At 36.5% G+C, this 72089-nt stretch overlaps 2 protein-coding genes, 2 long non-coding RNA genes, 1 other non-coding gene and 1 pseudogene across 9 annotated transcripts in view; 5 read left to right on the forward strand and 1 right to left on the reverse strand.

The window, feature by feature from the left end:
• LOC120262049 overlaps window positions 1-3411 on the forward strand; it is a 3483-nt gene extending 72 nt beyond the window's left edge. Inside the window, exons 1-3 of one of the 3 annotated variants that reach the window (XR_005536698.1) lie at window positions 1-53; window positions 2684-2755; window positions 3113-3411. The exon at window positions 1-53 is cut by the window's left edge and continues 72 nt beyond it. This is a non-coding gene — a long non-coding RNA (uncharacterized LOC120262049). Of the gene's footprint in view, window positions 54-1944; window positions 2194-2683; window positions 2756-3112 lie in introns of those variants that run through there. The other 2 variants (XR_005536696.1, XR_005536697.1) reach the window with 2 other exon arrangements.
• Window positions 3412-18192: 14781 nt separating this feature from the next.
• Window positions 18193-18270, forward strand: LOC120262671 (annotated as a pseudogene).
• A 4134-nt stretch (window positions 18271-22404) lies between these two features.
• Window positions 22405-22511, forward strand: LOC120262597. Its single transcript, XR_005536862.1, has one exon. It is a non-coding gene; the product is annotated as a small nucleolar RNA R71 (small nucleolar RNA).
• A 14775-nt stretch (window positions 22512-37286) lies between these two features.
• LOC120260076 (secreted RxLR effector protein 161-like) lies at window positions 37287-37955 on the forward strand. The gene has a single exon (XM_039267521.1). It carries the CDS (start codon window positions 37287-37289, stop codon window positions 37953-37955), a length of 669 nt encoding a protein of 222 aa, XP_039123455.1.
• A 21850-nt stretch (window positions 37956-59805) lies between these two features.
• Window positions 59806-62565, forward strand: LOC120260777. Of its 3 annotated transcripts, XR_005536491.1 has the most exons (6): window positions 59806-59994; window positions 60076-60228; window positions 61231-61290; window positions 61811-61868; window positions 62000-62016; window positions 62143-62565. It is a non-coding gene; the product is annotated as an uncharacterized LOC120260777 (long non-coding RNA). The 3 variants fall into 3 exon arrangements; XR_005536492.1 differs by lacking the exon at window positions 62000-62016 and having other exon boundaries at window positions 62143-62564; XR_005536490.1 differs by lacking the exons at window positions 61811-61868; window positions 62000-62016 and having other exon boundaries at window positions 62143-62558.
• A 2163-nt stretch (window positions 62566-64728) lies between these two features.
• Window positions 64729-72089, reverse strand: part of LOC120261390 (aminopeptidase M1-like) — a 7664-nt gene continuing 303 nt past the window's right edge. The window contains 19 exon segments of the mRNA XM_039269266.1: window positions 64729-65137; window positions 65212-65289; window positions 65381-65458; window positions 65547-65614; window positions 65716-65830; window positions 65931-66108; window positions 66359-66456; window positions 66537-66658; window positions 66738-67056; window positions 67531-67713; window positions 68389-68502; window positions 68773-68889; window positions 68990-69094; window positions 69302-69455; window positions 69711-69804; window positions 69903-70089; window positions 71642-71744; window positions 71851-71897; window positions 71899-71997. Coding sequence (XP_039125200.1) covers window positions 64952-65137; window positions 65212-65289; window positions 65381-65458; window positions 65547-65614; window positions 65716-65830; window positions 65931-66108; window positions 66359-66456; window positions 66537-66658; window positions 66738-67056; window positions 67531-67713; window positions 68389-68502; window positions 68773-68889; window positions 68990-69094; window positions 69302-69455; window positions 69711-69804; window positions 69903-70089; window positions 71642-71744; window positions 71851-71897; window positions 71899-71997 — 2445 coding nt within the window. The 3' untranslated portion in view covers window positions 64729-64951.

A 72089-nucleotide genomic window follows, 5' to 3' on the forward strand; every position in this document is an offset into this window, starting at 1 on the left:
TGAATTTTGGCTTCAAATCTCTCACAACTACCATGCCCTAATTGCCTAATAAGGTAAGCTCTCTCAATCTCTTTCTCTCTTTCTATATCTCCCTTTTTCTTTCTCTTCCTTTCTTTGTGTGAGTATCTACAAACTCAACCTCATATTTGAGAAGATATTAACAAGATTTTATCGATCTATTTGTATAGAAAAAACAAGAAAGCGGGAAAGCATGGATAGAAGGGTTTGATTGAATCTAAAGCCCGGGAATTTTGTATATCTTTATTATTTGGTATATTTCATAGATTTTTAGAGGAGTTTACCTAGTTGAATTATTGGAATGATGACATTATGACCATTTGTTTCTTTTTTGCCCTTCTTCTTTTTTCTTTTTTCTTTTTCTTTTTTTTTTTTTGAAGTTTTTTTACTAGAATAATTCTTTATATTCTCTTTGTTTTTGTTGGGATTTTCATGAATTATGTTTATAGGTTTTTTTTTCCAATTATAGTAATTGTTGTGTCTGACTTTCTAAATATTGAAAAATATCTATTGCCATAGAATATTCAATCTAAACTAATATATTTTTTTTAGTTAAACAGATACACATTTTTCTAATATTTTCTGAAAAATGGCAAGTATCGTTGAAGTACAAAATTCATGTCTAGAAGTATGGGAAGTGGATGATCATATATATAATGCAAATGAATTTGAATTGGAGAAAGAAAATGAAAATCAATCTTTGAATGAAGATGAAGCCTATGAACACAATGAAACCTAAGGGGAATTCACCAATGAAAAAGTTACTGAAAATACTTTTTCTCTAAGAAAGATTTCTTTGAATCCATATGTTGGTCTGGTTTTTTATTTTGCGGATGAAGCTTGACTTTTATAATCATTATGCATACCGAAAAGGGTTTAGTGTGAGAAAAGGACCAATATGAAAATAAAAAAAAGATGATACGGTTGTTGGGCGATGCTTGTATTGCTCTAAGGAAGGTTATAGAGAGGAAAGATTTAAGAAGAATGAAGGCAACAAGAGAAGGCAGGGGGTGAAAGATGTTGTTGTTGCAATGCTAAACTTTTAGTAAACAAAGACTTGGATGGATCATGGGTTGTTTCTATGTTTGTTGAGGAACACAATCATATCTTAGCAACTCCAAGAAAATGTCATCTATTGCCATCACATAGGAAAATTGATGAAAGTCAAAAAGATATGATTGATAAAATAAAACAGTTAGGCATTAGAACCAACCTTATGATGAATTACCTTTCACAAGAATCTCAAGGAAGTCAAAATGTTGGATTATTAGATTATTAGATTATTTAAATAAAATAGAATTTTCTGTGGGAGATTCACAAAGATTATTAGATTATTTAAATAAAATGCAAATAAAGAACCCTCTTTTTTTTTTTTTTGCAATCCAACTTATCATCGATGGAAAATTAACAAGCATATTTTGGAGTGATGCAAGGTGTAAAATGGATTATAGCTACTTTGGAGATGTTGTTTGTTTGGATCCAACTTATGGAACAAATAAATATGCATTGCCATTTGGGTGTGCATTGATTTTTATGAAACAAAGTATTCTTTTGTTTGGGTACTTGAGAATTGGCTACAAGCGATGAAAGGAAGTCATCCAAAAGTGATTCTCACGGATCAAGATTCAGCTATCACGGGTGCAATTTCCAAAGTCTTGTTAAATACCATTCATCGATATTCTTAGGCATATTTTTCAGAATACTAAAAGACATCTAGGGAGATTATTCACAAGGGGATTCAAGTTTGGATAAGATTTGTGGTACCCTGTCATGATTTTTGACCTTATGTTTTTTTTTAGATTGTTATGCATGCATTAGGGGTAAAATGGTTATTTTGCACTAGTGGCATCCTTGCATGATTGTACAATAGGTTGTGTGTGAAAACCAGCCAAAAACCAAGGGCAAAACGGTATTTTGGACTCTTTTCTTGCTATTTTCTATTATTAAGGACATTTTGGTCATTTTCCCTTTTGTTTAAAAAAAATAATTAATTAAATTGAATGAGGATAAGAGAAGCAACGTGGCCTTCTCTATTTCTCATTTCCTTCTTTCTTCTTTGTTTTCATTCCTTCTTCTTCATTTGGCCGAACACCCTTCTTTGAAAAATAAATTTGTCGACAAGCTTTTTCGGCAAATCAACGCTCCTACACTCTTCCTCTCATTCTCTTGAGCTTGGTAAGGTTTTGATCTAAGGTTTTTTTATTTGTATTTTTCTCATATTCCATCGTTTTTGAAGTCTTTGAAACCCTAAAAATAAACCTTGGTTTGAGTGGCTTTTAGGATTAAATCGAAACCCTCAATCTTGTGATTAGTTTTTGTGTATGTTTGTCAAGAAATTTCGTAATTTGGTGTTGTAAATCAGTGAGAAGCCATTGTTTTAGTGTCGGCTTTGCTGTAAAAAGTTTTGGGGGTACTATAGCAATTCTTGGTACCTTAGCAATAAAAAATTAATGTAGTAGTGCTATAGCACTAAAATTTTTCATCTTTTCTTGTATTTCTTTGGTCCAAATTGAAGCCCAAGGCATTAGGAATTCGTTGGTAACCTAAAAATCAAGTTTTCAGTCAACCCTAGGATCAATATAGGGTTGTTTGATAGAAATCAAACTTGGGTTTCTTGTTTGGCTTTTATATTAATATTTGTTGTGTTTTGTTGTGCTTTGGTAAGAAGGTGAAGCGTTGGCTCGAGGCAAAGATCGAGTAGAGGATTAGCGTTTGGGGAAGTGGTATCATCAAAGTTGTGAGTGTGATTAATTATGCATAATTCTACTAGGAGAATACCTATAATGATTCTATATTGCGAAGTAAAGTTTTATTTTCTTCTATGCTTAAATCGAGGTTTTGATTGACTTAAAATGAGTTTATTTAGTGATGTTTTATACTTGAAAAGTATTATTGTTCTAAGGAAAGGATTTTTGGATTGTTACGTGATTCACAAATTGTTTGTTAATTTATGCTAAAATCTTTGGATATACTTGTGTTTATCATTTCCGTGGGGAAATGGCAGATAATTTGGATATTGATTTTTGTCCTAGTTATGGACTCCTCATTGTGAGATACATGTTTGTATTACTTGGTTGGTGACATCCTACTGCAGTAGGTGGTTTTCATGGCCAACATGTTGAGGTGGCGTGGAAAACCGACAGACGTATTGGTCCTGTTCAGATGGGAGTGTAGAGCCCTATTAGATGTTCATCGGGAAGCCGGGGTTACCACACGGTGGACCAATGGGTCAACGTTAAGGATATGAGTTCCTTGATGGCTCTGAACTTAGCTGCAGCACGATGAAAGTTTAGAGAGGTTTCTAGACCATGTTGCGTTCCTTTTGTAGTGTTATATTCAATTTGTGGTTTTGATGGTGAGTATCTATTTTATGGATTTTGAGACTCATATTATATAGTTGTTCTATATATATATGAGTGGAACTATTATGATCCATTTGCATTATTATAAAAGTTTGGCTTAATGTTTAATTTGTTTTGTAGTATAAACCCTATATTTGGTCTTTCATGGATTTGTTGTTGTAAACTCTAGTTGGGGTTGAAAGGCTTACTTGACACTATCTGTTGTTATATTATATCGATGATTTTTTGTTATGTGTATCTACATTCTAAACTGTTGGCTGTTGGTATTAGTAAAGCATTATTTTGGTGAGTTATTCCGTGTATTTTGGTGTATTCTTGTAGTATTGTGCTAACCCACTCACTGAGTATATTTAGTTGCTCACCCCTCTTTTCTCTCCCCAGGATTTTACAGGCAGTAGTGAGGTATTAAAGCTGTGTGCTGGGCATCCACTATCTGTTTTCATTCGATACCACTTTCATTTATGTTATCCTTAAGCATGTATATGTTGTAGTCAAGCATGGATCCATTAGTGTGTTTGAAACTCTAAAAGCATTGTTTGTATGTTTGTCTAACTTCTTGGAAACTCCGTTGTACTTGTTATCAGGGTAGTTCGATCTTGAACTCTGCTATCAAGTCATGTTGTTGATGCTTCCCTTGCGTACCTTTGACTTCCCTATATTATACTTGTTGTTTGAGGTGGTTGATTTCCGGTATTTGGTCAGCCTTGCGGCAACTCGAGGGTTGAGTGGTGAGGTATCTCTCCTCCGGTTGTCATGGTGGTTGCCATGTCCTGGGGCCCGTAGGTCGGGGTGTGACAAGATTTGTCTTATTGTGTGAGGAGTCATGAAATTATTGAAGATTTTGAAGAAAAGTGGGCTGAATTGCTTACTAAATATGATTTGAATGAGAATTATTGGATATTGAGAATGTACATGAAACATCATCACTAGGTTCATGTGTATTCCCATGGCTTCTTTTGTGCAGATATATGTACCACTCAATGAAGTGAGAGTATAAACAACTATTTCAAAGGTTTTTTGAGCAGAAAATGTTGCTATTGGGTTTTGTTCAATGTGTTGATAAGGCACTAATTAGACATTGGGAGAAAGAAAAAGAAATTGAAACTGACTTTAAAATGAACAGTGTGCAACCATTCTTAATTCTTCATATGCCTATTGAAGAAGAAGTAAGCAAATTGTACACATCAGTAGTATTTACAAAATTTTAAGAACTACCTGGTAGTCTTCGTTACAAGTGTGAAAAAAATTGAAGAGAATGGGAATATAGCTTCATATAGATGTTGGATACCTAAAAAAGAAGTTAGAGTCATTAAACTTTGCTTGGGACCGAGTTTCTTTTTTGTGAGATGTACTTGTTGCAAGTTCGAGTTTGAGGGTTTATTATGTCGACACATTCTAAAGGTATTTATTATTGCTAAGATTGATAAGATTCTAGAAAAATACATGTTACAATGATGGACAAGGGATGCAAAATGTGGAAAAGTATTTGATGAAGAAGGCCAACAAGTTGAAGAAGATTTTCATACTCATTTGACGCTCAGATATAGCACCATTTCCCATGAAGCATCAAAGTTGCAACCAAACGATCTTACTCTGTAGAGGTCTACAAAGTAGCTTTGCATTGGTTGAGGAAGACAAGAGAAGAGGTTGAAAAGGCTATCAAAATGCAAAGTTTTGAAGTTTCAAATAGCAACAATAATGAGTGCTTGTCACAACAAACGATTATGTCAACCCAAATAACAATCCGTGACCCTCCTCTAGCAATTCGTAAAGGAAGTGGAGGAAGAAAGAAAGCATTTTGGGAGAAAAATCACAAAGAAAGAAAGCCCAAAAAGAATTTAGAAATTACACTAACTCAAGCAAGCAAAGGTACTCAATGATCTATTAATACTTACATGAAACAATTTGATGTATATGTAAAATATTATTATCATAATTTATTTATTTTTGTCCCACCATTAGTGGTTGAACCTCAACAAGTACCTACATGTGATAATAATTCCAATCTAAATGTCTCCATCAAGGTTTGTTTTGGTGTGATTACAAGCTTTATTCTTAGTCAAGTATATGTAACATATTCTTACAGGCTGCTATTATCAATCAATTTCTCTAATTGGCTTTGAGAAGAAGTTTATTCTATTTGTAACATAGCTATAAAAATGAGTGAATGCTATTGTTGTTAACTTATCTTGATAAGACTTCATCCAACTTATATGTGTTTTTTAGTAGTTGATGTTACTTTATTATATAGTTATTTTTAATACTTACTTATGGTACTTAATCATTTTTATACAATTAACATAGATTGATAATCTTTTTGTCCTTTATTCCTTTAAGTAGTACTGCTACAAAGCTTTTGAAAAGGAGTTGATTATGTTGGTGCAAGCTCAATTTATTATGTATTATGTTTTATGTTTTATGGAGTAAAGCTTGGTTACTTGATTACTTCACAATGTGCTCACTCTCAAGAATGGACACAATTCAATCTTTATGTTTGGATTTGATAATTAAGTTTATTTGTAATCTCTGGACCTTGAACTTTTGAACATGTTTAAATCTCAAATTTGTTAGTGAAATTGAGGATGTTTTGATTGGCTAGTGTATTTTTGGAGTACTCAAGTTATATTTTTATGATATCCTTTTTTTATAGGTTCATGTTGCCATTGTTTTTTCAATGATTATATCATGCTGTCAGTATCATTTGAATTATGATATGAATACCCTATGTTGATTTCAAAGTTATTGACAGGAATTGGAAGTTATATCCACTTTGAAATTTTATGGTTGTTTGTCTTTTTGCAATTGATGATTTCAAAGGGATTTATTTGCAATATATGTAAATATTATTTCCATTTAGAATAATTTCTTAGTTTATGTTGATTAGTTAACAATTTAAAATTTTCTCAATCTATTATTGTTCATGTTGTTTAAAAAAAAAGCATTAGCATGGTGAATGAGTTTATTGCCAAATAAATAGATTTTATTTTTAAAAATTTCTTAATATTTTAAATAAATGGTTCAATGAGAGAGAAAGAGGAAAAGTTAGTCATTCCATAGAAGAAGAGAACATGTGATCCCTGTCAAAATAAGAGTTGGATTAAATGACAATAGTACCACTTTCAAAGTTTTAATATAAAATTTAATATATTTTTTTTTAAGAAATAATGGTCTTTGTGTCACATGTCTTGGTTCCATGGGACCGAGTGCGTGGGATCACAACTCCTGCCACTCATCTATATGCCATATCCATCTAACATCAATCCCAATTTTCCTTCAATAGTGAAATAAATATAAAATAATTTTTAGACTAAAAAAAACTATCTAATTGGCCAAAATAATTCAATACAAACACTATGTGACATAGCAGTATACTTGAGACCATTTATTCGCACACAAATACCCGGTAACAAGCTTCCAACACCTGTTGATCAAAGATAGCCAGGAATTGGGAAGAGTAAAATCTTTATTACTCAATGAAATAATGATCACAAAACTGTTTTTCTCTTGCCCGCAGGCTTACAATAAATAAGCAAAAATAACAATAAGAAAGGAGATAATTTGAAAATTTACCAAAAATAATAAATTCTCAAATATCAGCAAGAAATAAAAGGTTTAACAAAATAAAGACTATTGTCACAAATGGCTTATAAATCAAAGATTTCTAGCCTAAGATATAATGAAATCAAATCTTTCCTAAAATGGCAAAATTGCTGTTTTCGAGGCCAAAATGATGGAATTCGGCCGAAAACTAGCATGACTCACAAGAAAAGCTGGTGATTTGTGCTCGTTGACCCGTTTTCCTTCAAGTGAGACCCTTAAAAACCAAAAATCCACCGCTTGAAAAAATTACTAGAATACCCTTGTTAGGCCATGTTCCATTTGTCCAGAAAGACACAGGCTTGCTCCTCAATACGCCCCGCATCATTCTCCCTAGGTTGAACAGAATTCGCCCTTGAATTCGCCCTTGATTTGGAAGGCCCACACCAATCTGATGTTGAACATCACTTAATTGTGGTAGCTTATCAAGTAGTTCTTCAGGACATACGTCTTTAAATTCAGCTACAATTGGCTTCACAATCTCTAGGATTGCCTCTTCAATTGCACAACTACCTGCATTAATCACAAACTTACATACCTTCCCAAGGATAGTACAGGTGGACTGGAAGATGTTAGATCGCCGCCATTCGTCTTCAGTAGCCTTGGGTGTCAAGTAGGACCTTCGTACCAATGTCACCCTCAACAATCTCCTCATCAAAGGCATCTTCGTCAAATACAGGCGAAAGAATGTCTCCCGTATCCTCTTCTTCCTCAACAAGCATAACTCTTTTCCCTACTTTCTTGTAATCCGCTTGGCGATGCCCCTTTTTTCCACAACTGAAACACTGAATGGTGCTACTGGTTCCCCTGGTCATGCTAGTTCCTGTGGAATGCTCCACAATAACTTTTCCTCAGGCTGGTCCACCCGTAGAAGAGGGAATCAGACGGCCTCCTCTATCTGTTCCCCCCGAACTTAATGGAACTGAACATCGCTGCTGCCGCTCCATAATCAAAGCTTGCTGATGGGCTGCCAAGATAGAGCCGAGTTAAAACAGGTTGACGGTCTCCCTAGATCTCGGGTCCGTAGCCGCCAATGTACCGCCACCAATCGATCTGCTGATTCTTGAACTTCGCTCGAGCCAAGAATCGATAGAACTCGTGGTGTACTCCTCCACGTGCAAGTTCCTTGGCGAGATTATGCGATCGATCGAAAAATCACGTCGTTTGGTAATTGTGGGGTAAGAAATTAGAGCGCATGTGTTTCTTCATCTTATCCCAAGAGTTGATCTTGTCCTTCCCCAACCTGCTACGGTTGAGCTTCAGTTGTTGTAACCAAGCGGTTAGGCACCCACACAGCCGCGTCGCTACTAGCGCCACCCTTCTATCATTCGGGACCCCTTTGAACTCCAAGATCTCCTTGACAGTGGTCAGCCAGTCAAGAAACTTCTCCGCCTGTAGTCCACCATGGAATTCTGGAATATCGACCCGTATACCAGATTCCCAACGCCTATTTTCAATGCTGTAGTGTCGATTGTCACCCCCACGATCGTGCCCTCCTCGTCGCCCTGCCATGGCAATGTCAGCAAAGTAGCCATTGTCTTCCTCAATGGTGCCTTCGCTTCCACTTTTGGGAACACACCCTTGATTGACGTTACCCATCATTTGGGTAAACCATTCAGTCAACTCCTCCATCATCCGCTCCACCCGATGATCTAAGAGGTGGCCAACTCGCTACTCAAATCTAGCATCGTCATTACGATCATAGATCTCTTTCATCCTTTGTGTAGGGCGACCCGCACCTTGTCCTCGGGGTGGCATGATTGATTCGGCTCTAGTACCAAACTGATGCAGCAGTATACTTGAGACCGTTGATTCACGCATAAATACCCGGTAACAAGCTTCCAACACCGCTGATCGTAGATAGCTGTGAATTGGGAAGAGTAAAATCTTTATTACTCAATGAAATAATGATCACAAAACTGATTTTCTCTTACCCGTAGGCTTACAATAAATAGGCAAAAATAACAATAAGAAAGGAGATAATTTGAAAATATACCAAAAATGGTAAATTCTCAAATATTAGCAAGAAATAAAAGGTTTAACAAAATAAAGACTATTGCCACAAACGGCTTACAAATCAGAAATTTCTAGCCTAAGACATAATGAAATCAAATCTTTCCTAAAATGGCAAAATTGCTGTTTTCGAGGCCAAGATGATGGAATTCGGCTGAAAACTAGCATGACTCACAAGTAGAGCTAGTGATTTGTGCTCGTTGACCCATTTTCCTTCAAGTGAGACCCTTAAAAACCAAAAATCCACTGCTTGAAAAATTACTAGAATACCCTTGTTAGGCCATGTTCCATTTGTCCAAAAAGACACAGGCTTACTCCTCAATAAGCTCCGCATCACTATGACTATAATTTACCAACAAAAAATAATACTATTAAATTACTGAGGGTTTGTGGTAACTAATCATTCACATAAACAACTTAAGGAGCTTAGTAAAGAACTAACAAAAATACCGAAGATGAAGATTGGAAAAGTCCAATTTATTCTTAAAGAAAACCTCTCAAGGCAAAGCATAAATTTAGTTTTTTTTTCATTCATCCTACTAGCATTAAGTAGATATGGAAACCTAGTATCTAATACATCCTGTACTTATAATTATAAATGTAATTGATCCATCTTCCATTGTTCCCGACACACTCTAGCCGTTTTTTCAGTGTTCGGGATATCAAAGATTTGATTCTTGTTGCAAAAATGCTTCGATTTCCTTAGCTTTCTCATCAGATGAAAACTGATACACTGGCAGATCAAGCTTAGTTTTTATACAAGGTTTCAAGGGAAGAGTGAGAATAATGTTAGACATATGGGTGAGATGATAGGACTAACAAAACGAGTGATTAGAAAACTAGAACCCCATGTATTTGAGATGTAATCCCAGTTTTCCTGCATTTAATAAAAGTTATCAATGACTATTATCGACGTGTGAACAATTTTTTAAACATAGTTATGCTAAATTGAGAACTGCATAACATACCTTTAGCCAAATCCATGCAATTTCCTTTCCTTCCCTACTAAATCCTCCAAGTCTATGCACCACATCCTAACTCAGTACCTACAAACATCTCAACAAAGAGTTGGCCTCAGCTAAGATAGAACAAAAAATAGTGTATCATAGAGAAAATAATTCCAACTTATATTTACCGCAAGTGTCAAGAGGAAATTCAAGACATCAAGAACAACAACAGCATTAGGGCAAGAAGACAAGCAACCGAAGAAAGTAAGATAAAGGATATGCCTTAATACATAATGAGGTTTCTAAACTTATAATAGGCAAGAGGGATAAGGAGATGGAGAGGAAGAAATTTTGGCATACCTAGAATACGCATTTTCTGGTGCTTAAGTCTATCTCCTTGTAAATCCTTAGCAGAGAATCATATCTTGACTCATTGGTAGCAGTGACAGTTTGCATCACAGTAATATCTGCAGCCTGCATTACAAATTACAAAATTCAGGAATAAGGGTGTATGCTATTTCAAGTGATATGATGATTGTGAACTAGTAATGATAAAATTTTTAACCCTTCTGATAGGGGTTGACGCAAGTGTATGCGCCAATCAAGTAGTAAAATGTTCATATAAGCAGGGTATTGATCAATAGAAAAGATTTAGATTACTAATACTAATTCCTATCCTGAAACTTAACCTAAATGAAAATAGTGATGTGTGTGAACAAATATTAAAAAGCAAGCAACACAAAATATAAGGAGTTGAGAAATCGGGGGAGAGTGAATAGTAACTGATTCAGTACAGAGCTGATATAGATACCCCCAATCACTTTCCACTCTATGAAATCTTGATGAGCGCACAACATTCATGTATTTTATATCACTTTGTACACACATTCGGCATGTATTAGAAACATATTGTGGAATTTGATGCTAAATCTAGTGTGCTTCACATTCTCAGGCTTAAGGAAGCACTTTAAGATGAGAGAGAATCAAAAGAAGAATTCCAAACCTTAAATGAAGAAATTGGAGCTCTCTCGGCATTATTTGAACAAAGACAAGGCAAACTGAGTGGCTTACGGGCTGCTTATGACCTACCTTACAGCCGTAAGTATATTCTAAAGAACCTTGCCGGCATGCTTATGCCTGTAAGGGGTATTCAGAGCCAAATCAGAGGATCCTTAAGTTTAACTATGCCTAAACATCTACAAATTAGCCCTCCATTAAAAGAGGGCAAGCATTAAATATACAAGTAATAGGAGGAGACATGAAAAACATGAAAATCCCCTTCTCAATCACGTCGATGGAGGATCACCGTAGAAGCCCTAAGAAACCTTTTACGCACGCCGCCAAGGTGAGCATGACGGCTATGACCTACAATTCCCTTAAATTTGGAACCAAATCTCCCTTCAAATATCCCTTGACTGCTACAGATTTGTCTCATTTCTTTCCTAACTTCTCTTCTAAGAATCACCCAAAAGAAAAGTAAAGAATGCTCTAAAAATTCTCATCAGTTCTAATTATACCCGACTGCTTACGGGCATAATAGCATGGCCATAAGGGAGTTGGAAAAGATGGTTGTGAGACTTATAGGAATACTTATAGCAGTAAGTCATATCCGTAAGGTCTTCTGTTTGTATTACGATTTAGCTTACGGCCGTAAGCCCTGGACCATAAGCTTCACTATGTTGCTTCTTGTGACCACCCTTAGGGCATATGCTATGGTCATAAACTCCTCTAGATGGTCCATACGGGCATAAGTAGTGCCCATAAAGTCCTCTAATTTGGCTCTGAACCCCCCTTACGGGCATAAGTATGTCCGCAAGGTTCTTTGAAATCTACTTATGGCCGTAAGGTAGGCCATAAGCTGCCCGTAAGCCACTCAATTTTACCTTGGCCATAAGCTGCCGGTAAACATCTACAAATTAGCCCTTCATTAAAAGATGAAAAGCATTAAATATACAAGTAATAGGAGGAGACATGAAAAACATGAAAATCCCCTTCTCAATCACGTCGACGGAGGATCACCGTAGAAGCCCTAAGAAACCTTTTACGCACGCCACCAAGGTGAGCATGACGGCTATGACCTACAATTCCCTTAAATTTGGAACCAAATCTCCCTTCAAATATCCCTTGACTGCTACAAATTTGTCTCATTTCTTTCCTAACTTCGCTTCTAAGAATCACCCAAAAGAAAAGTAAAGAATGCCCTAAAAATTGTCATCAGTTCTAATTATACCCGACTGCTTATGGGCATAAGAACATGGAATACTTATAGCAGTAAGTCGTATCTGTAAGGTCTTCTGTTTGTATTACAATTCAGCTTACGGCCGTAAGCCCTGGACCATAAGCTTCACTATGTTGTTTCTTGTGACCAACCTTAGGGCATATGCTATGGTCATAAACTCCTCTAGATGGTACATATGGGCATAAGTAGTGCCCATAAAGTCCTCTAATTTGGCTCTGAACCCCCCTTATGGGCATAAGTATGTCCGCAAGGTTCTTTGAAATCTACTTATGGCCGTAAGATAGGCAATAAGCTGCCCGTAAGCCACCTAATTTTACCTTGGCCTTATTTGAATGATGCCAAGGGAGCTCCAACTTCTTCATTTAAGGTCTGGAATTCTTTTTTTTTGTTCTCTCTCACCTTGAAGTTCTGCCCTAAGCCTGAGAATGTCAAACACACTAGTTTTAACATCGAATATCACAATATAGTTCGAATACATGCCGAATGAGTGCACAAATTGATCTAAAATACATGAATTTTATGCACTCATCAAATTCCCCCATACTTAAGCTTTTTCTTGTCTTCAAGTAAAAATAAAATATTATAAATCAACTGGAGAAAGTGCAAGACCTCAGGTACTGAAGAATTGGGGAGTTTCACAAGTACTTCGGGTTTCAACAGTACAAGAATGCTAAAAATTTCAAGTTCTAAAAATAGTGAACACTCTATTCAAGATTATCATTGTGTGTCTGTTACAACTATCAACTTCACTTCTTTTGATCTAGAGGACTTCAAAATGCAAAAATTCACAAATAACTTCTTATTTGCAAGACGGTAACTTCACACAACTCCTAAGGTAGCCATTTCCCACGAGCACTCGTCGGGCGGCTTTCACGCTTAAGAAACGTAGTTCTTCCCACATCTTTTACTAGAATACGGTAGCTTTCACTCTCCTAAAGAGATAGCTCTTTCTCTCGTTAGGGCATACACAGTATTCAACTTATCAAGAGTAGCTTCACACTTCAAAAGGGTTAGTTCTTTCCGTTTATCAAGTTTTCTTCTCTTCTTTTTTTTTCAAAACAAATTCTTTGAAATTTGCAAAAAATTTTCTCCATTCAACCACATGAAGTAAAATGAACAAAACTAAATGAAGCCCAACAATGGTCTAAGTTGTTACAATAGAGATGTTGTGTTCTCTAATTAAGTGAATAGCCAAGAACAGAGTGCACACTAAAACAATAGAACTCAAAATGGAACAAACTTTCATGTGTCCACCCTAATAGTAAGAAACTCGTGCCACTATATCACAAATACACTGTCGTAAGTCATATTTGGCATGTAAAAGAATTAACAATGAAACTTAAACCCTCCCCCACACTTAATTCATACATTGTCCTTAATGTGTGTAAATAGAAGCATGCAAGGTAATGTACAAAAGAATAGAAGGGGAGTGAAATATGATTACTTCCCCAATTCAAATTGAAGAGTTCATTGATGCTTGGAACCGGTCTAGTGTGCCTGTTGTTGTACTTTAGCAGTTGGAGGTCACTCAAGGTCAACAATTGACCGAGTGAGCATTCCCTTTGTAATTGAGGATGATGGGTGTTGCACATAAGTCCAGCGAAGTATATAAAAGAACATTAAAGCTCAACAAAAATAAAAATAACAAGAACTAAAAACAAAAATATACTAAAAGTCTCAAAATAAGTACAAAATAGGTAGGGCGAACCCTTGCCAAAATACTGAATACAAAGACTGATAATGAACGTAAAAAATGAAATAAAAGAAAGAACTAGTGCTCGACAGCATTCGACGATGCAAAGTTTATCGGTAGATGTGGTGATGAAGGGGGAGTTGAAGTCTGAGGATCTGGAATTGGAGGAAGGACCAGGCGAGATAAAAGCTCTAGGGCACGGCCGAGGTCGGCCTCGTGCCATGCCTGTGTCACTAGGATGATCTGTCGGCCCTCTGGTAGTTGTCTTATCTCAGCCTGCAGCTCCTGAATATCTGATCTTCATCAAGAAGGACTTGATCGACTGGATGGGCCTGCCATCTCGGTGGCTGACGGCAGGGATGACTCACTGCCGGACTTGTCATCTGACTTATCATCCTTATGCTCACCCTTTGTTGGTAGCTGCTGAGGTGAGGATGTAACAACCGCTATGAAGCACCATCATCCCCATTAGTTATAATGTATCAAGGCCAAGGAGAGATATGTTGCCAACCATCTCATGTCCTTGTTGCCGAGCTGATTGACCATACCCATACCACGGATGAGTCATGTGATGTACAGGCCTGTGAAGATCACACCGAGGCATACATACTGGCCTTGATGTACGATGAAATCTACCAACGCGTAGCCGAGGTGGATAGGACGATGCTCCACAAGGTTGTAAAAAAATAGAAGCCCCTACCACCCCCTCCAACTCTAGTGCTATCGGCCCTACCTTCAAAAGAGCGGGCCATGATAGCTTGGATATACTTGTGAGCTAGGAAAGTAAGGAAAGAGGCCTTGGTGAGGCTCAGCTCGTAGCTCCGCCCTATGCTCAAATGATGCCAAACTCCCTTGGAGGTGACACTAGGAGGGAAGTCGATCAGCAACTGTTAATATTGTGGAGTGCTGGTCAAGTCCATGTCATATAACCCTGACAGTAGACTGAACTCGGTGAAAACATCCTTCCCTGCTCTCCGAATAGCTAGAATCTTGGTGGACAGGACCTCGAGAGTACTATCCCTGTATATCCTTCCCTGCTCTCCGAATAGCTAGAATCTTGGTGAACATTCCCCGGACTTTTGCTTCAAGCCCAAGTTGAACAAGGATAGGACAATCCATCATACAAGATTGGCCAAACCACTTCATCCTCATGCGGGCGAACCATTTTTGGTTTCTTTTATTCACACACATCACTTCATTAGTTAATTAGGCTAATTTTTGGAATTAGGATTATTACTAGTATTCACTTTCTTCCCTGTGGACCGACACCCTGCACTTACGCACACTTTATTATGCAATTGGTACGTACACTTCCGTCCCTATCAATTACCTTTATGGCACCCTTACGGCCGTAAGCTATGGGCTCCGGACATAAGGACCCCTCCTGTACAATGGAGCTCTAAAATTTACAAATCATGTATCTGAAACATCCATAAAGCATTGCTAATCATTCAAACAAGAATTTTCGAGCATATTATCAATCAATCAACTCACAAAAATCATAATATAACAATATTTTGAGTCAAATAGGTAAATGGATAAACCAGCCGGTAACAACCTTTAGAAACTGTCTAAACCCAATCAAAATCACTCAAAAACAGAAGAAAAAGATGAGGGAAAGAGAATAGTAGGATAAGGAAGCACCAATGACCTTAATCCAGTGAAAATAATTTCGAAATGAAGATCAAAGGTCATCGGTGGTGCTAAAACCCTAGGTGCTTACGGGCAACTTATTACTGTAAGCCACAACCGTAAATTTCTCTGAATGAACAATTACAGGGTGCTTACGGCCATAAGGCCTGCCTCATCAGGGTACATCTCCTTTACAACCTAGGTTATGACCGTAAGAACTTTTACAATGTAGCCTGTAAAGTTCTTTAAGTTGCTCTTACGGTCTGGCTTACAGGCATAAAATACCCATAAGGAACCTAGGTTATATCCCATGGAGGTTACGGGCCGTAAGGGTTTAAAGTATACCCGTAAAGTTCCCTGGATGACCCTTACGACCTCTCTTACGGGCGTAAGCCACTCGTAAGAAATATCTGAACTGTGTTCACCAGGACTTACGGACCGTAAGTGCACTCATAAGACTCTCTGGAACCCCTTTATGGGGTAGCTTACGAGTGTAAGATGACTATAAAGCTCTCTATTAGAGGCTTATGACCCTGCTTACATGTGTAAGTAGCCTATAAGAGTCCTAAAATTTTAAGCAGAGTTTCTCTTGTTTCCTGAAGTTCAGCTCAAGTACAAATAGAACCTAGGAAGCAAAAAATTAGTGTCTAAGAAAACAAACAACCAACCAACACATGAAAAATCCAAGACACACTGAGCGATTTATTTCTAACTTAAACAAAACTACAAAACTATCACTAAAGATTCAAACTCAATAAAATAGGAATTATCTTGCTTGGGTTACCTCCCAAGAAGCGCTTGTTTAATGTCACGAGCTTGATGTATCTGAAACACACATGTCATGGAGGTTCAAAATAGAAAAACTCCTTACTACCAACATGAATATCTCTGAAATAGTACCCAAGTGCGAGATCAGAGAAAGTGGGGAACTTACCAATGAAGTTGACTGACTCAAGTGTTACCTCCTTGGGTAAAGGTTTTTTTCTTGCCTTTATTGGGGAAAGTGACCTCTTGCCAATGCTTCTTTTTTTTTTGTTTTACTTAATCAATGTTGGTGTAAGTAAAGGGGCGGTCTCTTCACCGTAAAGGTTATCCAATGACTTCTCAAAAGGCTCTTTGTGTAAAATTTCCTGCACATATTCATCAATAATTGAATCAGTCTTATCAATGAAATAACATGTATCATCGGAAGTAGAAGGATGTTTCATGGTATCAAATAAAGAAAACATAACTTCCTCACCCCCAGCCCTAAGTGTCATTCTACCATTACTAACATCAATTAGGGCTTGGGAGGTGGCTAGGAATGGCCTGCCAAGAATGACGGGCACCTCAATATCTTCATCTAAAATCACAAAGTCTACCGGAAAAATAAATTTGTCAACCTTAAACAACACATCTTCTATGATTTCTCTAGGATGCCTAATGGAACTGTCCACTAGTTGCAAGGTCATCCTAGTTGGCTTAAGGTCACTAAGTCTAAGTTTCCTAAACATGATGTAAGGCATTATATTTATATTAGCACCTAGATCTGCTGGGGTTTTTTTCATTTACCAAATCACCAATATTACAAGGAATAGTAAAACTCCCTGGATCTTTCTTCTTCCTCAGTAGTCGGTTCAGAAGTAAGTCGAGCTGCCATCGCTCAATGTAAACATTGATACCTCTTCAAATTTTCTCTTGTTTTTTAGTAGGTCCTTGAGAAACTTTGCTTATTTTGGCATTTGAGAGAGCTTCAACAAACGGTACATTAATGTGCAGTTGCTTCAATAAATCTAAAAATCTCTTGAATTGTTTCATCTGTACAATCATTTTTCAATCTTGATGGGTACGTATGGGAGGCGAGGGACATACTACTTCACCGGTGCAGTGTGTCTCTTCTCAACAATTGGAGTGGTTTCTTCCTCCTTCACCTAACTCCCCATGATCTCAACTTATGGTTCCTTTTCCTTCTCCATCACCCTTTCTCTACCCATCCCCACTTCTTTATCACTCTAAAGAGTAATAACCTTACGATGCTCATGGGGATTGGCTTCATTATTACTCGATAAACTCTCTTGAGGATGTTTGGACTATGGTTTAACAATTTGCCCCACTTGATTCTCTGGATTCTGCAGAGAAGCCTGCTGGTTTCTCATCAATGCCTCTATGCTTTGGAATCAGTTTTTGGACTATTGAAACTTTAATACCCATGCTCTGAATGAACCGAGTAAGTACTTCCTCCAATGCGGGTCTCTTACCATTCTAGTAGTGACTACGCCATCCTAGGTTATAAGTGCCACTATAAGGGTTTCTTTGTTGTCGAAAGGCACTACCAATGAAGTTTAACTATGTCGATGGGTCCGTGCTCTGCTCCAACAATAGAACAATCTATTGAGGCATGTCCTCCTCCACACGTGTCACAAACTAGGATTGTAGTTGGCTTCTGAGTGGACAAGTTATCAAAGTTTTGGCTCAAAGCTTCTACCAGGGCTGCTAGTGTTGTAACTTCATTAACCTTAATCATCTCGGTGGCTTTCCAAATGACTTGCCTCTCAAGTTCCATTGATAATTGTTCATGGATATTTCTTTAATCAACTGCTTAGCTGTCTCTGGGTCTTATTGCCAAGAAATCTTCTTGCTGCTGGATCAATAAGCTGTCTGGTAGTCTGTTTAAGGCCTTGATGAAAATTCTGAACCTCTATCCATTCGGGGAGGTTGTGATGTGGGCATTTCCTTAACAAGTCTTTGAATCTCTCCCATGGCTCAAACAGTAATTTAGTGTCCAACTATGCGTAAAGCTGTAATCTCCTGACGCTTGGTCATTCTTCCTTGTAGAAAATAATGGGGTAAGAACGACTCGACAAGCTGCTCCTAAGTCATAATAGATGCTCGAGGAAGAGCCTGAAGCCACTGCTTAGCTCTTTTTTTCAATGAAAATGGCAATAAGTGGAGTCTAATGACGTCATTAGAAATGTTGTTGATCTTCAGCATACCATATACCTCGAGGAATCCCCCAATATGACTGTTGGGATACTCGTACATTAATCCATAGAACTGTATTGAATTTTGGACCATCTGCACAAAAACAGGCTTGAGCTCAAAGTTATTACTGTAACTAGTGGGCGCATTATACTTGACAGAGAGCCATCAAGAGTGGGACGAGAATAATCTGAAAGGGTCCTATGTCTGTTCCCTTATTATGCTATGGTGTTCAACTACTCCCCCTCAACACTCACTATCAAAGATCTTATCTCATTCAGTAAAGTTATTCTCAATCTAGTCCCAATTACTCTTTCTATACTGCTCTTGCCTTCTACCAATCTTGTCGCCTTGCCCTTTGGTGACATACACTGAAACCAAATAAGATAAAAATAATCAGAAAAGAATACAGATAAGTAAAAGAAAAACAAACAAACTAATAAGAAATAAAATGACTAAAGTGAAGAAAATTCAAGTGTTCCTAAATATCACTAATCCTCCCCGGCAACGGCGCTAAAAACTTGACAGGGATGCAAGTGTACGTGTCGATCGTGTAAAAATAGTGTGAGTAAAGTAGAGTGTCGGTCCACATGTAAGAAAGTGAATACTAGTAATAACCCTAATTCCAAAAAATAGGCTAAATAATTGAATTATGTGTATGTGAACAATAGAAAAACTTAAGCAAGAAATACGGAAATGAAGCATCAGTGAAACCAAGTGAAGAAACGATGTCTGGGCATAGTATCCCTCTAGGGTTATAAAGTGCAGGGTAAAGGTTATTTAAGCATGCAATCCTATTTGAACTGAGAGGTTTCTAGAATTATACTAAACCCTGATTTCTCAGGCAAAGAGTAATTAAATATGCGCAGAGCTAATACAGACATTCATACAATTGCATTAACAGTTTATGAATGTTCACTGGTAGCTAATGACAATCTTTTAAGTAGATAATCTCACTCAAGAAAGAGATTACCCCTAATTCAAATACAGAGCAAAAATGCGATTTTTGCTAAAATCTACTCCACATGATTGCAAGGAGTACGGAGATTATCACTAACTCACTCGGGAGGATTGATGTAGACAGAGTCTCCAAAGTACCCTAACTAGAGGCTTAGTCACAATCCCCTCGAATTGCGGCGTGTCTATGCTAGATGGGAATTTCTTCTCGGCACAAAGCACATCAGATGTTTGAAAACTATGGGCTCTCACCACAATAGAAATCATTCGATAAAAACACACAATTAGATTCAAATAGAGATGATTACAAATGAGGAAACAACTAAAGCATCAAAGATCTAACAACCAATGCCAATGAAATAAACCCTAGAGATCAACTATACCCAAACATCTACAAATGCGCCCTTCATTAAAGAAGGTAAAGCATTCAAGACACAAATAATAGGCGACATGAAAAATATGAAAACCACATTCTCAATTGCGCCGATGGAGGATCACCGAAGAAGTCCTAGGAAAGTTTTCACACACACCGCCAAGGTGAGCTTGATGGCTACAACCTTTAATCTCCTTGAATTTGAATCTAAATTTCCCTTCAAATAACCCCTTGAGTGTTTGAGATTCATCTTCTTTCTTCCCTAACTTTTCCTCTAAGAATTGCCCCAAAAATAAAGAATGCCCTAAAAGTCCATGTTAGTTCTATTTATACTAGATTGATTACGGGCTGCTTATGGGCCTAAGGACGTGGCCATAAGGGAGCTAGAAAAGATGGTCATAAGCCTTATAGAAATACTTACGGTAGTAAGTCACGTCCGTAAGCTCTACTATTTGTGTTACTGTCCAGCTTACAACCGTAAGCGTTGGACCGTAAGGTTCACTGTGTTGCTTCTTACGGTCGCCCTTATGGGCGTATGCTGTGGTCATAAAATCTTTTAGATGGTCCTTACAAGCATCCTTACAAGCTTAAGCTGTACTTGTAAGGTCCTCTAATTTGGCTCTGAATCCCTTTTACAGTTAAAAGCATGCCCACAAGGTTCTTTGGAATCTAGTTACGGCCGTAAAGTAGGTTGTAAACTGCTCATAAGCATCCCAATTTTCCTTGTCCTTGTTCAAATGACGCCAAGAGAGCTCCGTCTCATTCGTTTAAGGTCTAAAATACTTCTTTTGGCCCTCTCTCATCTTGAAGTGCCGACCTAAGCCTGATATTGTGAAACACACTAGTGTTAGTATCAAATTCCATAATAAGGTTGTAATATATGTGGAATAAATGTACAAAGTGATATAAAATACATGAATGTTGTACACTCATCAGTACTACTAGCACTGCACTCCATGCTCTATTCTAGGCCTCATTACTAATCTTTCTCATCTCATGTTGGGTTAAGTTTATAATCTCATTCTTGACTCTTCAAGCACATCTCAACACACTCCCTTGATTAAATAGTGATGACACCAAGCTCTGATTTGAGAAAAATATGCATCTCCACGGGTAGGGTTTGGTGAAGATATCAACAAGTTGCTCACTAGAACTATAGTGCTGAACTGAGATTGTTTTATCATTAATTAATCCATGAATAAAATGATACCCGATGTCTATATGTTTGGTTCTTCCATGAAGAGGTGGATTTTTAGCAATGGCTATTGTAGACTGGTTATCACAAAGTTGGTCACCAGAACTACAGTTGCAATGCCATCCTAGTCGGTTTAAGGTCAAATAGTCCAAATTTTCTAAACATGGTGTATTTCATTACATTAATGCTAGCTCCTAAATCTGCTAGGACTTTTCATTAACCAAATCACCAATTTTGCAAGGAATAGTAAAACTCCCTAGATCTTTTTGCTTCTTCGATAGCTAGTTTTGAAGCAATGCCAAACTTCCTTCGCTCAATATCACTGTAGATATCTCCTCAAGTTTCCATTTGTTTGTTGATAAATCCTTGAGAAAGTTAGTGTACTTTGGCATTTGGGACAAGAATTCCACAAATGGTACATTGATGTGTAATTGCTTCAACAAGTCCAGAAATCTCTTGAATTGCTCATCCATGAGGTCATTCTTCAATCTTAAAGGATAAGGGAGGCAAAGAACATACTCCTTCACTAATGATGGTGCTTTCTTCTCATCAGTTGCCGTATGTTCTTCCTCCCTTGCTGGACCTTCGACAATCTCAATTTCTGGCCTTTTTTTCTTATCCATTACCTGCTCACTACCCATTCCCAACTCTTTACCACTCTGAATAGGGATTTCCTTGAGATGCTCATGGAGATTGGCTTAGGTGTTACTAGGTAGACTTCCTTGAGGTTACTCAGACAATAGTTTGGCAATCTGTCTTGCTTGGTTCTCCAAGTTCTGAAGAGAAGCCTGTTGGTTTCTCAATGATGCCCCTATACCCTAGAACCTATTGTCTGATTGTTGCAACTTGATGTCTGTACTCTGAATGAACTGAGTAAGCAATTCCTCCAATGCAGTTCTCTTATCATTCTTTTAGTGAGTAGAAAATCCTGGCGGAGGTTTTTGCTATTGTCCTTGACCTTCCCAAGAGAAATTGGGATGCTTCCACCATCATAGTTATATGTGCCACTATATGATTTCCTTACTATCTTGGTGCACTACCGACGAAATCCACTTGTTCGACGGGTATATGTAGCATCCCTACAATGGAACAGTCTGAGGGAGCATGCCCTTCCCCACAAGTATTACAAGCCATGACTACAGCTGATTTTTGAGTAGACAAATTATCAATCTTTCTACTTAATGCCTCCACCTGGGCAGCAAATGCGGTAACCTTACTGACCTCAATCATCTTAGCTATCTTGGCAAGTGATTTGCCTCTTGAATTCTACTGATAATTTTTCATAATTATTTCTTAAATTAATTGTTTAGCCGCCTCCTGGGTCTTACTGCCAAGTGATCCTCTTGCAGCTGAATCTATAAACTGTCTTGTATTATGATTGAGGCCTTGATGAAATATCTGAACTTCCATCCATTCCGGGAGGTTGTGATGTGGACATTTCCTCAACAAATCTTTAAACCTCTCCCATGCATCAAATAATGATTTAGTGTCTAACTGTGAATATGGTGTAATCTCTTGATGCAACTTGGTTATTCTCCCTGGAGGGAAATACCGAGCAAAGAATGCTTCGACAAGCTGCTCCCATGTAGTGATAGATGCTCGAGGAAGGGCTTGGAGTGACTGCTTGGCTCTCCCCTTTAATTTGAATGGAAACAAGAGAAGTCTAATTGCATCATCAGAAACAATGTTAATCTTGAGCATGTCACAAACTTTGAGGAATCCACCTATGTGACCATTGGGATCCTCATTCGATAGCCCATAGAACTGAACTAAATTATGTACCATATGTACAAAAGTAGGCTTCAACTCAAAATTATTTGTAGTAACTAGTGGGCGTACTATGCTTAATTAAGAACCATCAAGAGTGGGATAAGCATAATCAGAAAGGGTTCGATGTATGTTCCCTTGATCTGCCATATTATTCAATTGCTCTTCCTAAACACTCACTGCCAAAGATATTATCTTGTTCAGTAGAGCTGTTCTCAATCTAGTTCTGATCACTCTCTCTACACTACTCTCACCTTCTACCAGTTTTGGAGCTTTACCCTTTGGTGGCATATACTGAAATCAAGCAAAAGAAAAAGAATAAAAAAACAATCAAAAGAAAGAGAATATAAACAAGAAAGAAGACAAAAGAAATGGCTAAAGTGATAGATATTTAAGTGTTCCTAATATCACTATTCCTTCTCTAGCAATGGCGCCAAAAACTTGATAGGGACGCACGCAAGTGTACGTGCCAATCGCGTAATAAAGTGTGCTTGAAGTGAAGAGTGTCAGTCCATAGGGAACTAGGTAAATACTAGTAATAACTCTAGATCCGAAAAATAGCCTGAATAGTGAAGTGTTTGTTTGCGAAGAAGAGCAAAAGAAAACAAGAAAATACGGGAGATAATGGGAGGAAAATGAAGGAAGAAAGTGATTTTCGGGCATAGTATCCCTCTATAGCTATTAAGTACAGGACATTGGTCGTCTAAATATGCAATCTTATTTGAACTAAGAGGTTTCCAAAATTATACTAAACCCCAATTTCTTAGGCGAAGAGTAATTGAATAGGTACAGAGCTAATATAGGCATCCACACAATCACATTAATACTCTATGAAACCTCACTATAAGCTAATGACAATCTCTTAAGTAGATAATCTCTGCCAAAGAGAGATAGATTACCCCTAATCCGAATATATAGCAGAAATGCGATTTCTCTTAAAATCCACTCCACATGATTGTAAAGAGCATGAAGATTGTCAATAACTCACTCGAGAGAATTGAAGGAGACGGAGTCTCGAAAGTACCCTATACCCAAGCTTACTCACAATTCCCTCTAATTACGACATGTCTATGCTAGTTTCTACGCGTCATGTCTCAAATCAAATATGACAGCTAGGGCTCTGACCTCGTTAGAAACCAAGCATTCAAACAAGTAATTAGATTCATTTAGATATGATTGCAACTATGAAATCAATTAAAGCATAAAAAATCCAACAACCAAAGTGATAAAAATAAACCCTAGAGTTCAACTATGCCCAAACATCTACAAATAAGCCCTCCATTAATAGAGGGCAAGCATTCAAGATACAAAGAATAGGAGTAAACATAAGATCCATGAAAACCCCCTTGTTAATCCCTAGGATGGAGAGTCATTGAGGTAGCTTCCACGCACGCCGCCAAGATGAGCTTGACGGCTACAATCTCTAATCCAAATCTTGCCTAAGGTGGTGTGTGTGGAAGGAGACGGAATATCGGCTCTATGAATCAGCCCCAAAGAATCAAGGTATAGAATAGATGATGCCCTAGAAATCTTCTTAAGTTCTATTTATACAGACTTCTTACAGGCTGTTTATGGGCGTAAGGACTATACCGCAAGGGAGCTGGGGAAGATTGTCGCGAGCCTTACTGAATGACTTATGGTTGTAAGCCCCATCCATAAGGTCTTCTGATTTTGTTATGGTCCCACTTATGGCCATAAACAGTGGACTATAAGCTTCACTATTTTGCTTCTCACGACTGTCCTTACGGACGTACACTGTGGTCATAACCTCCTCTGGATGGTCCCTATGGGCATCCTTACGAGCATAAGCTTTACCCACAAGGTCCTCTGAATTGACTCTAAATCCTCCTTACGGGCATAAACATACCTGCAAGGTCTTCTAGACTATACTTACGGCAGTAAAACTGACTGTAAGTTGCTCGCAAGCCACCCAGTTTGTCTTGTCCTTGTTCTAATAGTGCCGAGAGAGCCCAACTTCATCGTTTTAGGTCTAAATTGCTTCTTTTGGATCTCCCTTTCTTTTAAGAACTGCCCTCAGCCTGTTAATACAAAACACATGATATTGAACATTGAATTCCACATTATAGTTCTAATGCATGCCAAATAAGTGTACATATAGTTATGAAATATATGAACAATGTATACTCATTAAGAGCCATTATATCTTGCTTCTTAGAGCACCATGTGATTACATTGGATCTAAGTCAGAATAGCATGCCAGTAGTACTTTTCCAATCGACTGAACAACCATCCCAATCATTGTTAGAGAACCCTTCAAGCTTGGTGTTGGAATCTCTAGTATACCATAGACCATATTCCTTTGTGCAGCTAAATATCTCACAATGTGTTTGGCTACTAGCTCCTAGGTGTTTCTTGCTCAAATTGCATAGGAATCTGGAGAGAAAACTAATAGAATAACAAATGTATGGCCTCGAATGGATCACATACATTAGTTTGCCAATCAAACTCCTGTAAGCTATTGATTCCACCTTCTCTGTTTTATCTTTGACTTATAGATTGTCACCAATGCTCATTGGTGTAGTCACTTCTTTACAAATCTCCATGTTAAAGATGTTTAACTAGGTCTTTTACATATCTTCTTTGGGTGATGAAAACACCATCAAACATTTGCTTCACCTTTAGACCAAGGAGATAACTAAGTAATCCACGATCAGTCATAGCAAATGGCTACATCATATCAGCCCTAAATCCCTCTATTAACTCATGGGAGGAGCTTATGTATATAATATCATCAACATACAAACATAACAGTAGAATTTTCCCTTCTCCACTCACTTTTTTGTAAAAAAGTATGTTCATTTTCACTCCTTGTAAAGCCCAGTTGCTAAAAATGCTTGCCTATTCGACAGTACCATGCTCTAGGAGCTTGCTTTAACCCATATAAAGCCTTCTTTAGCTTATACACCTTGTTTTCATTGTTCTTCACTTCATAGCCTAAAGGTTGTTCCACAAAGATGTCTTCTTGAATATCTTCATTCAAAAAAGTTGATTTAACATCAAAGTAAAAAACTAACCAATTGAACTGGGTTGCAAGTGAAAAAAGAATTCTCATTGTATCTAGCCTTGCAATAGGTGAAAACACCTCATCATAATCCACACCAAATTGCTGAGTGTAGCCCTTTGCAATCAACTTGGCTTTTGTGTTTTCGTAATTTCACTAATTGGTTTGCGTTTTGTCTTGTAAATCCATTTGAGTCCAACTGCTTCTTTGTCTAGAGAAAGTTTGATTAACTCCCCAAATGTTGTTATTCTCAGATGGCCAAGAACTCCTCATCCATTGCTTCCCTCGCCAAAACCTTATGTTTAATTGCATCCTCATACTTCACAGGATCTAAGACGTTTAGCACAAAATTGCACAAACTGCACGCATTGTAGATGTCAATCAATAACTTCACCTTACAGGGAGGTGAGTTGTCTATGGTTGCAATCTCAGTGTTTGAAAAAGTTGCACCAAGTCTGGAACATAAAGAAGCAACAGTCTCTAATTCTAAGTTAATGGTTGACTCCTTAGATGAAGTAGTGGGAACTTGTTAATGACTATATCTTCATAGTCAATCAATAGATTTCCTACAACAACAATAAGGCTAGAATTTGGATTGGTCTCCCAGGACCAATGAGCTTCTCCATGAAAAGAAATGTCTCTACTTACAAGGACCCTATTTGTCAATGGATTAAACAACTTATTGGATTTAGCATCAATACAGCAGCCCACAAATATACACTTCTCAGACCTACCACTCAATTTAGACTATTTTTGTGAGGAAATTAAAGCATATGCAATGAATCCAAATACCTTTAGATGGCTTATCAATGGCTTCCTACCTTGCCAGAGCTATATGGAGTTTTACCTATAACAACTTCTGTTGGAGATAAGTTGATAAGGTAGATGACAGTGGATGCGGCTTCAACCCAGAAGCTATTTGGCAATCCTCTACTCCTAAGTAATCTGCAAGCCTTCTCAACCACAAATCTTTTTTTTCTCTACATGACACCATTCTTTTAAGGTGTGTATGGTGCCATGAACTTCCATTTGATTCCAAGCTTATCACAATGAGCTTTGAATTCATTTGTCATGAACTCTCCACCGTTATCACTATGCAGGACCTTGAGCTTGTAACTTGATTACCTTTCTACAAAGGCTTGAAAGACTTTGAAGTGCTCAAAAGTCATAGCTTTGTTTCTGAGAAAATAAACCCAGTACATCCTACTATAATTATCCACTAATAGTAGGAAATACTTACTACCTTTTAGAGATTCAATGCTCATATGCCCAAAGAGGTCAACATGGACCAACTGCAAGCGTGAGGTGGCTTTCCATTATCTCTCAGTTGGAAAATGTCTTCTACACATCTTTGTGAGATCACACGTCTCACAATAAGCTTCTCTCTTCATAGTAGGTAGGCCATGCACCTTCTATTTTAGTTCTAGAAGTTTTTGGTCATTGTAGTTTAGATTACCAAAGTGTTTATGCCACATCACCAAGTGGTTCTTACCACTAATAACAACATTAACATTTCCTGTACTTGATACATCAATAGAAAACAAATTATTCTTTGTACATTGTATTCTGACAATTTGCACTCCATTTTGGTTGTATTTGATGAGACAACAATCACCTTCAAATAGAACTAAATATCCCAGTAAAAGTAATTGCCCAACACTCAAGAGATTATAAGCAAGGCCTGGCACATATTGAACTCCATGAAGTTGTTTAACGTTTTCATCACATGCTTTTACACTAATTGTCCCAACTCCCTCTACTCTGATTTCCTTGATGTCTCCCAGTCAGACATCTTCCTTTTGTGACTCATCCAGTGAGGTGAAGAGTTCTCTCACACTGGACATGTGGTTGGAACAATCGCTATCGACCAGCCAAATCGAGTTTTTTTTTTTCTATATGGGCGTTATTTTATGCCATGAAGAGGTTGTTAGCTTCTAGAGCTTCAATAACTAGAGTAACATTCTTCTCTACTTACTTGTCTTTGGTATAACATTTAACTTTGACATGGCCGAACTTTTTACAGTTAAAACATTTTATATGGCTCTTGGTATCACCTTTTCTTCGTCTTCCTCCGCTCCTACCACTTACCCAAATGAAGCCTCTGCCTCTTCCTCTAGATCCACAACAAGATGTTCCAGTGCTTGAGTTACCATTTTCACCCCACTTCATAAGTACTATTTCACTTCTTACATGAAGAGCCCTTTCTCTAATCCTTATAGTAGCCCTGTTAACCCTCACTTCATGAGCTTCTAAGGAACCAGTGAACTCATCCAAGGATAGTTTCGAAATATTCTTTGACTCTTCTATCGCAACAGTCACATAATTAAACTTTGGAGCTAAGCTACGAAGAACCTTGGCCATAACTTCTCCTTTTGAGAGCTTGTACCAGAGCCCTCAGAGAAGATGAAGTTTAGCAGCAGCTCAGAGATGCACACAATGTTCTCTGTTTTGATATATTCCACACAACACCAGTCAAAACAGAATACAACTTTTTCACATAATCTAAATGCTAAAGGTTTTAACATAACCAAGCACTCAGCACACTTTCCAAAGTTTCAAACAAAACACACTTTAATAAACCACGCAAACAAGGACACACAATCATAATAAGTAAATACTACAACACCTTCATTATGTACTACTAGCACTACACTCCATGCTCTACTCCAGGCCTCATCACTAAGCTTTTTCATCTCCAGTTAGTTAAGTTCAGCATCTCCTCCTTGACTCTTCAAGCACATCTCAACAGTATGCAGGTCAAAACATATTTAATAGCATGTAAGTGTTCATACACAGCATTATGGCAGCTCAAGACTGAAGAAAATAGATTTTAAAAAATAATCAATTGGACACACAACATGGAAAACATTTGTACCAAGATAACTTTGCTGTATATTTATTTGAGGTGTGATTGAAAGTGCCTTGATGGCAGCCATGCAAGAGAGAAGAAAGTGAGTCCTTGAAAGCTCGTGCAAGCTGCACCAAAGCATTTACCGCAGTGCATGGGCATATATGCATTGCGGGCGCTGTACCAATAGGAGGAGTGCCCATACTATACGAGTGACAAATCAACTCTACATGGAAGTACGGAAGGCTAGATATGGCTCTTGAACATACTATGTATATGTTAGCCTTGGTAGTTGTCACGCTCCGAGCTTGAGGTATTAACAAACGACCGCAAACCTATAAGGCCGTGACCAAGTAGGAAGGCAAGGCCTCAGTACCTGTCTCAACTAGAAAAAAATTCTAACAGAAGTACTAAATTCACAAAAACAAAAGGATTAAAGGAATACAATAGCCAGGATTACAACTATGGTCCAAGGAAACTAAAATTGCAAGATAATTTTCTAAATGAACAAGTATATATGTCCTCCAAATAACTAATGCCAAAAACAAAACAATAAAATTCATATATTTAAACTCGGTGACCTGAGTCGGATTGTTAGAGTTCATTTATTTATCCTCGGTGACCAGAGCTAGATTATCAGAGATCGTTATTCTCCACCGACGGAACGATGAGAAACTATAGTTTCTTATCAGAGTCAGAAATACGTGTCGACATGGTCAGTGTTTAACCCCCAAGGACAAGGTTATTGCAAAGTTAACTTAGGGACTATAGGTTACTATATCAAAATATGTCGGGTCCAAAATCATTATCAACGCAAAAATATTAAAATTTGGTGATCCTGTTTTTCTAATGAAAAATATTTCCAATTATTTCAAAATAAGATAATGCTACTATGTGACCAGAATAATTAGAATTTAATCAAGCTTCTGACAACAATAATTAAAATATAAGAAATCAATAAGTGAATGCATAATTAAGATTATAAATCATGATCTCTACAAACCATTCATTACTTAAGACAAGTGCTTTTGGAAGTTCACAAGAAAAACCAAAATAAGCATATAATATACTTAAGTATAATGGCTGCCAAATTACACATACAATCCGAATTTAAGTAAGGTAGCAGAATCAAATGATTAGATAAATAATTAAATAGATAAAAACCTATATGTTTTGAAGAAAGCCATACTCTTTAAAACCCAAAAACATTTAAATATTATATCATAATTGTTTTAAACAGTAAAATCCAAAATAATTAAATAATTATGTAAATCATTATTGGTAACCAGAAATTTTATATATACATACATATATATAGGTTTATATGTGGTTTACTTACCTAGAAAAATCACCAAGCTACAAAATCCACTTGGACACTAAAACCAGAATTTCAGCAAAGGTCCTAAAACATGAACATTACACATTGATTTAGATTTCAAAGCTTAAATACAAACAACAACCATTGGCTAACAATCATCATGGTTCCAAGACACTAATTATGTAAGCTCAAAAGTAATCTATAACATGGTCAACCCTGTAACCAAAATTAACCACTTGGCAACAATTTAATTACTATTCACAACAAGGCGGTACAATGAATTAATTCTTACATAAACTAGCAAGGGACTTAAAACAACCAACAATTACATACACACACACACACACACACACACACACACACACACACACACATTAACAGTTGGATGGCAACTGGAGGCACTTCCCGTCATCTGTGATATATACATATATATATATATATATATATACATGTGAATAAAATACATAGCTTCACACTAACATGTTATGCATTCAATGCAAAGCATGATTACTCTTGACCTTAACAATCACTCTTCTAGCTAATTTACACTAGCTTTTGAAAAGAAACAAACATACCAATAATCAGATTATTTTCCAAATTTTCATGGTCCTACACTTTCAATGACAACTAGCTAAAAATAAAATTCCCATCAAATCATTAGTCCACAACATAAACAATCAGCAAGTTAACATCAATATATTATCCCCAACAAAAATTCCTTCCGCCTAACTCTCCATGAAAATCCCATTTCCAACCTTTTCCTTAACAAAACACAAAAATCAGGGACTAATCTATTGTTAAAATCATGAAATTATTCACTAAATACATAAACTAAATGACACAAGTCATGCTTGTTCTTTCTCTTCTCTACTTTTCCAAACTCCAGAACTCAAACACGAAAAATATCAAATCAAGCATACAAATTCCTATTTACATAATTCATAATTTATTGATTCAATGGATTCAAGCATCTTAACAAAACACCTAAGAAAGGAAAAATACATGTTGACTTTTTCAAGGATAAAACCAGATACTCTCCTGACCACTCTTCAAAACCTTAGAACAGATTAAAACAAAAAGAAGAAACCCTAACCATTAAGAAGTCAAAACAATAACTAATAAAAGATGAACAAATCGAAGAAGGGAAAGAGGAATCTACCACAAATACTCCTAGACGAGCTCTCGATAAGGATGATTCTCTTGTCCTTGCCACACACTCCCAAAGCTGATCAATGAGAGAGAGAGAGAGAGAGAGACAAAGGCTATGAAGTCCTTTGCTTTCTTGCTTTCTATTTTTTTGTTTATTAAAATCACAAGGAACGTGGGGGCTCACGATCTCTGGAAAGATAAGGTTAGATTTAAAACTTTAAAAAATAGTTTTTAAAAATCATAAAAAAAATTTAAACAAAAGTGGGGTCCACAGTAGTACTGCTTTGTATGTAATGTGCGATTTTTGTGTGCTTTAAGTAACCAATGAATGAAATAAGCTAGTTAATTTTGATCATAATGCATTTTCTTCAATCTCCCACATAACAATTCAAATGACCGAGGCTTCGGCTCCCTTGCTGTAGCTTATGGCGTCAAAAATTTTATCTATCTCATTGGCGTTATTTATGTCTAAAGTTAAATGAAATATTTTCCATAAATCAATACTGTTGTATCAACTTTTAAATGAACAAGTATAAAAAAGGCACAGCAGAAAAATGAAGAGTCAATTGTGCTCCTTAATCATTAAAAACTTTAACGGCAATTAATCAAACACTTTGTTATACAAGAAGCAAGGTAAAAACTCATGTAAGAGTTATGACCAATGAAAACCTATATAGTGTGTCCAGGCATTTGACTATCTAAAGCACTTCACAATAAACCATCACAAGAGAAATTTTACCTGATCAATAGGATGAGATTCAACAAGTGCGTCCAATTTAAGACCTGCGGTTGTCTCGTCAAGAAACTGATTCCAAATTTTCCACTCAGGAAATAATGAATCTGCAGATAGATAGCTCACCTATAGATGCAAAAATTTGGAAGAGAAGAAAATGGACATGAGTGCACAGTTGAAACATTTTCTTTATAATCAGTGGCAAGGAAAATGAACAGTTTGATTACCTAAGTTGCAAACCCCTCACTGAGCCACAAGTGAGTCCACCATTCCATTGTAACAAAAATTTCCAAACCAGCCAACTCATGTGCTACTACAGGTGCTACCTAAGCTAAAAAAAAGCATATAAGTTAACTTCACGAAAATGCTAATGTTATTACAGATCAAATCTACCTATCATTTATGTAAATGATCAAGAATTCCTAAATTGAAGAAGTGAATGTTTGTCTGTGACATTCAGCCTAGTTTCATTGATCTCAGCTTTAGAAGTTTAATACAACCAGAGATAAGAGTGCAAGGGAGTGCTTAAAGGGCTTGTTGCACAAGCTCATGACTCATACCAAAATTTGGCCAAATTTCATCATTTAGGCCTCGAAACCCTAATTTTGCCTTTTTTAGTAGTAATTGATTTCGTTATATCTTAGGCTAGAAATCTCTGATTTATAAGCCGTTTGTGGCAATAATCTTTATTTAGTTAAGCTTTTTTATTTCTTGTTGATATTTGAGAATTTACCATTTTTGGTATATTTTCAAATTATCTCCTTTCTTAGTGTTATTTTCATTCCTCTATTTATTGTAAGCCAAAGGGCAAGAGTAAATCAGTTTTGTGATCATCATTTTTATTGAGTAATAAGATTTTACTCTTTTCCCAATTTCCGGTTATCTTTGATTAACAAGTGTGGGACAGCTTATTACCGGATATTTGAGCGCGAATCAACGGGTTTCAAATATGCCGCTGCATTCAAAACCTAGTACAATTTAAAAGACATATACCACACAAACATAATAAGGATAAGACAAAACACTAGAGACTTATAAAGTGTCTTCCCATTGGTTTGGTCCACATGGAGGCTCATTATGTCAAATTATGTGTTGTCTAATGAGTTCAATCTAGTCAGCCTTGATGGTTGAATGTATGGGTTATTGAGTGTTTTGTACTGTGTCACGGGTCTATTCACTTTTGAGGTATTAGGTGCTGAGAAGCTCGATCACATATATCACGTATGGCATCTGCCTTGTTTCAAAGAGTTGAATGAATACATTCTACTGATATTAAAATCCAACAATTTGTAGCTACTGAGTGATGCTCATCATATAATACATGGGAGAGCTATTTCTCGATGATAAGTCACCAAATCATATATAGTTTTGTTAAGGGATGATTGAAAGCCAGTCATGCTATGACAACATGGAGTTGTGCGGTAGTATGCACTACAACAAAATTTCAATTGTAAAACAGTTATTTTTTATTTCTAATTTATTACTAATATAGTTTAAAAATGAATTAGAAATGGATTTTTTTTTTATCTAAAAACTCACTTTGCTAATTTAATTGGCATAAAAAATACTGAATTAAGAATGTGTCAAATATTTAATAGTGGCCGATGTTATAGCAGTTACGTATTTTGTTACAAAGTTGTAATCTTGATCATATAAGGCATGTGTATTAATGAAATCAATGTTGTGTGTGTTCTCTTATTCTTCACTTCATTGTTCCCATTGAATATAATTAAGGAGTTCTCTTGAGTTTATCTCCAACAAGTTCTTGTTGAGGCTTAAGAATGATCAGAGTGAGTTGGACACTATGTTGTGTGGGACCTGGAGAACAATTAAGCTATGTGTTGGTGCGCAAACTGTGAGGCTGGTCAATGATGCAGTGTTAAGCTCAGGAATTACACCTCAATAAGTGACTGTCTTTGCATAAGTGTTTGTATTACTTTTTATTATGCTTTGCTGTTAGTTTAATGCATGTTTGTATTTGATGTTTGTTTGTTCTGGTTGTATGAATTGTGATGCCTCACTGGCATGCACATCATGTGTTTGCTTAAATGCTTAGTTAATCTGTTAATGTTAATTGAGTAGAGTTTCATCATCTGTTCTTCTTTTGTGTTGAGTATTATCTAAATTGCTTGGTTGACTAAGTGTGTTTAGCTTGTGATTGTTATTCATTTGATCTTGACAGTGGTATCAGAGAACAGCTCTACTGAGTTCAGCTGCAAATGTCTTCCTCTTCTTCAGCAAAGGATTCTGATGTACCCTACTTCAAAGGTAAAAACTACAACCTTTGGGCATTGATGATGAAAACTATGTTCAGATCAAAAGATCTATGGAAGCTAGTTTAGAAAAGGTTCAGTGAAGAAGGAGATGCTACTAGTATCAATGAAAGTCTCAAGAAGGATGCCAAGGCCATGTACCAGCGTGCCCTTGATCATAGAATATTGGTGAGGATTTCTAAAGCAAAGACAGCAAAGGAGGCATGGGACATTATAAAAATAGAATTCCAAGGAGATTCAGATAATTCCAACATACAACTACATGCACTTCAAAGAGAGTTTGCTGCTGTTAAAATGAAGCATGGTGAAAGTGTCCAAGACTTTGTAAGTAGGATCTTGGACATCGTATATCAAATCAGAGTATTGAAGCATGATCTTCCTCAAAAATCAATGGTGTCTAAAATTCTTAGAAGCTTGACTCCCAAGTTTTCACAAGCTGTATACTCAATCATTGAAGCAAAAGATCTGAACACATTGACAGTTGAGCAATTAAGTGGCTCATTGAAGAACCATGAAGCAATTCTTAATATAGAAGGCACTCACCTTGAAGGACAAAAAACTCTGCATGCTGGCCGAGGATCTCTGCATCATTTTGATGGTCCTAATAGGGGAGGAAGAGGACGAGGTCGACACCCTTTTAGGGAAGGGGACGTGGGCGCGGCAGGAACATTGATGCTGGTCACACTGAGCCTGGTCATGGACCAGAATCCAGCAAGAATTACAAAAGTGTGCAGTGCTTCATTTGCAAAACATTCGGCCATGTCAAAGCTCAATGCTGGTATAGAAACAAAGAGGCCAATATTATAAAAGAAGAGAAGGAAAAAGGAAAAGAAGATGAAGAAGTTGCATTTATGGCAATCAATGAAGAACCAAAGAAGATAGGTGGTATCTGGCTCATCGATAGTGGTTGCTCTAACCACATGACTGGTGAGAAGAGTTTATTCCAGAATATTGAAGTCACTTCGAGTCATTCAATCAAAGTGGGAGATGGAAAAGCTCTCATGGTGGAGGGAATTGGAAAAGTGATTCTCTGCTCAAGCAAAAGAAAGATCACAAGCTTGAATGATGCTCAATTTGTTCCAAACTTAGCTCATAATCTGCTAAGTGTTGGACAAATGATGGACTCGGGTTTTGACATTGAATTCTCAAAAGGAATTTGTGAAATCAAGGACTCTGAATCCAAGGCAAGGATAGCTCAAGTATGTATGACCTCAAACAAGCTATTTCCACTTGAGGCTAATGATATTGGTTTTGCAAACATAGCTCAAGTTGCAGAACAGACCTCTGATCTCTGGCATAAGAGATATGGTCACATTAGCATGAAGAAATAGATCATGATTTCTAAACAAGAGTTGGCACATGGTTTGCCAAATATTACAAATACTGATCTCTGTGAAGCCTGTTTACAAGGGAAGCATGCTCGTGCAGTATTCCCTAAAGGAGAGGCAAAGAGAGCATTGGCTCCATTGGAGATGATTCATGCCGATCTAGTTAGACCGATCAGCACTCCATCTATTAGAGGTAACATGTATTTTCTCCTCTTTACTGATGATTTTACAAGGTATTGTTGGGTGTATTTCATAAAGAATAAATCAAACACCTTTCATCAATTCGAGCTATTCAAGTCACTGGTGGAGAAACAACACTCACTTCAAATCAAGGTACTGCGAGCAGACTGTGGAGGGGAATTCACATCTCATGAGTTTGAGAATTTCTGTAAGTGTGCTGGAATTCATCACCATTTATCAGCACCGAGAACCCCCCCAACAGAATGGGGTTGCCGAGAGAAAGAACAGAACAGTGACAGAGATGACGCGCACCATACTAAAAGAGAAAAAGCTCCCGTCTTTCTTCTAGGCTGAGGTTGTCTCTACAGCAGTATATATCCTGAACCGGTCAACAATGAAGGCGGTGAAGCTCAAGACTCTTGTTGAAGCTTTATCCGGAGATAAACCGCGCGTTGACCATTTCAGAATTTTTGGGTGTCTGGCGTATGTGTATATTGACTCTCAGGAGAGAGGCAAATTTGACTCCAAGTTACGAGCTAGGATTTTTATTGGCTACATCGAACGATCATAGGCCTATAAGATCATTGATCATGATTCTCTCCATATACACGTCAGCAGGAATGTTAGGTTTTTTGAAGAAAAGGCTTGGGATTAGGTAGGAGAAGCTGACTCAGATGCATCAATCTATGAGCCAGCACGTGAGTTGGGCATGACTCAAGGCGATGAATGTTCTCCTCAATCCACACTGTCTGATCAGACTGATGAACGGCTAGATTCACACCCATTGAATAACTCATCTTCATCAACTGAAATAACTCTCACCGGAGAAGACAATGGTGGTCCGACGAGGTACAGAAAACTTACAGATATTTATAATTCATGTTCTCTTACTTTTACCACAGGAGACCCTAAATCTTACAAAGATGCAGCAACAAGCCAACAGTGGATCGCAGCTATGAGAGAAGAGCTCACCTCAATCAATAAAAATCAGACATGGAGCTTGGTTTCTCTGCCGGAAGGAAAGAAATCAATTGGCCTGAAATGGGTTTTTAAGTCAAAACTCAATCCTGATGGTACCTTACTGAGAAGAAAAGCTCGCATTGTTGCCAAGGGATATTCACAACGAGAAGGGATCGACTTTGAAGAAATATTCGCACCAGTTGCGCGAATGGAGACTGTGAGAATTCTACTATCTATAGCTGCTCAAAGTAATTGGGTTGTGTATCAACTTGATGTTAAATCAGCTTTTCTTAATGGAGAACTCAAGGAGGAGGTGTTTGTCTCACAACCAGAGGGCTTTATTATCAAAGGCAAAGAGGATCAGGTGTATCGACTCCACAAAGCATTGTATGGACTTCGCCAAGCTCTCAGAGCATGGTATAGTCGCATTGACACTCACTTTATTCAAATGGGTCTTATTCGTAGTCAGAATGAACCCACAGTTTACAGCAAGAAGGAAGGTGATGATTATGTTCTCATTCTTTGCCTATATGTTGATGACATTTTATATATGGGGTCCTCTGAAAAGCAATTGAAGGAATTCAGGAATTCTATGATGAATACATTTGAAATGTGTGACCTTGGAACTATGAAGTACTTTCTCAGATAAGAGGTGTTCTAGAAGAAAGGGTCTATTTTTCTATCACTACACAAATACGCTGTTGTTCTTCTCTGCAAATCAGGAATGCAAAATTGCAAAAAGATTGACACACCTCTGAATCCGAATGAGAAGCTGCACCTATATGATAATTCAGGAGAAATTGATCCAGTGAGAAATCGAAGGATTGTTGGTGCTCTGCTCTATCTAACACACACACATCCCGATATAACTCATGCTGTTTCAATGGTTTCTCGATTCATGCAGTCACCAAGTGTATTTCACTTTGGTAGTGTGAAGAGAATTTTGCGATATATCAGTGGAACGATCAACTATGGGATTCATTACAAGAAGTGTGAAGAATTCAAATTAATTGGCTACTCTGACAGTGATTGGAGTGGCTCACAGGATGACCAGAGAAGCACCACCGGCTGGGTGTTCTCACTTGGGTCAGGTGCCATTGCCTGGTTTTCTAAGAAGCAAGCCATTACTGCCTTATCAAGCACTGAAGTAGAGTACATATCCTTGACAGCAGCAATATGTGAAGCTTTGTGGCTGAGACGTTTACTTGATGATCTTGGTGAAAAACAGGTTGTTTCAAGTGTCATTCATTGTGACAATCGCTCTGCGCTCTCTATTGCCAAAAATCCAATCCTCCATGGTCAGACAAAGCATATTGACACTAGGTTTCACTTTATTCGTGATCTTGTAAAAGATGAAGTAATTTTAGTTAAGCATTGCAAGACAGATGATTAGACTGCAGATATATTCACCAAAGCTTTGCCCATGTATAAGTTTGAAACACTGAGATCAATGTTGTGTATGTGTGATATCTCTGATCAAGGGGAAGATGTTGAGGCTTAAGCATGATCAGAGTAAGCTGGACACTATGTTGTGTGGGACCTGGAGAACAATTAAGCTATGTGTTGGTGCGCAAACTGTGAGGCTGGTCAATGATGCAGTGTCAAGCTCGGGAATTACACCTCAATAAGTGACTGTCTTTGCATAAATGTTTGTATTACTTTTCATTATGCTTTGCTGTTAGTTTAATGCATGTTTGTATTTGATGTTTGTTTGTTCTGGTTGTATGAGTTGTGATGCCTCACTGGCATGCACATCATGTGTTTGCTTAAATGCTCAGTTAATCTGTTAATGTTAATTGAGTAGAGTTTCATCATCTGTTCTTCTTTTGTATTGAGTATTATCTAAATTGCTTGGTTGACTGAGTGTGTTTAGCTTGTGATTGTTATTCATTTGATCTTGACAGTTCTCCATAGCACCAGCAGCAAATTAAGTCAGGAATTAATAGCAACCATATCCAACTTTGGAATAAGGACCTGATCGTATTCGATGGGTAAGCAAACAATTAATATTGAGGTTTAGATTAGGGTTTAAATATATATATATATATATATATATTCCTTTATAATAATAAAAAGAAAGCAATGCCTGGAGTAAAAGAATGGAAGAGGTTTAAAAGCAAGTGGTACATAACTAGCAGCTTTGGTGTGAGTGGTCCAGGAATTACCTTATTTTCATCTATGAGCTATGTTGGTGTCCAGTTTAAGTTGTGTGGTGCTTCTGAGGATGTTGATGAGGTCCGAGGATAAGACTCAATAAAATGCATCTTCAACTCCTCGCTGTACTGGTTCTGCTTCAATTAGTACTTCTTCCATGAGGTGCCGTTCTTTGGCAGCCCTTGGCTTCAAAAGTGGCAGCGAGTCTCTTCCTCATGAAGCTTCTCTACTTCTGTGATCCCCTGGTGTTATTGATGCAGTCACAGGTTTTTCCGATCATATCCGGAGAGTGGTGTTGAAGAAACAGATGATGAGTTAAATCTACTTCTTCTATCTTGCCAAAGGTTAGCAATTTTTCTTCTTTAGGAGAGTGTGATTACGTGATTGCATTTATATGATCTCTTCTAGAAAAGTGCTCTGGCAAGTTAAATCAGCAAAATTGGAATATAAATGATCTGGCAGGAAAGGCATTCATAGTAAAAAATTTGATTACTCTGTAACTATTGTTGGGAGTTCCAATTTTGAACATTTTCTGATGGAGAGACCACCTGCCTGCTGACCCTGACCTAAATGATCACATGTTTTTTATTTCTTATGTTTCTACTTTCTCTAATAACCGGTCCATGTTGTCCCTAGTATGTTCGTTAGGATAAATGTCATTATTAGGTGGTGGACAATTTGGGCTTTGAAGTATGGGCCTTATTTATTTATTACTTTTTATGATGATGATGATGATGATGATGATTGATGAAGATGATCATCAAGATGGTGAAGTTCTTTTTCTTATAATTTTAGAGTAATGATCAGTAATTTTTTTATAAATTGTAATTAATGTCAAGCGTGTATTACTAAGTAAAAAAAAAAGTAGGGTTTCAAATTTATTTTAATATTTTATAATTGAAATTCATTTTTTTCTCATTTTTACTATATTATCAAGTAACTGATTGGCTTTATTTTCTTCTTACAATCACTTTAATAAAAAAGATTTTTTTTTTCAATATCAAAATTAATGAAAATTATTTTTACAATCAATTAAGATTAGATGAATTGACCATTAGTTCTGTTGAGATATATTTTGGTATACTAAATTTTAATAGAAAATTTTGCACATATAAGAAAAAATTGAATTTTATTTAGTTTTTTAATCATAGCCAGCAAAATAATTTAAAAAATAAATTAGAGAAGTATCAGAAGTCTTTAGATTTTTTTTAAAAAAATCAGTACACTGACCATGTCAACATGAACCTCTGACTCTAATAAAAAACTATAGTTTCGCAACGTTCCATCGGTAGAGAATAACAGTCTCTGATAATCTGGCTCGGGTCACCGAGGGTAAATAAATGAACTCTAACAATCTGTCTCGGATCACCAAGTTTAAATATATGAATTCTGTTGTTTTGCATTTGGCATTAGTTATTTGGGAGACATATATACTCGTTCATTTGGAAAATTATGTTTGTTTGAAATACTCTATATTCTGGGTTTTATTTATGATATTTATTGTACAATGTCACACTTAAGTATGTTTGCAATTATTGAGTTTTTGTTATTCCTATATTTTGTTGTTTATCAAGCTCATAAATAGTTATTTTATCCTTTCCAGATCAGGAGTAAGTGTGGGGCGGTTAGCTTAGCGGGGACCGATGAGGGAACACCAGTTGGTTAGCATGTAAATAGTCCTTCTGTTGTGATTCAGGGGTGTATTTGAGCCGAGCCGTTCGTGAGTAGCTCGGTGTTCGCTCGATAAAGGCTCGTTCGTGTTTAGCTCATATTGTAAACGAACCAAGCTTGAACATCATTTTCAAGCTCGATTAATAAACGAGCCAAGCTTGAGCAGCCAAAAGCTCGGCTCGTTTTGGCTCGCGAACACAGCTCGTGACCAAGCTCATGAACAAGCTCATTTATAAGCTCGATTGTGAGCTCGTTTATATATATATATATATATTACATTATATATATGTATATGTATATGTATATGTATATTAAGGTGTATATGTGACTATGTCATTGTTGTCAATTTGAGTTACACATATAGGGCTATACTATTCGAAGGCTAAGCTTATTAAAAGCTCAGGTCAACTAGTTCATTAAGTTAAATGAGCTCATAAGATAAACGAGCCAAGCTTGAACACCACCAAACTCGGCTCATTAAATCTTGTGAAGAACTCGTTTATTGTATAATTAAAAGCTCGTTTATAGTATCATTTACAATTTTATTTGTAACAATCATTAATATAATCAAACTCAAATCGAGTTGAGTCACACTTGATAATGATTCATTAAATAAGTTTACTAAATAAAAAAGTAAAATATAAAAAAATAGTCAAGCCTTAATCAAGTTAGCTAGCTAAGTCTAAGCTTCGAATTTTAATAACAAGTTGAGCTCGAGCATGAAGCTCGGAAGAAGCTCGATTAGATCTCGAGCTCGGTTAAAATAGTAACGAGCCAAGCTTGAACATAAAAAATGAAGCTCGAAGAAAGCTCGGCTCGAGTTCAAGCGTGATTAAATAGTAGCGAGCCAAGCTTGAACAAGGCAAAGCTCGGCTCGGCTAGGCTCGTTTACAGCCCTAGTTGTGAACCTAAAACTTGTTATTTGTTTAAAGCTTTGAATCTTGAACTTTTAGTTTCCATGGATCATAGTTGTAAACCTAGTTATTATATCCCTTAAATTCTTATGTTTTTGTGAAGTTGGTTACTTATTATACCTTATGTTTGTGAGACAGATATTGAAGTCTTGTGTGCCCACTGGGTCACAGCCTTGTGGGTATGCTGCCGTTTGTCAACGCATTATGTCCAGCAAGCCAAGTCGGGGCATGACAAATCTAAGTGGTTTCAGAGATCTCAGTTAATTTTGATCGTAGTATTCTCAACAAACCTTCTGATTTAGATCGTTAAGGCGATTTGACTTTAGTTTAGCATGTAATCCTTATAGGCTAGTTAATTCGACTGAGTCATTTTTTTTGTCCAACTCCAATTGGGTTTACCTTCCAGAATGCCGCCTCGTAGAGCTGCTAGCAAAAGTGTTGCCGAATTACTAGGACAAGCATTTGCTACCAGGGATGTCCCCGTTGAATAGGCCAAGGAAGTTCCTGCATAAGGGGGAACGAATACAGCAAGTAACCAGGAAGTTATGCTGGATTTGATGAGGGAAGTGGTAGGATTGGTAAGTGAGCAAAGCCAACACCAAGTACCAGCACCGCCCCCACCACCTTCACCTCCTATGGCTATATCGCAAAAGGAGAAAATTGTGATGGAATTTAAGAGATCCGATCCACCACCATTTAAGAGCACTACTAATCCTGATGAAGTGGAAGTTTAGGTAGAGGAAATGGAGAAGGCGTTCACAGTGATGAAGTGCACAGAAGAAAAAAAGCTCAGGTTTGGGGTGTACATGCTCAAGGGTCCGGTGAACCACTGGTACAGGGAGATCTTCGCATTCATCAGGGGCAAGAGTTTGAATCTTGGGAGAGATTGAGGGAATCACTATTTTGCAAGTACTTCACTACAGACAAGATAGTTCAGTTTGAGAAGAAATTCATTAATTTGACTCAAGGAAATATGACTATTGATGAGTATGAAATGGAGTTTGACAAGCTTTCCAGGTATGCTCCAAAGTTGATTGATGATGATCAGAGCAGGGCTCGGTGATTTGAGGAAGGCTTACAGGCATATATTAGTAAGGGGTTGGATGCCTTACATCTGACCAGTTATGCAGAGGTTATGAGTCGTACCAAGTCCTTGAACACTGTATGGGGGACACTAGAAATCATAATAGAAAGTTTCAGAAAAAGAAGGATAAAAGCTTTGACTGTCAGAAGACCCGTTAGTCTGGAAGTGGAGGAAAGCCTAGGTTGGAGGGGGACAAAGTGTATCTCAGACTGTTAATAGTCCACCAACATAGCAATCTCAAGGGTTGACTCATGTTCCTTCCTGTTCTAGCCAGAGGTGTGCCACTTGTGGAGCTGCACATGAGACCGCAGATTATAGACGTAATACTGAAGCTTGTTTCAGATGTGGCAGTTTGGAGCATCAAATTACCGGGTGTCCACAACAATCTTCTGGAGTACAGAGGACATCTAGTATGTAAAATTTGAGATATGTGTCAGCACCTAAACCTTAAGCATCTTCAGGTCAGCATGTCGGGAAGGAGGTAGCTAGTGAGCAACCGGCTTCCTCAACTCTGCAGGAAGGCAGAAGACCCAGGGACATGTTTATGCGATAACTCAGGAGGATGTACATTCCTCTAATGCAGTGGTGCCAAGTACTTTATCAGTTTATTTTGCATATGCTTGTGTATTATTTGATTCTGGAGCTACGCATTCATTTATCTCCTCAGCATTTATTCGTAAGCATGCATTGCCTATTATAGCTGTGGATTATGATTTGTGTGTTGCCACCCCTTTAGGAGTTGATGTTGTTCTTGATAGAGCCTGTGAGAATTGTTCGATTATTATTGCTGGTTATGTGTTGCTATCTCATCTACATGTTATGAGCATGAGTGATTATGATATTATTTTGGGAATGGATTTTCTGTCCGCTTGTCATGTTGTAGTTGATTGTCATGCAAAAAGGGTAGTCTTTAAAATCCCTGGAGAAGCAAAGTTCACCTTTCATGAGAGTGAGTCTGCATCACCGCCTCGTGTGATTTTCACCTTACAAGCTTGAAAATTACTCTTAGGTGGGTGCTCGAGATTTCTTGCAACAGTTGTTGAAAAAAAACTAATAGGGCCATTGTTAAAGGGTATTCCTGTGGTCAGTGAATTTTTGGATGTTTTTCCTAATGATCTCACTAGTGTACCTCCAAACAAAGAAGTGGAGTTCATTATCGATTTAGTTCCGGGAACCAGCCACATTTCTAAAGCTCCTTACAATATGGCACCTACTGAATTGAAGAAGCTGAAGAAGCAACTTGAGGAACTTTTGGAGAAGAGATTTATTTGGCCCAGTGTTTTTCCTTGGGGTGCTTCAGTGCTATTTATGAAAAAAAGATGGCACTTTACTGTTGTGAATCGACTACTGAGAGCTGAACAAGGTGACAGGGAAGCATAGATATCCACTACCACGGATTGATGATATTTTCAATCAGTTGCAGGGTTCTCAGATATTTTCGAAGATTAATCTCTTATCAGGATACCACCAATTGAATATTAAGCCAGAAGATGTGTTTAATTCTGCATTTCACACTCGTTATAGGCATTATGAGTTTCTCTTGATGCCTTTCGAGTTAACAAATGCCCCGGTGACCTTCATGGATTTGATGAATCAAACCTTCCAGCCTTTCTTGGATAGGTTCGTGGTTGTGTTTATTGATGACATTCTGGTGTATCCTAAAAGCCTAGAAGAGCATTTAAGGATTGTGCTAGGGATCTTGAGGGAGAAGAAGTTGTTTGAAAAATTTTTGAAGGGCGAGTTTTGGTTAAACAAGGTAGCTTTCCTTAGTCATGTTATAACAAAGGACGGTATTTATGTTGATCCCAAGAAGGTTGAGGCAATTGTTGAGTGGAAGAGGCCAACCAGTGTGGCAGAGGTTCGCAGTTTCTTGGGATTAGCTGGTTACTATAGATGGTTTGTGGAAGGGTTCTCAATCTTAGCAGCACCATTAACAAGGCTCACCAGGAAAGAAACAAAATTGCAGTGCTCAGATCAGTTCAAGGAGAGTTTTCAAGAATTGAAACACTAGTTGGTATCTGCACCTATTCTCACACTTCCGTCTCCTGGTGGAGGATTTACCATTTACAATGATGCTGGTAAAACTGGTCTTGGGTGTGTATTGATGCAGAATGGGCATGTGGTGGCTCATACTTCTAGATAGTTGAATCCGTTTGAGGTGAACTATCCCACTCACAACCTAGAGTTAGCAGCAATGATTTTCGCTTTAAAGATTTGGAGGCATTACTTGTATGGGGGGACTTGTGAGGTGTTTACAGATTACAAGAGCCTTAAATACATTTTTACTCAGAAAGAGCTGAACATGAGGCAAAGGAAATGACTACAGTTACTGAAGGATTATGATCTGAATATCAGTTATCATCCTGGGAAGGCAAATGTAGTGGCTGATGCACTTAGCAGGAAGTCTTTTGGCAGTGTTGCTATGTTGATTACTTCCCAAAGGACAATCCTTGAGGATATGAGGAGGATGGAGCTACAGGTGATTTTATAGGATGCAGGCAGTTCTTTAGCAAGTTTAGTGGTGCGGCCTATGTTTTTGGAGAGAATTAAAGCAGCATAAGCAGAAGACAGCTATTTCCAAAAGATTTGGCAAGAGATAGAAGCTGGCACTCAAGTTCAGTTCAGGATCCATCAAGATGGTTTGGTGAGGTTTGGAGATTGAATTTGTGTTCCCAAAGACTCAGTGTTAAAGAAGGAAATCATGGAAGACGCTCACTACACTAGTTATTCGGTTCATCCTGGCAGCACTAAAATATATAAGGATCTGAAGAGTATTTTCTGGTGTAATAACATGAAGTGGGAGATTGCTCATTTTATGGCATAATGTTTAACCTGTCAGCAGGTTAAGGTGAATCATCAAAGATCAGCATAACTTCTTCACCCTCTTCCCATCCCATAATAGAAGTGGGAGAATATTGCTATAGATTTTGTGTCTGGATTTTCTTGAACTAGTAAAAGTTTTGACAGTGTGTGGGTGGTGGTGGACAGGCTGACCATGTCTGCTCATTTCTTGGCTATCAAGACTGGCATGACTTTAGAGAAACTAGCTAAATTGTACACTGATCAGGTTGTGAGGCTTCATGGTGTTCCTATTACTATTGTGTCAGATTGAGATACTCGGTTTATAGCACACTTCTAGAAGAGTTTACATAAAGCCTTGGAAACCAAAATTAACTATCAGCATGACTTTTCACCCCCAAACCAGTGGGCAGTTCAAGAGGACAATTTAGATTATGGAGGATATGCTTCGGGCTTGTATGCTTGCTTTTGGGGGTTCTTGGGATCGCCACTTGCCTTTGATAGAGTTTTCTTATAATAACAGTTATCAGGAAAGTATTCAGATGACTCCTTATGAGGCAGTGTATGGCAGGAGATGTAGGTCACCTATTTGTTGGGATGATGTGGGAAAGCACAAATTGTTAGGACCACAGATTGTGCAGTTGACAATGGAGAAAGTTCGTCTAATCAAAGATCATTTGCGAACAGCTTAGAGCAGGCAAAAAAGTTATGCAGATAACAGAAGAAGAAGGTTGGAGTTTTAGGTGGGTGATCATGTGTTGTTAAAAGTAGCTCCCACTAAAGGAGTTATTCGTTTTGGTGTCAGAGCGAAGCTTAGCCTTCTGTTTATCGGTCCATTTGAGATCTTGGAAAGCATTGGTGATGTGGCATATCGGCTTGCATTACCACCTTCACTTTCTTGAGTGCATGATGTGTTCCATGTTTCGATGCTGAAAAAGTTCATTTCGAATCCTGATCATGTGATACAATTCTTTGATTTTGAGCTTAACAATGATATGACATATAAGGAACGACCTATAAAGATCGTGGATTTTAAAGAGCAAATACAGAGAAGACGGGTCATTCCTTATGTTAAAGTTCAATGGAGCAATCACCAGAGTGTGAGGCCACTTGGGTATTAGTGTTAGAGATGCAAGAGAAATACTCATACCTTTTCTGACGGTTAGGTGAGAGTTTAGAGGACTAAATTCTTTTGAATGGGGGAGGGGGGAGTTTGCACTAAATTTTTTATTTAATGTTTGTGATTTTTTTAAAAAAAAATATATATTTTTATTAGTTTTTAAATCCACCTTATCCTTCCAGTAACCGTGAGCCCACGTTCCTTGCAACCTCTTGCGGTTACATGGTTTTCTATTTAAAAATAAAAATAGGAGAAATTTGGAGCATGCTCTGTCCTTGTCTCCTTTGTTGTGTGGTAGTGGCGACAATATCAACGAGAGGATCTTTTGGCAGGAGCATTTTCGTATAGCCAAGATAGGCAATTCTTGCTCTCTTGATTGATGCCAATAAGTTGTGCATATTACAAGTTTTAGGGTTCCATATTTTCCATATTTATGTTATGCTATGTTCTTCTGTGTCTGTGAATTTTTCTTTGATCCTGAATATCCCTATTACTAGTAAAGTGGGATTTCTGACGGGTTAATGTTGAAGGCACATAGGAAATTAGTTTTCCATGAATGGCTTGACTCATTAACCTTCACGGGTTGCTTGTTTTTAGGGAACTGTACAATGTTTTTCCTCATATTATATTAGCTTTTAATGTGAGATTCATGAAAGAGAGAAATCTAAAAAGCAAAAGAATAACCATGTATGTATGAACCGTACCCTATTATTTTATTATCTTGTCATATTCATTACTTCTAGCATGATATCTTGTATAACACTAGTTAAGTAGAGTGGGTATTTTCCTTTACCTCGACTGTCCAAGCATTGATTTGTTGAGATTGACTTATTACACTTTCCAATGCTCTATGATTCTCTTAAAATTTCTTATGTAATTCCTTAATCGTTGTGATTTGGGCTTGGATTGGTTTTAGTCATTGTGTTCTAAAAACCCATACTTTTGGCTATGACCTTACCACTGTTGCCAGTAAAATAGAACTCATAGATTGTGAGTGCACCGTGTTGATTGAAATTATACTTATCTTTAAATTTCTATAGGATAGGATACTCTAGAAATTATGTTCAGTAGTACCTTTTTAAATCTGGTTATTTGTGCGGAAGAAGTTTTGATTTCTTGGAATTTAATCTCAATATAGGGTGGTTTGAGGAAGCTTGATTCAGTGTAAGGCATAGAACTTTGGGGTGGTAATCAGGTAAGTAAACCACATATAAACTTGTATATATGTATATATTAAATTTTTGGTTACCGACAACGATTTACATAATTATTTAAATAATTTAGATTTTACTGTTAAAAGAATATTATATTAATTAAATGTTTTTTGTTTTGACTGTTGTGCATATCTTTACTGTCAGTTTATAAATTTTTCATTTATTTTTTCGTTTATTTAATCGATTAATTTCTGATAATTTACTTAATTATGGATCACATGTTTTGTCAGCAACTGTTCAGTTAATTAGTATGTGATTTACTTATTTTGTTTTTATTGTGAAATTATAGAAACACTTATTACTTGTGAATTACTAAATTGTTTTGAGATTTTTTATTCAAATTCTTAATTATAAACTCAGTTGTTAATTTTTTATATACTTAATCATTTATCGGATTAATTATTGGGTTGTTAACTATGCTAACTTAATTTTTATTCATTATTTGTTTTACAGTTTAGATTATGAAAATATTGTTATTTAATTATCGATTTTTTTAAGGTACTATTGCTTGGAATAAATGTTTATTTTTATTAAAAAAACAGGATCACCGAATTTCAATATCTTTGCAATGGCAATAAATTTTGGACTAAACACATTTTTATATAGTAACTTGTAGTCCCCAAATTAACTTTGCAATAACCTTATCACTGGGGGTTAAATGACCATGTCGACATGAACCTCTGACTCTTATAAGAAACTATAGTTTCTCACTATTCTGTCGGTGGAGAATAACAGTCTTTGATAATCTGGCTTGGGTCATCGAGGCTAAATAAATGAACTCTGACAATCCAACTCGGATCACCAAGTTTAAATATATGAATTTTACTGTTTTGTTTTTGGCATTAGTTATTTGGGGGACATATATACTCGTTCATTTGGAAAATTATGTTTGTTTGAAATACTCTGAATTCTGGGTTTTATTTCTGATATTTATTGTACAACGTCACACTTAAGTATATATGTTTGCAATTATTGAGTTTTTGTTATCCCTATATTTTTGTTGTTTGTAGTGGTTGTTTACTGGGCTATCAAGCTCATAAATAGTTGTTTCATCCTTTTCAAATCAGGAGTAAGTGTGTGGTGGTTAGCTTAACGGGGACCGTTGAGCGAACACCAGTTGGTTAGCATGTAAATAGTCCTTCTGTTATAAACTTGGAACTTGTTATTTGTTTAAAGCTTTGAATCTTGCACTTTTAGTTTCCATGGATCATAGTTGTAAACCTAGTTATTGTATCCCTTAAATTCTTATGTTCTTGTGAAGTTGGTACCTTGTTATACCTTATGTTTGTGAGATAGATGATAGATATTGAGGTCTTGTGTGCCACTGGGTCTTGGCCTTATGGGTATGCTGTCATTAATTTGTTGACGCATTGAGTCCGGCGAGCCGGGTTTGGGGCATGACAAGACTTTCACAAATATTGAAAAAAAAACTTAACATATTATGTTATGGTCTTAGGGGATTTTCGGTGATATAATTTTTTTTGTTAATTAAAAAATAGAAGAACTTCTTGAGTGATTTGCAAATGTGATTTTTTTTATTATTTTACCCTATTAATTACTGTGAGAGTGAGGCTACTAACCTAACTAGACCATTTTGAAGCTAATAAGCAACATACATGAGGGCATGGACTTCAGAGGTTTCAACTCTAAAGTGGCAACATACCAAGTTTCACATATATATATATATATATATATATATGAGAACCCATCATCTAGGGACGTCCCTAGATTTCAAATCTAGGGATGTTCATAGTAGCCATCGGATGAAAATCGACAGCTCTTATCATTATAGAAACGGTAGAAAAGCGCGTTCTCTGATGTTGTCATGATGATCATAAATAGTAAAAATGTCTGCATGTTTATATAATCAATCAACCAGTCGGATGATGATCCAACGAGCTTAGATTTAAAAACATCCCTAGATTTGAAATCTAGGGACGTCCCTAGATGATGTTTTCCCTATATGTATATATATATATATATGTGTGCAAAGAGGTTGTTTGAGAGGTTTTGGGAATATTACATATTTTTATTTTTAATTACCAGAATGAGTAATTTTAAAAAAAAACGAATTTAGGCAAAACGTGAAAAACTCACCGTTTTGCCTAAATCCACAGTAAAAGCTTTACTGTTTTCAGTGTTTTTTATTTTTTTTATTTTTTAAATGGTTTCTTGTGCCTTCTCTTCCTCACCATGGAACACACTTTGAAGACTTCTTTGTATCTTCTTGCTCCTTGTCTAGCATGGCTTGTCATGATAACTTGGTGATGATGATGATGATGACTTTTTCTTATGGTATTCAACATCTTCAAAGATGGCATTCACCATGGCTTTGTTTTCTTCTTGCTTGGAGAGGTTGGTGAAGAGAGCTTGGCTCCAAGTCCTGCCATGTTTAGCAAAAGCCATGACAATGTTGGCGGAGACCTTGATGGCTCTCTTTCTCTCAAGGAAGCTCATGTTCTTGCATGATGTGCCACCATGTTTGAGACCTAGAAGCCATTTCTTGAAGAAAACTTGCATGAATGTGTTTGAGCCATGCATGGTTAGGGTTTGGTATTAGCTTTGAGTATGTGACAGTGTGAGTGTATATATGTAGAGAAGGGATGGAAATCAAGTAAAGGTTAAAAAATAAAAATTAAAAATTAAAAAAAAAACAATAAAAAATGGTGGAAACTTTACCAACTATACCGTTTTCAGTGGATTTAAGCAGAACGGTGAGTTTTTCACTGTCTTCCCTAAATCCTTTTTAATTACTAATTTTTCGTAATTAAAAATAAAAAAATATGTAATATTTCAAAAAGCCGGTTTGAGATGGTTGAATGGTTGAATAAACCAACACTAACATGAGCCAGTGGTCTTACCACCAGACAATATATAACATATATCAAATGTCAGGACTTTTAGGTCAATGAATTGAGAACATACATATATATATATATATAAGGGAACACACACGATATATATATGTGTGTGTGTTTTATGAAGTCTTTAGTACTTGAGAAAAATATGTTTTTGATTTTTACTAATTTAGTGTAAAGACAAAAACAATAAAGAACAAAGGAAGACTTCTACTTAAGAGCCACGCCACCATATATTGATTACAAAAATTTTATAAAGCACTACACAAAAAGAGTGCTTTTGAGACGGTTTTCAAGCCTTATAGAGGCGGTTTTTTTCACCCATCTCTAAATTTTAGAGCCGTTTTGTACTAACCGTTGAGGTAAGTTTTATCTAAAGAAACGGTTTTTAATAAAAGCGGTTTTAACCACCTTTAAAAATTATAAGTGGTAGAGTGGGGTATAACCGCCTCTATAGCTACTAAGTTTTCATCACTCCTCAATAATATAATTTTTATCACTCCTCAAAGCATTTAGGGATGGTTATAATAACCTGTAAATAAAAAACATGAATCTCTCAATACATTCAAAAATATCCTAAATTCAATTTCATTGACTTTTATTGATAAGTAATGAGCTAAAGTACAATGAATTTTGATTAATAACAAAATGTAAAGAATTTTACACTATTTATCTATTTTTATTACAAAATATTTGTTTGGCTTAATTACACAAAGTAAAAAGCTCCGTGTATCATCTTCATCTTCAACCCTCTCGATCTTTAACCATGAATTCTCCTACATAAGTAAACAAATATTATCAAACAAAGACCTATAGTTGTAATAAAAATTAAATAAAAAACTATTAAATACTAAATTATTTGCAGAATTTCTTATAGCTTATCATTCTGCCATTTAAGTCAATTATATAACTACAAAAAAATTTCATTTTACCCACGGCAATTTACCTGCAGGGACATGTTTCGTGGGTATGTATATAGTGAATACCCACGGAATAGCAAGGAATTCATAAAATAAAATATATCAAATTTACCTAGGGAATAGAGACGGATTTACCCACAAATTTACCCATGTAATATACATTCCTAGGTAATTTGTGGGTAAATAACACAGGTAGTTCCCGCCTGGAAATTACCCACGACATACCTAGGAAATATTTGTGTGGGAGAACGTTTCCTAGGTAATCCGTGGGTAAATATAATATTACCACGGATTACCTACCGAGTTGTTTGTGGTTGTTACAGTAGTGGGTAATCCCTGGGTAACTTAAAAGGAATGTATCTTTGCAACATCACCTACAAATTACCCAGACATGTTATCCGTGGGCAACATATTTGTGGGTAATCCCTAGTTAATCAAATATGTGAGCTTTTTGCCTAAATTTTACCCATTTATTATCAAGGATTTTTGTAGGCAAATAGACCGTGGATAATCCTAATGTAATAAGAATCAAAAGATAAGTTCTTGATACTAAACATTTACCCACAATTTACCAAAGAGCCATTTCATAGGTGATTAATTTGAAAATAATAATTTAAATTTTCTCTTAATATATTATTTTGAATTTTACATAATTTTTATATTTATATTTGATAGAGCATATATTATCAAAATTGAATTTGAGATTTATATTAAGAATTATAATTAAATTAATAAATTAAACATTATAAAACAAATATAAAAAAATAACGTCATAATAATTCATTCTATAAATTAATTTATAAGAACATCCTCGAAAATAAGATGCTAATGAAGAATTAATTGGATATATGATATTTTTTTTTTACAAAAACTAAGATAGTTAAACATATAGAGTTACAATTGAGTCATAAATAGATGCCAATGAAAATCAATTAATTTGTTATTTTATATAAATCAATTTGTGACATTTTTTATGTGATTATATAAGTTAAGATAAACACTTATTTATTAAAATATTTTTTTTAAAACATTAACATTTGCATTAAAAAGAATAAATGTGTGTTTTTTTTTGCCAATAAATATTTGATATTAATTATTTTTAAAGTATTTTTAATTGAGATTAATTAAAAATAAAAAAAATTAAAATTATTGTAATTATAATATTTATAATCATTATGCATACCAAATAACAATATAAATTTCATGATTTAGTTTAAAGAAACAAAATTATAATACTTCTCCTCTCAAAATATTAAATATTAAACAAAAATCCTATAAAAAACAAATAGAAAACCCCTAAAAAAAATTCAAAGTATTTTCACTTTTTACTTTTAGGTTTAGATTAGGGAAATTTATTTTTAAGTCCCTGAAATTTTTTAAACTTCCTCCCAAGTCCTTCTGAGAAAATTAATACCTGGTCAGTCCTTCCTTGATATTTTTTTGTACTCGTTCGTCCCTTATGTCACCCCAAGTTGTGATGTTTTTGTTTAATCCCAAACTACCCTTGAAAAAGTTTGGAGGGAATAATGGCGCCAAGTCAAATCATAGCATGGCTATTGTACTGCAAACTTGCTTTGGAAGTTTCATTCTTCTTCAACTTGATCCTCTTCATGTAAAGAACCATTTCTATCTTCGTTCCTCATCTTCGTCTCCCCAGTCCAAAAAAGTTATCCAGTGCAACGTTACACCAGCTGTAAGGAACTCATTTTGAGCATACCATACGTCAACGATATCGTCTAGCTAGAGATTTTGTTCATATTATTATCTTATTTTTATCAACCACCATGTTCAGAAGTTGTCCGTTTATAACTAAAGGTTTTTTTGTTTTGTTGCTGCAGTGCCCTAATGGACATATTTTACACTATTGTGAAATATAAGGGAGAGGGTTGTGTGTTAGATTTAACTATCTTCACTAGCTGGGAATTATTATTAGAAGAAATATGTACGAATTGGCACCTTGAAGCTTCTTCAGTCAGAGTTAAGTATATAATTCCAAATGAGCAGAAGACAATGGCTTCCATTAGTTCCGAAGATGACTTCCAAACAATGTGCAACATTCACCGGTTATTCAAAATAAATATGGTTGATATGTTGTTAGAGACTATGAATAGTAACACAGAAGACAACTCTGGGCCATCGAGACCATTGTAAATATCATATATCTTTTATTCTTTCATTTTTTTTATATCTCTGCTTACGCAATAGCTGTAGTCCTTCTATTCGATTTTAATGGTGTACACATGTGATACTCGTTATACTGGTTTTTTGATCATTAAAATGTTTTCATATTTATTCACGTTAGATTGTAGTTAGTTTTCAGTTTTGCAGTTTAGATTTTTGCTTTTTGTTAAGATTTTGGTAGTAAGCATTCAATTTTAAAGTGTTTCTGTTTATTTATTGAACTAACAATTTACTTTTTTGATCATACCAGGGAAACATTGTTAATGCTACCGCTAGTGTTACATGGAGGACCTTTAATAATACGTGATCCGTCAAGAGATTCGGAAGCTGAGTTTACTATAATTGGTCATCGTTTTGAAAATGCGAAAGACTTTAAGGATGTATTGTGTGACTTAGCCGTTAAACGCAATTTCAACTTTCAGTTCATAAAGAACGATAGAGATAGAATGACTGTGACATGTGCTGATGAAGATTGTCAATGGCGTGTTCATGTCTCAAGAGACGGAAACCTCCCTACATTTAGGATTAAAACAACACAACATGAACACACATGCGGTGGGGGCATCAACACACCATTTCACCCAAGAGCATCAAAGAAATGGGTCAGTAGGAAGGTAGTAATGAAATTACGTGATCGTCCTCTATACCGAGCAGTGGATATACAACGAGATATATTATGTGACCATGATGTTCGTCTGTCATACAAACAAGCCTAGATGGGTAAAGAGTTGGCAAGGGGAATTCTTCATGGTAGTGATATAGCAATCTATGATCTGTTGGTATGGTATACAACCAAAGTTTCTGAAACTAACCCAGGTAGCATCATTATTATTGACACTGATGGAGAATGATTCAAGCGTGGGTTTTTGCATTTTCATGCTTCTCTTGATGGTTTTCAAAGGCGTGGTTGTAGGCCTATGCTTTTTCTAGATGGAACTCACTTGTTGGGCAAATATGGCGGTATCCTATACGGGTGCTATGACCAAAGATGGCAATGAAGGACTTTTTTCATTTAGCGTTTGCTATTGTGGATAATGAAACATATGATAACTGGACATGGTTTACATCAACTTTGGGTGATTCAATATACGGTGATGATGACTACACCAACATTATCACATTCATCTCGATCGAGTCGAAAGGACTTATGAATGCTATTGCGAAGGTTTTTCCTTACTGCCCGCATGCTTTTGCTTGTAACATCTACATGAAAATTTTTCTTAAATCAAATGGGCAGCTAGGAAAATCATTAAAGGATGAGTCTTTGAGGGTTTGATTATGAAGATTGCATATGCAATGCGTCTTTCTGAATATGAGTGAAAGCTATAGGCTCCCTATTGGCCCACATCGGGACAAAGCACACCATTAGATATTCCAGAAATCAGACATGTCATATTGTTGAAATTACTTGTTTAGAGGCCAGCGGTGGGGTGAAATGTACTCCAACATCGCGAGAATCTTTTAATGCATGGATAAAGAGAAGCCGCGACACATTCTGTGTGTAAGATGGTAGATGCAATAAGGTGGTACCCATATTCAACCTCTTAATTTATTTCGACATCTCTAAATAGAATGCAAAGTTGTTACATACTTTCCCGTACTCATGTTTCTTTTCAACCATTTGCTTTTAATATTGTTCTTTCCTATTCTGATTTTTCTTAATCTATTTACTATTAGATGTTTGTGTTCGGTATTTTAATTTCCCTTTCGTTTATCACGTTGTTTTTGGTATTAGTAGTTGGTGTTTAGAAAATAGGTGTCGTTCTCGGTTTGCACTTGCATTGTACCCTAAATCACTGTTATATTTTATATTTACCAACATAATGGTATGCTCCACGTGCACGATTGATACAACCTCTTTTCATGATTTTTAGGTTCAAGATGATGAACATGATGTACAAGCGACGTAATTGTTGCTTGAAATGGGAATCTTATCTTTGTCTGTGATACACAAGAAGATTGAGCGATAGTCAAAAGTAGGTGCTATCTATGAGAGTTGTTTAGATGGAGAGCGATTCGAGGGTTGTTGACCACCAAAAGTAATTACATTAATTTAGCGTGATCGAACATGCTCTTACCGCCACTAGTAGGTGTGAGGAATACCATGTAAGCATGCTTGCCGTGATTATACAAAAGTCGATACAAATGTCCATCGCTTCATTGAACCATACTACACTATCAAATCCTACAAGTTGACATACAAAGAATCAATATTCCCTATACTAGATCATGACAAACCATTGGACAACTCTCGCCAACTACGTATTTGTTGCCCTATCTCAAAGAAAGGCACAGTGGATTCGAGGTGCAAGTGGATTGAGTCACAAGCATGGCATGTACGCGAAATACATTGTAGTCGTTGCCACTCAATCGGACATAACAAGGCAACATATAATGAAGTAATCACAGACCAAGCACCAAATGGAGTGCATGTTTTTGTTGAACAATGAACTAGGGTAACATGTTTTGAAAATCATCCATAAATGTCTAACCGTAAACAGCAAACCATATATGTTACTGATGTCTCGGCCATGAATGGCGAATTTTGAAGTGTAAATAGCATTTTTGAGTCAACAAGTAATGAAAAATGAGCGATATCTATGGAAGTAAACAACAAACCACATATGTAAGCGGAACTATATATTAATAGGCGGCATATTCAATTTTATAAACAATAAACACAACAACTGGATATGAGTAAGCTTTATTGGTCAACAAGCAATGAAAGTGATGTATAAGGCGATTAAGTAACCATAAGCTAGCATATATGAACAGTAGTAGACAATAGATATTTGATTAATGTTAATTTGCTAAAAAGCATAAAGTAAGTACAGAGCGAGTCACGATGTGTGCAGTTCTTAGTGAAGTAAATATTTAAAATGAGGATATTCATTTAATGTTAGGCATTTTGCGATTAATGAGAATCACTATTCCATTATACTGCCTCTTCATTCTCTCTCCCGGGATGGGTGGCACGCAGTCTTTGAGTCTTGATCGGTTTCTTGGTGGCTTTGTGGTGGCTCATCATCCATTTTTCCCTATCATCTATACTTGCCTCGGCGCACAGTAAGCGTGCTACAGCTGAGGGTGTGTATCGTGTGATGCCATTTGACAAGATGCGTCTGACGTACTCAATCGCGGATGGGCTGACATCTAAGTGGGGTATGATGAGTTTCTCACCATGCGAGCTGTTCCATGAAGGCATCCAGTACCTTTGGACAATCAACACTATCCTCCTCGTTGTGGGCCGATCGCGAACATGACTAAGTGTATATGATGATGTCGTTGATATTGAATTTTTCACGCAAGCGATCTTCAAACAGGAATCTTTGCAAAACACGAAAACAATGTTACAAAAAAGTAGCAGAAACTTGAAATGGGTATCAATATTACCATGGCATTTGCTGGTTGATCATAAACTAGACTACGGACAGATGAATAATGAAAATATTCCTCCTCGTCTTTGTCGAGGACAATAAGATGGTAATGTTTTTTCAAAGCAACCGGCATGAGAACAAGTTTCACTCGACATAATCTTCTAAAAATTTGAGGGACATCATTTTATCAAGACCATCAAGTCGAATACTCTTTTACGTGACGAGCAAGCGCCGTGGAGTACGCAAATTGTGGCAGGTCTATCGAACTCATGAGGGAATTTCTTCAAAGAATCAAGTAACATAAGGATGAACACATCGATGACAAAATCCGGCACCATAAGTTTGCCATCGATTAAAGCATGAAGATGAGATCGGGTCTATCGAACTCATGTGAATTTATTCATTACAACTGAAATTAGGGCACAAACCTATTGTACAAACTAACTACACACTCAAAGTTAATGTCTTCCTCTAGGAATTCGAGGGGCTTATGCACAATGATAATCCAATTTAACAAACAATAAACCATAAATGCAAGATAAGATTAACCAAAGGGTGTTGGCCTCCAATGCCGTCGACCTTCAAACCTCTTGAGTGTGCAAGCAGGAGGCAAGGATGCTCTCAAGTTTTTCTCCTACTCTCGGTAACTACCTCGAGAAGAAGCCCGGCCGGCTGCGATGTGGCCGTTCAGAGAGGAAAGATGAATGGGTTTTCTTTTCTCGGAGAGAGATAAGATGAGTATGGGGATGTGATGTGATGGTTACTTAATAACTATTTAATTTTCTACCTTTTTCAAAATCTTATAACCAACTGAGGGCAATAGAGACATTTTACCCTGTTTTTTCAGACCGTTAGTGAACTGTTGGACTTGAAAGTATTTGTATAGAAAAGGGAGGACTTATAGGGGATATGGAATAAGTCAAAAAGACTTTTTACTCCATTGACAAAAATGGTAGGGATGTCCATGTAAATCCTCTTTAGATTATAGATTTTTTCTTAAGAATATCGCTCGGTTTGTAGCAGGTGGAGGGAGTTGAGATCTCCAGGGGAGGCGAGGGATCAATAAGGAAGTCAATAATCTTATCACTTGTAGGCATCGTGCGGACCCAGGCTGCGGAGGGTCTTGAGCTCAATGGAGGGCAAAAGATGGCTTTAAGGGTGCAGGGATTCGGAGGAGGCGAGCGTGGAAGATGACACCCTTGGCGCCACGGCCTAGGATGGCGGCAGCGGGGAGGTCGATCTCCGGCGTCAACGCGAGTCAAGTGGTACATCGAGCGTGAATTTTGGGGTGCGTGGAGCATCGGTGAAGAAAAACCCGAACATCAGATCATCCGATTTGGACAAATTGGCGTCGGCGGTGGCTCATTGAGGTATAGATCAAACCTTCTCCTCGTCAATTTCCCATCGGTATCTTGTTTTCAGATCACTCTTCCAAGATTAGCACTTCCATTTGGAGCTGCTGAAATGCCAAATTCATCCATGTTCCATTTGATTCTTTAGATTTATGGTTGCATTTTAAGATGGAAACTATGGATTTCCTATTGATTTCTAGGGTTTTGGCCTTGATGATAATAGCTCATTGCTTGCATTTTGATTTGATTTGCAAATGTTATCTATGCTATGTGATTCAATGAATTTGTTAGTTATTTTTGAAGTTTTTGTTAATTTTAATTTGTTAATTTTGTATGATTTATTAATGACGTTATATATATTGAAAAGCATCATATCGGTCTCATGAAGGAGCTATATGCATCATTTTTGGAATTAATTTTATCATTTGAACAATGAATTTTATATTGATTTCTAGGGATTTGGCCTTGATGGTTATGGTTCATTGCTTGCATTTTGATTTTGATCTGTAGATCTTACCCATACGGCTGTAAGATACACATATGTAATAATAGTCATTTGGGACAAGCTAATACCATTGCAGAACCATATGTAATAGATTTCATTTCTGAATAGGATATCAAATGAAATAAAATAGGAAAGAGAAGATTCAAAACTTCTTTTTAACTGTTACGGAATTTTTTATAGGATGTTCAAATTGATTGTTAAAACTGAAACCTATGACAATACAAAACCTTTTTGAATGATATTCAAGAGAAAACCATTCTAGAAAGATTCATAGAGCTGAATGATTGTCTCAAGGAGTGGGAGGCCCTCAGGCTTGGTGTCACTAGCTCGGTGTGTGACCTCGCATCGTGTGAGCAGAGGGTGGAGATTATGCTGAAGGTGTCTTCCGTCTTTGATGGGAAGCTCAACATCCTCGTGAGTTCTCTGTTAATTGGAAACTATTTGAGAAACATTGTTATGGCTTTTTTTGCATATTTTGATTCAAAGTTTTGATCATTTTGCAATGAACTTAGTTTTATATGCAAATTTCGTTGCATTCTTGCTCAACATAGTATTGGTATCTGGAAGAATTGTAGTGACTATTATCTATTTGCTTCATTGCAATTTTATAACAAAAATGCTACTGTGGTGGATTATGACAAATTGAACAACTATTTAAGCTATTTAGTGATGCAGTGTTCATAATTGAGAAATCTGGATTCTTTGAATCAGCTGCTTTGATTGGCTTACAATTTGGAAGCAATGGCTACTTCTCTAAGAAAATTGATGTTTTGGAAATAATGTGAAATTTTTACTATTCAAGTTTTTACTTTTTTTTTTGCAATGAAATTTGTTATATATCTTCAAACTTTGTTTCCTTTTTGTTCAAAATGACACTAGTATCACTACATCGATTTTTATTTTTAGAGACACATTTGTAGAGGGGTTTTTAAAAAAACTACTTGTATATTTAATTTTTTTATAAAACTATACAAGGGTAGAAAACCCCCTCTAATTTTCAATTAATAAAAAAAGCACTCACTCACACAAATTGAACACTCACTAATTAATATCCATCAGATCATCTCCACTCACTCACACTAACTTAAAAAAAATTCAATTAATGGTTCTCCCTCACAAAAATGAGAACGTTGAGGTCTCTGCTTCACCACCAATGCCACCTTCATCTATTCCAAGCGCGTCACCGTCGACGCCACCTTCATAACCATCTCTGCTTCAAGATCATTGAGGTCTCTGCCAAGCACGTCAATGTCCATCTCAAGATCACCGACTCCTACTGCTAGGTTCAATGAAAACCGATGATGGTTTCCATTTAGGGTTCTAATTTCAATCAATTTGTGATGATTTTCTTCTTTGGGTTGTAGCTATTGAAGGTCTTACACTACAATGTGTCAGTGTTGTTCTCAAAGGCTCTGGCCGACATTAGGGCACAAATTTGTTCGGGGTTTTGACATAACAGTGACGATCGCAAGAATCCAGCTAAAGCCACGCCGGTTCATCCTAGAAAGACTATCCAAGTTCATCTCTTTCTCTGGTTCTTTGATTTTGTCCCTAATTTTAGTGTGGTTTTGATTTTGTTGTTGAATGTGGTTTTGATTTTTGATTTTTATTTTTTGTTAATCTTCTTGTTCTTAGGTTTTATGATTTTTTGACTATTTTTATTTTGATTTTGATTTGGTTATTGAAGCTTGAATATGTATGATAAGAGCCTGTAAGTGTTTCTGAAAGTAATTATATCTTGCTATTTTTTTTTTTAATTTATGGGATTGAACAGTTGAGGTGTGAGGAGGAAACATTGCTTTAGTAATTGAGGTAGATGATCATTTGCAGGGTTCTGTTATTGGTGATCATTTTCTAGACTATGGTGATGTTGTTGTTATGACCGGATTAGTAGATGTGTAAGAAATATTCAGACTTCTTTTTATATAGTTATATAAAACTAATATTTTGTGCTTGTATAATTCTTTGAAACTTTTGATTGTTTTTCTTTCATATGTTTGAACTAGTTGTTGTTCTTCCAGAAACTAAAGAGAGTGAACTAATAGAAATGACATGATTGTGAAGTTATATGCTTGAGAAAAGTATCATCTAAAAATTATTTGATTAAGGTTATGTCAAAGTGTTTAGTGTTGTGTTTTTAGTGATTTTTCTGAAGATGGTTCAAAGTGTTGATGATATTGTTTGCAGGTTTTGTATAGTGATCCTACATTCTTGTGATTGTTGACCTGGCTGGCTTGTTAGTTTGATATTGAAGGCTGGATTTGTCATTGATGCTTCATTTTGTAACAAATGCGGAGAGACTATTTTTTTCATAGTTTAGTTTTCTTCTTACTCTTTAATAGCTAGCATCTTTTCAAATCTTGATTTAAAGTATCAAGATAGGATATAATTGCAAGCATATGGTGTATTACTTTGTGTGGCTTAACTTTTGAATTGCAAGGAAGGTATAAATTTTATTTGAAAGTGTGATAAATGGCCAATTTTCCTTTCAAACCCTTATTTTGTTTTTGGTAATACAGGCAATAAGGGATGGTGATGATGATGTTATAGCTGTTGGTGGTGATGGTACTCTTCATGAGGTAATTGCATTAAGCTTAAAGAAAGGAACTTGTGTGTTTTTGGGACTTAAATCATTTAATATTTATCGAAACAAAATTTGTTTAATATTTCACAAATGAGAAGCATGCTACCATAACCGCTTAATATTTAATGTACAGCTCGGGTAAGAGTGATGTGTTTGTGTGCCTGGAGAAGTAGTATTGCAGGATTATGGGACAACACAAGTAGAAGTTTCTGATAGAAATGGACATGGGGGGACTGCGATTGTCTTAGTTAGCTAGTTTTCTTCTTTGTAAAGATCAAATGGTATGATTATTTTGAAGGTAGTTGCCCTTAATGAACATCAGAGCCTATCCCTCTTGTATTTATTGTGGAGAAGTATGCTAGAAAGTAGAAACTGTTCTTGTTGAGAAATAACTGAGATGGGGCTGCCTCATCAATTTTCTTTCAATATTCTCGGTTAACAGTTTTAATTGATAAAGATAACAATTAAGTTTTTTATTGGTTGGTCTCAACATGGAAGTTCTGTGTTGAATCTAGGTTAGATGGCAGGTGGCCTGGGTAATTTTGTAGATGGCTCTGCAGTTCTTACTCAAAGGTACATAACTCGGGAATATTCGATTTCATATGAATATAGTTCAGTGATGCCTTATGTTTGAATTGTAGATTATCAAAAGCAAACTGTCCAATGCATTATATGTTCAATCAGTTCATTTGCACAATTTACAGGATTGAGATGAAACCCGGTGAAGGAACATTCATAAATAATGTTGGTTCATCAAAGCAAAAAAGATTTCATCCTTGGAATGAACTTTTACTTTTCATAGATTGTAAAATAAATCCTTTTCTAAAAATGCAACTTATGTCTGCAGGTTTTACAGGAAGACTTTACTAAATGTTGCATCCATTCGCAACTGAGTTCCTTTATAGAGAGCAAGAATTCCACAGGACATGAGTTCTAGGGTACAAAGGTGAGATGATATATGGGTGGCAATGCTGTTGAGTGTGTATCTTTATTGTGTTCTCTTCGAATCATATTTGTATCAATTCCTTTGGACATATATTGTCTTGACAAGCTTGTGCCAATTACACTTTTACCCATTTCTGTGGTGGTATTTTATTATTCTCCTGTAGAACTACGACTGGAAATTTGTTTCCCTAAAATGTGCATGGAGCACAAAACATATTGATCAAGAATTGCTTAATATCTTCTATTGTACATAGGCATGTTAGTAATTTTCAAGTAGTCTTAACTTGCATCTTTTCCTGTGCTAGTTGATGCAGCTGTTATTAGATTTAAACTTGAAGTTAATTTCACATTACTCACCAATAATATCCACCAAAAGCTTGTTTTCACTGGTGAGTTTGCAATTTAGATTGAGTTATTTATCATCTCAGTTAAATACTAAGATGATAGGATAAAAATAAGACACTTGAAAACCACATGGCACTTATTTTTGCCTAGATTTTAATTAGTGCTATTGTTTAAGTTTTCTTCTCAAATTAAAATGCATTCGATAAACATGAAAGTGGGTCAAACTTTAAGTTGTCATCTATGTGCTAATTAATTAATACATTGTTCTTCGGGATTTGGTGTATACATAATGAGTTTCATTTTTCTCCAATGTGATTTAAAGGTAAATCCCTGCTTAGTCTAGTGGCTTTCATGATGTTGTTGATTGTTAATGCTACTGATTGATAAAGATTTTTGGTTCTTTAAAGGTTCACCGTTATTGGCTTTTATGTTCTTATTTTGAATTGATTCTTGTTAGGCAATACAGCTGTGTATACACCTGTTTATCCATCTTTGTATATTTGCCATATTTGTATACCTGTGTTAAGAAATACAGTTGTGTATACAGCTGTCTATCCATCTTTGTATATATGCCATACTTGTATACTTGTGTATATACATATATATATATATATATATATATGCAACCTTGTTCTAATTGATAATGAGCTCATCTAATTCTAACATGGTATCAAGAGCCAAACCCTAATTTTTTCGAAGCCGCCGGCCGTGTCCGCCTCACAGCATTCCTCCGCGCGCCTGCACTTTACCGCACGCCTGGTCTCTTCCATATCTTCTCTCCACCGCGCGCCTGCGCCGGTCTGCGATCATCTCTCCTCTACCCGGTGACCCTCGTCGGTGCTTCCCCGGCGCACGATCTCCTCTTCACTGCGTTGGTGTTTCCCTTTTTCCTTGGTGTTGGCTTTCATGGCCTCTTCCCAAGTCTCCTACCTTAAGAAGTCCGATGTGATGCTTAATGGAAAGAATTATAAGGCGTGGTCCTCCACCCTTCGTGTGCTCCTCCGAGGCCTTAATCTTTGGGGTCATGTTGATGGTACCTGACCGGCTCCGGTTTCTTCTACTGCAGTCACCACAGGCTTCTCTCAGTCTACTATTACCAGTGTGTCTTTCTCCCCATCCCAGCACTTGGCCAAGTGGACTAAGGATGACTCTCGCACAATTGCTATTATTTGTCAATCGTGAGAACTTCCTATTCATTTGGCAGTCTGTGATTTTCCTACAGCCAAGGAGATCTAGGATCACTTGCGCACACTCTATCTTCCCTCTGGTCAGGTGTTGCGCTACTCCTTGCTACAGACTCTCACTGCCACCTACCAATGTGAGAGCTCTATCTAGGGCTTTTTCGCAACACTCAGTGATTTATGGCGTCAGTATGATGAGATGGCCCCATCTCCTTCTCCAACATGTGCCCAGTGTCTCTCCATTGCTCAAGACTGTAACCATCTCCGCATCTATGAGTTTCTTATGCGTCTTCGGCCTGAGTTCGAGGCAGTTCATGCTCAGCTTTTCCACCGGGTTACTCCTCCATCTGCTAGTGATACTTTGGCTTATAAGCTTGTTGAGAAGACTCTTCTTCGGTCCTTAAATATAGTTCCACCACCTGCTGCTCCCCGCTCTGTTCTTGTTGCTTCTCAACAGATTCCACTACCGACCACTGCTCCGTTGTTGTCTCCAGTACCTCCGTTGCTGTTGTCACCAGGTCTTGGTGCTCCCGTCCATCTTATTTCACAGCCTCCAGGATCGGGATCTAGTGTGCCACAGTGACGGTCTATATTTGCTACATCTTATAGAAAAGCCATATTTTTACTAATAAATAATTTATTCATTTATTATAATAGTTTATTTTTGTCCATTTTATTTAAATATTATCCGTATTTTTAGTCAATAAACTAAACTTTTCTTTTATTTTTCTCTCTAAACCAAAAGAGCAAAAACAATAACACATGATGAGTCATGTACACAAAAGCACCCATGTTATATTGCAAACAGCCGCTCTACATGGCATATCTATCGCACAACACTTTATATCCGACATCAATCGATAATATAAAATATTTTTAGACACAAAATAAGAAGAAAATAAAAACCCATCTTAATGGCCAAAACAGATAAATTGAAACACTATGAATATATTTTATCAAAAAAAAAAAAAAACACTATAAAATTACTGAGAGTATAAGGTGGTTATTGAAATTCACAGAGACAACTTAAAAAGCTTGGTAAAGAACCAACAAAAATACCGAAAATGCAGATAGGTAATGTCCAATTTATTCTTGAAGAAAACCTCTCAAGACAAATCATAAAGGAGTGTTTTTTTTGTTCTCATTTTACCCTACTAGCATTAAATAGAGATGGAAACCTAGCATCTAATACTTCCTGTATGCCAACTCTCGCACAACTTCTCCGAGTTCCTTGTCATTCTTAATGTAATTGATCCATCTCGCATTGTTCCCGACACGCTCCAGGCTTTGTTTCAGTGTTCGGGATATTGAAGGTTTGATTCTTGTCGAAAAGAATGCTTCAATTTCCTTGGCTTTCTCATCAGATGAAAACTGATACAAGGGCAGAGCAAGCTCAGTTTTAATACAAGGTTTCAAGGGAAGAGCGAGAATAATGTTAGACATACCGGTGATACGATAGAACTGACAAAACGAGTGATTAGAAAACCAGAACCCCATGTCTTTGAGATGAACTCCCAGTTTTCCTGCATTTCAATAAAAAAATCAGTGACTGTTATCGACATGTGAACATTTTTTTAAACATAATTTTGCTAGATCAAGAATTGCATAACATACCTTTAGCCAAATCCATGCGGTTTCCCGTCCTTTCCTACTAATTCCTCCGAGTCCATACACCACATCCTGACTCCGAACCTACAAACATCTCGACAAAGAGTTGGCCTCAGCTAAGAGAGAAAAAAAAAGTGTATCATGGGGAAAAATAATTCCAACTTATATTTACCGCAGGTGTCAAGATGAAATTCAGAACATCAAGAACAACAGCGGCGTCAGGGCAAGAAGACAAGCAACCTAAGAAAGTAAAATAAAAGAGACATCTCAATGCATAATGAGATTTCTAAACTTATAGGCAAGACGGATAAGAAGATGAAGAGGAAGCAATTTTGGCATACCTAGAATACGCACTTTCTCCTGGCTTAAGTCTGTCTCCTTGTAAACCCTCAGCAGAGAATCATATCCTGACTTATTGGTAGCAGTGACTGTTTGCATCACAGCAATATATGCAGGCTGCATCACAAATTACAGAATTCAGTAAAAAGGGAGTATGACTAAGTAGCTATTTGAAGTGATATGATGATTGTGAACTAGTAATGATAAAATTTTCAACCCTTCTTATATCCGGAGGCAGGAGTGGGGTATTTCTATCATCTAAGAAGGCAGTAAAACGCCTCACTGCCTCATGTAGAGTGCTTTCATGCCCAAGTTCAGCAAGAGCGGTCAATATCTCCCCTCGAAGCATGGCATCTAAGTGGCTCTCACCTTCCTTGGGGTCCCAGCCCAACTTCCTATTTAAAAAGGAAAAGAAAAATCAAGTGGAAGCTAAAGGTTATTTAAGTTGTCACTACACGATCACTTAGAGATGAAGCAATTATGTATTGTACATATGGCAAGCAAATGGAATGACCCTTTAAATTCAAGGTAAGGTAGATTGATTATGTTCCTAATATATCAGCATCTACCAGTAAAATTAAGACATGAATTGCGGCATGAACAAACCATAAAATTAAAATGTAAAAGCTAGACAAGTGCTCTTACTCTGCTGAAAACTGGAGAAGATTTATTAAGAACAGTTTGGTTTCATTTAATAATTCTGGAGTGGCCTCAGCTATCATATTTGCAAGCTTGTAACTCATCTGCCAAACCAAAAAGACAAAGGATACTTTTAGGGAAAATTTATTGGATGTAGAAGCAAATGCACGGGGACAAAACAAACCGAGATCATTTGTGAAACCACTGTATAACTGAGCTCTTCTCTATAAGCAGACATCAAAGAAATGAGGGAAGATGTTGTCTGCTTGCAAGCCATGCACAAGGCAAAAGAATCATCCAAAATACCTGCATTGAGAAGAATAATAAATTAGTTGTGAGTCTTGTGACCATGAAAAATAAATGAACGAGTTTATAGTAATACTACCAAATCTGTCAGTTTCAGAGAGTTGTTTTGCCTCTATGGCATATCTAAGTCCAGCAGTCAGCTGATCATCATATTGCACCCTATAGAAACCAGTTTGCTCAATGTTGACTTTGATCCAAGATTGGCCACCTTTCCTTTGGCCTCCCTGTTCCACTAAGGTATGACTAATATCCGAAGCATCTGAAAAGTCCAACTTGTCCAACTTCTTGATTTTTGTTTTCAATAGAAATTTTTTCTGAGCATCATACGATCCAAAACAAATAGTTATAGGAACCATCCACTGTCCATCGCCAGTTAATCCACTTGACAGAAACTGTGACTGCAATTGGGGAAAAAAACAACCTCAGATTAGACAACCTGACAGCAAACACTGTTAATAGTTTCAGGCAAGATATTATCTTGTCTTAATGAAGCCATGTCTGTAATTCATCAACTATTGCTAGCTTTGTCTATCTATAAGACAAAACAGAGACTGGAAGCCAATAGGGAATTTATCCTGCCTAACATTTAAGTTTATTAGGTCTGTGATCAATCCACTATCCCGCACAATTGTTCAACATGATCTGGCCTTCAATTATCACCTATCTCTAAATAATCACAAACAAATCTTTTTTTTTTTTTGGGTCCAGGAAAATGATTATGGCAAGCTAATTCCTAAGTTTTCCAGTTTTAACAGTTGACCTAATCAACAACCATCCTAAGCCTGTCCAAACTCCGAAGCAAAACAATGTTGAATGATGAAAAAATAGCACTGTGTCTAAAGGTGGAGAAATAAAATATTTTGTTAACAAACCTGCTCAAATTCCAGACTGTCGGCACTAACTTTTACAGAAACAACAGGATATCCTTTCTGCTTCGTCCATGAGTTCATTATCAAGTTGACAGGTTCACCCGATATCTCTTCAAGAGCAGCCCATAAGTCTTCAGTCTTTGCGTTTGACCATGCAAATCTTTTTATGTACAATGCCAATGATTTCTGATAAAAAACGAGAGACAATTTTCTTACTTTCATAAGTTGTCGCCTAACGATACTGTTCAGGAAAAAAGGAATTTAATCACCATAGGAAACCTTTAACGATACTGTTGGTGAATCAGCAAGTGTGACTAAGGAAATCTTTTTTTGAACATTTGTTTGGTAGGAATGGTTTTGTACAAGCTGTCACACGTTATCTTATTTAAAACTAATCAATTATTATAAACTTAACTTATTGCCTTTTTAGTTAAAAACTAATATTATTAATATTAATATGTTTAAAAATTTTAATTAATGAATATACATATATATATATATAATTAATTTTATAAAAAAAATTGAACAGAATAACTCAAAGTTTTTGGATGGAAAGTTTGGCTAAGTCACCAACTAAAGAAGCCATGCCGCCTACCCTATGATGTTAAAAAACAAATATATTGACTTTACAATTAAAGATTATCCCCAGAAAGTATTTTCTCAATGATTGTCCGGTTCTTTCAACTAATCTTAAAATCATCAAGGAGGTATGTGCTTAATGACAATAAAGATAGGTTGTAGTATGCATGTCAAAACATATTTAATTGCGTGAAAGTGTCCATAGACATCATTATGGCAGTTCAAGACTGAATAAATATAAATTTTTTATTAAAAAAAAAAAAAATCAATTGGACATACAACCTGGAAAACATTTGCACCAAGATAACTTTGCAGCATTCGAATAACCGAGGCTCCCTTCATGTAGCTTATGGCGTCAAAAATTTCATCAATCTCATTGGCGTGATTTATGTCAACCTGAAGTTAAGCGAATTTTTTTTCCAAAAAACAATAGAACATAGTTGTATCAGCATTAAATGAACAAGTATAAGATAGGTGAAGGCGGAAAATGAAGAGTCAATTGTCCTCCTTAATCATTACGATATTTGACTGCAATAAATCAAACACTTTGTTATACAAGAAGGTAAAAAGTCATGGAAGAGTTTATGGCCAATAAAAACTTATATAGTGTGTCAAGGCTTTTGATTATCTAAAGCACTAAATAAATCAGCACACAAGAAATTTTACCTCAATAGGATGAGATTCAGCAAGTGCATCCAATCTAAGACCTCCAGTTGTCTCATCAAGAAACTGAGTCCAAATTTTCCACTCAGGAAATAATGAATCGGCAGATAGATAGCTCACCTACAGATAAAAAAAAATTTGAAAGAGAAATGGACATAAGTGTCCAGTTGAAACTATCTCTTTATAATCAGTAAAAAGAGAAAAAAAAAGGTTTGATTACCCAAGTTGCAAACCCCTCATTGAGCCACAAGTGAGTCCACCATTCCATTGTCACAAGATTTCCAAACCACTGGTGTGCCAGTTCATGTGCTACCACAGTTGCTACCTGAGCAAAGAAAAGCATAAAAATTAACTTCACAAAAAAAATATATATAATGTTATTACACATCAAATTAAGCTATCATTTATATAAATGATCAAGAATTATTAAATTTAAGAACTGAAAAATGAAAACAACTTGCAGAAAGAAAGCACATTTTAAAAGAAACTTTTGTTCAGCTTAATGTTAAGAAAATAAGGAAGTGAGGATCACCCGTTGCTTATTGGCAGCTGCTGAGTGATGCTCATCATATAGGAGAGCTGATTCTCGATAAGTAACCAAACCATAGTTTTCCATAGCACCCGCAGCAAAGTCAGGAATAGCAACCATATCCAACTTTGGAAGAGGGTATGGCTCATTGAAATATCTGTGTGAAATTAAATAATCAGTCAGTATACAACAATTATGCCAAGTAGGTGCATCTCAACTAACATAAGACCATTAAATCGCTAGAAGGATAAAATACAAAATCAGCATTCAGTTGCTACCAAAACAGTTATCTAAATATAAATAGCTTTCATAACTAAAAATTAAATAGTAAATTCTATTGGGAATATTTTAACAAAACAAGAATTGAACTTCCTCAGTGTAAAATATTATCAAAAACTAATGCAAAACATACTTCTTGTAAACATCCAACGTCTTCACAGCAACATCTAAAGCAAATTTCCCTTGATTGCTCTTCCCAACTTGACAGTAAACTCGCACTTTGATCCCTGAATAAACATGCTTGATTAGTTACAAACTTCTGTCTATCATCTTAAAGAAAGGAGAAGCAGAAGGGATGGTTTGAGAATAAATCATTGTGCTATACCATCAGTTGTTGAGCCTTCTACATAATCAAACAGGCCAATCACAATAGCCACCAAATATGTTGACATAATTGGAGATTCTTGGAAAGATAGCATCTTCAAAGATCCATCAATTTTCTCATCGATAACTGGCATATTGGACAGGGCTACTAACTCAGAGGGCACTTCCAAAGTTATCTTAAATGTAGCCTGATAAAGAACATGAGCAAAATAAATGGGTATTAGGTTGTAAAACCAAATAGGGTTACATATCACAAGAACAACAATAAACGAGCACATAACCAAATCTTTAAAAAAATTAATAATAATAATAATAATAATAATAATAATAATAATAATAATAATCATGGGGGCAAATCAACTATATGGTTCCCATCATGTTCAGTCTCACAAGCCTCATTCCCTTCATATTTCACGTCACTTTATATTGTAATAAAGCTTTACATGCATGGACATGAAATAAACACCATATAATCATATAAATTGAAGTTTTACAAAGTTTAAATTAACATTTTTGCCAAAAATAAAATAAAAAATTAAATGCCTCATTACCAGTGTAAAAACTGGATGCACATTGCGAAAGGATGAAACAAAAGGCATGAATGAATTAGGAGAATCAAGAAATCCCATATTTGAAAACTATTGTTGTTAAGGGTGCAAGACGCACCGTAGGGGCTAAGACCCTCATACAGCTCGAGGCGCAAGGCACAAAAACAACGCACACTTGATCGAAATTCTATTCTTAATAAACTAAGTTATTAGACTGTATTTATTCTTAATAGACTTATTACTTAATAGGACTTTTGAGATACCAATACCTAATAAATTGTGGTTCTTTTAAAGAAATTGTTACTATTTAAGACCTTAAATTTAAATAGAAAGATTTAAAGTAGGGTCTACTTTAACGTTTAACGCAAAAATAAATACAATTTTTAAAAAATAAAAAAAAACAAATAGTCTCTTCAATCAAGCGCGCCTTTTCAGCAATTGGCATACCCTACTAAGAGGCACTAAGGTGGTTTGGCACTGCACCTGGACGCCTAGTTAAAAAAACAAAAAAAACAAAAACAAATAGTCTCTTTAATCAAGAGCGTCTTTTCAGCTATTTGCGTACCCTACTAAGAGCACTAAGGTGGTTTGGCATTGCACTTGGACGCCTAGTTAAAAAACAACAAAAAAAGAACATATAGTCCCGTCAATCAGGCACGTCTTTTCAGCACTTAGCGTTCAGAAAGAGTCGCAAAAAAACGTGAAAAAACCTCACCTGGCTAGAGGCAGCTCACTTTAGACCCTAAAGAGGCACTAAGGAGGTTTGGTGCTGCACCTGGACACCTAGGTGTGCCTTCATAACACTGCTGAAAACCTAACTAAAACCCGTAAAGCATTTGCCCCCAGTCACTCAAGCACTCAGTGAAGCAAATATATTAATTTAAAAAAAAAAAACACTAAACTGCACATCACCAATTTGACTATGGACACTATCTACCAAATTTTATGATACAAACCACAACATCAAACTTACAGGCGTGAACAAATAAAATATGCATCCTAATACACCTAAACATAAAAGCCATATCTTTCATCATTCTTTCTCAATCAATGGTTGTCAAAACAAGATATTTTTTCCACAGGCCTTGATATATTTTCTATGAAACAGTCGCCCTTGAGAAAGTATAAGTACAATTCAATTGAATTTTCAAAAAACAAACAACTGCATAGACCCAAAGATAAACAATAAAACCTTGCATGCAGGTTCATCCCAGCAAGGAAAGCACCGGCGCGCATCCGCCGGTTCAAATTGAGTAACTGCCATGTTCTTCTTCTCCCCATTGTGCTCATAAACACTAAAGCAAGCATGGGAAACCAAACAAACATAGAGAAAAGGAAAAGGGGAAAAAAGAACCATCTTCACAAAAGAATCACTTAAAAAAAAAAAACAAATTTAATCACCTCCTATAAAACCCCTTCATCCGATCAGTAAGCGTTCCTTCAAAACCAAATGGCCAGAACACCAGTTCCAATCGGAAGAACCTCATCAAACTTAAGCACCAAGATCTCATCCCCTTCCACCAAGACGATCTCTGATGGCCGGAGCTCCTTGAACAACAAATCATAATAAAAAAAATAAATTTAAAAAACCCACCAAATAAAAATCCTAAAAATCCAAACTTTTTACGAGAATCATCATA

This window comes from Dioscorea cayenensis, chromosome 5 (assembly GCF_009730915.1).
Source record: "Dioscorea cayenensis subsp. rotundata cultivar TDr96_F1 chromosome 5, TDr96_F1_v2_PseudoChromosome.rev07_lg8_w22 25.fasta, whole genome shotgun sequence".
NCBI lineage: Eukaryota > Viridiplantae > Streptophyta > Magnoliopsida > Dioscoreales > Dioscoreaceae > Dioscorea > Dioscorea cayenensis.

Excerpts from the sequence above, each read along its gene's own strand:
- LOC120260076 (XM_039267521.1), top strand. The coding sequence starts at position 37,287 with ATGCAAAATTGCAAAAAGATTGACACACCTCTGAATCCGAATGAGAAG.